The sequence below is a fragment of the Anastrepha ludens genome, chromosome 6 (assembly GCF_028408465.1).
Source record: "Anastrepha ludens isolate Willacy chromosome 6, idAnaLude1.1, whole genome shotgun sequence".
Classification (NCBI taxonomy): Eukaryota; Metazoa; Arthropoda; class Insecta; order Diptera; family Tephritidae; genus Anastrepha; species Anastrepha ludens.
The window spans coordinates 119,028,612-119,100,700 of record NC_071502.1 but is presented as its reverse complement, the minus strand read 5'-3'; positions in this window follow the sequence as shown (position 1 = coordinate 119,100,700).

Sequence of the window (72,089 nt, the reverse complement as noted above, 5' to 3'; positions counted from 1 at the left end):
GAATTGAAGCCAAGAGACGTTGAACGCCGTTTTATGGCATGCGAACAACTGCTTCAACGGCACAAAAGAAAGGGTTTTTTGCATCGAATTGTGACTGGCGATGAAAAGTGGGTCCATTACGACAATCCAAAACGTCGGGCAACGTATGGATACCCTGGCCATGCTTCAACATCGACGTCGGCGCAGAATATTCATGGCCTGAAGGTTATGCTGTGTATCTGGTGGGACCAGCTGGGTGTTGTGTATTATGAGCTACTGAAACCGAATGAAACGATTACGGGGGATGTCTACCGACGACAATTGATGCGTTTGAGCCGAGCACTGCGAGAAAAACGGCCGCAATACGCCGATAGACACGACAAAGTTATTTTGCAACATGACAATGCTCAGCCACATGTTGCACAAGTGGTCAAAACATACTTAGAAACGCTCAAATGGGATGTCCTACCCCACCCGCCGTATAGTCCAGACCTTGCGCCATCCGATTACTATCTCTTCCGATCGATGCAACATGGCCTGGCTGACCAGCACTTCCGTAATTACGATGAAGTCAAAAAATGGATCGATTCGTGGATTGCGGCAAAACCGACCGAATTTTTCACAAAGGGAATCCGTGAATTGCCAGAAAGATGGGAAAAAGTAGTAGTAAGCGATGGACAATATTTTGAATATTAAATTTGTAACCATTTTACGTCAATAAAGTTTCAAATTTCGAAAAAAAACCGCACGAACTTATTCATAGTCCTATTAATTGCGTTTTGAAAACAAAGCTTTAAAATACCCTTTCAAAAACAAACATTTTAATTTTTTTTATTTAATTTTTTTATTTGTTAACCGCACGATTAATCGCTTTTCCCAAACGTCTGAAATGACAGACGCGTGGTTCGAACCAGTGTAGCCATAAAGGCCGTTCGAGAAAGAATTCGCTAATATCCATTTAGAAAACAGAAAGTCATGTTCAGGGAAATTAATGTATCAACCAGATCCATGTCGAGACTAATTAGTGCTGATCTTCACATGAAAACCTTCCGTCGCTTACTGGTCTTCTTTTGAAGGAAAATTAGACTCGTCAGATGTAAGAAGCTTCTTTGGAGGTACGCGGCCAACTGCCATGAAAATATTCTTTTCACTGCTGAGAAAATTTTCACTGTCGTTTTTAATAAGCAAAACTACAAAATCTATGCTGAAACTTCCAAACACGCAAAAAAATATTGTTTCAAGGGCCACCATCCAGCCTCCGTAATGGTTTGGTGGGGAGTGTCTTATAAAGGCGTTACATCTCTTCATTTCTGCGAAAAAGAGGTTAAGACCGTGGCAAAAGTGTAGGAGGAGGATGATGTAGAAGGCGGGGTGAAGCAGTTGATGAGTACTCTTTTCAATGGAGAGCGTTGGATCGTCCAGCCAGATTCCGCTCCAGCCCATAAGGCAAAAACCACCCAGGAGTGGCAAAACAAATATTTCTGTATTCACAGTCGTAGAAGATTGACCTTCTGGGAGTCCAGATCTGAATCCATTGAAATACAGTTTGAGGTCAGAATTGGAAAATATGACCTGCGGAAAACCTTTAGAAATTTGGAGAGTTTCAAACACTCTTCGGTCCGAGCATCGACGTCAATATCCATGGAAAAGGTGCGTGCTGAATGGCTGCCAGCTTAATGACCGAATTGTGTGAAGACTTGTGTAAAAGCAAATGGTGACCACTTCGAATGAAGATTTAAAATGTATTCTCTTAATAGTTATATGATTAAGTAAAACAGACTTCATAAAAAAAACTACTAATCTTCGATAGCTTTGGCTATATTATAACATATGTATAGTAAATGTCAGAATACCCGTAAATAGCCACTGCTATAAATTATTTAAAGAGTTCATCAGCTAAAGAGCAGCTTTTTTGGAGTTGCAAGCTTTACTGAGATACTCAATCTGAGGGAAAGCTCTTGCTAATGAACCACGCCTATTTCCTTGAATTTTAATTTTGAGCAATCGATGAAGAGATCAAAATGGAACGGGTGCTGATAGGGGATGGCTTGGGTATTTACTAAAATTATATGCATTTTTTTACAAGTGTCTTAGTACTGAAATGCGCTGGGGTAGGCTGGTCTAACTCTAGTGTTAAGACACCTATATATAAATCCACGCAATACGTGGTAAACCCTATTTTTTAAAATGTAATAAGTCGCTTTAGTTGCTTCTTATACAGTACGTAATGTTTGGTTCATCTCATAGCGTCAGTCGCTTATCAAAAGTGGCCCACTGGCCACATCGTATCATAACTTCTACCTATCATTACAAAAAAGGTGAGGTTCTTATCCATTTAAAACTTGAGAATAGATTAGCATCATATAATTTCGAAGCTAAGGCCTCTAATTACTCGTTTTACTAGATAAGATTATTTTCGATAATTTTTTAAATGCGTCAGCTATCTTCAGGGACACTAAGGAGAGAACCAGCCACTCGAAGGTTCGATAGGACTTTCACCCCTTCAACCATTTCGCTTCATAATAACTGTAGCATATAAAGTTAAACATAGAAATTTTTTTATTCATTCACGCACTAACTTACCCAATTCTAGGCATGAGAGTGAAGCATTTAAAAAAAACATGACAATAATTTGCTTTTAATGCTCTCCGGAGTGATGCGCGCGTACACAGCAAAAACGTGAAATGTGTGCAAATCGCTGAATTCACTGAATAGCAAACAAAAAAAGTTAAGAAAAGAAGTATGAAATAACTTTAAAGAAATTGGAGAAAAAAATGTTGGTGCCTACAAACGTGTCGAGCATATTTTGCATGTAAATGAATGTAAATTTTTTAGGGAATCCGGTGGGAAGCATTAATACTGAGATTTTTGAAAAAATTGCAGTTAAAAAAAATATTTAAAAAGTAACATAATCTAGAATAATTTATTTCTTAAATTAAAAAAAAAACAACATACAAATCACATCTCTTCGAAGTTGTTAAAAAGCAATACTAAAGTCGCACGCGCGAGGATCCGCCATTGATTTGACTACCAAAGTAGCTCCTGAACGACTTCCGTTATATCAAATTTCGTTGTTAAAAAATTCATTTCCAGCCTGCCTTGTCTTTGATCTCCTTCTCAAAAAAAAAAAAAGGATTGTGCAACAACCTTTACAATCACACACGTAAATAATTAACTACCAACGATTAAAATGTGTTGCACGAATAGTGGCCAATATTTATTACTTTTTACAGTAGCTGCAACAGCAGTATCGGCAGACTGCCATAGACAGTGATACATAAAAATCAATCAACAGCAACTTTTTGGAAATTTGGCGTGCAGCAGCCAACCAACCTATCTACGAGTATAGGTAGTTGCAACATTATCTTAAGCAACAAGCAGAGCTGCTGCAACAGTTTATTGCTAAATTTTGCTGCTGTTGTAAATATTATTACCAACGGCACCGCCACCATAATATATTCGTGTGTGCATGTGTGTATGTGTGCACATTTTAAAAGCATGTTGCATGTGCAAGTGTTAAATATTAACACCACTTGAAAGCAGTGCGGCGAGGTGCGGCGAGTCAGAGTGTTTGTGTATGTGTGATGGGGAGGTGAAGGCGAGCAGCCGTGTCAAGTCGTGGTGTTGCTGCCATTTCGTACTACAATTTTATTATAGTTATTACCAATTCGCATGTCGGAGTTGCTCTTGTTGTTCTTGTTGGTGGGCTTGTTGCCATTTTGTTGCGCTTTGACTTTGCTACTTTGTATATACTTATGTTTTCACACCATACATTACATTGATGGTATAGGTACACCTATCTATTTACTTCCCTCGAGAGCGAAAGTGTAAAGGGCGGCTCCCTATGTTCGTGGATTTCTAGTGAGTTCATGTTCTAGCAGAATTTAGAGGTATAAAAAAAGTATTTATGGAAAATAACGAGTTCTTGCGAGAATCCAGCACTTACTACTACTGGTGTACTTGCTAAGCGCTCGCTGAGTTCTGGCGAATTTAATCTTTTCAGGAATTTACAACAAATTTTCAAGGAAACCCCTTTCTTTTCATTTCTCAATCACCTCACTTGTCATCTATCCAGAAACTTATCCGCTCGGCAGTTTTCCTCAATGTCTCCTTGACTACTTAGGTTTACGAGTCTAATCTCAAATTATTCGAATACGGGTGAAAGGGACATCAAAGATTCCCCGACTAATTTCAAGCGCACTATCAGCGAACTTTTTCATTCACAGAATGATCCAATTTGCATAGGGTTTTTTGTATTCTGAAGCTAATCTCCCATGGAAGGATTTGTTTGCCATACTTCTTATAAACTCACAAGAGAGATGCGTCTTTAAGCCAAAATTTGTTGAAAAATTGTTAAATTAATTTTCAAACTGTCACAAATAAAAAAATACTCAACCGATTTTTGTGCTCTCACTTTGCTTTACAACTTTGTAATATTCACTATTAATTCGAATTAATATCATTTATCAATAATTGCTTATTGGTATTGAAATTTTAAAAACAAAAGTAAGATATCACTGTGCGACAGTGAAATTATACTTTTATGGAGACCTAGCACAACTTGTGGCTATAGAAAAACTAAAAAAAAATGGTATAGGAGAAATTTCCAATACACCCCCAAAATCTCATTTTATGGCCATAAAACCGTTTTTCAGTAGGTTGATGTGAAGAATAACTCCTAACTTCGCCAATTTCCATCCGATTTCGAATTTGCTTTTCTAGTTCGAAAGAACAAAAACAAGCCTTTTTGACGGTGTGTTGACATTTTTTCTGAAATGACAACTGACGAGACTGTAGACGGAAGTATTTGGAATTTTTTCACTATTTTTTCAACTTTGACATAATTTTTACGATATTATCCGATATAGAGAATATTTTTTAGTACACTATTGTTATAGTAAATTTAATTTTGCGTCGAATGAGCTATATTTGACTGTAATTGATTTAAAATTAAAAGAGTTGTGTGAGTTTTAAGACTTTATTTTTTTTTTTTTACTAATTTGGTATGTGGGTATAACTTACGCTAAATGGGAATAAGGACGTGTTTTGATGCGTTATTATAGATACGTAATATTTATTGGAGTGTATATGTATACATAAGAGTACACTGTACTGCATATAACAGAACTGGTTAGAACTTACGAAAATATCTGACATATTATAGCACATTTTTTTTCAATAGAAATATGAAAAAGCTCCCAAGTGTACCAAAGTTCACACTGTACATTGATTAACAAAAGAAGTTTGTTATTATAATTTAACCTTATTAAAACGTCAAAGTTTTATTGTTCGTTTCATTGAAATTCAAGAGATATAAATCAAAACGTTGCCAGAAAAGTCGAATTTCTCAATATTCTCCGATGATGTGGCATCATCAGCCTTATCATAAACCAGATGATTGTTATTTTTGTAAAACGAACGTAAACGGTCATCATTATAAGGCTCGAAAGCACATAAATTATGCTGATGTTGCAACTGTTAAGAACCCCGTAGTCTTGGACGATATGATTGACTCAACTGCAGGAACTGAAGGAAGTTCAACTCATTGCTGATGATGATCAAACTGATAACAATAAACCTCATGATGAAGAGTACTTTCCGTCTGGTTCTACGTCTTCAGAACGACACATTGTATCAAATTCAGATTTTCAGGATCTTTCTCGTGATTTACTTCTATCGGGAAGACAATCTGAAACGCTCGGTTCTCGATTTAAACAATGGAATTTAGTTGATGACGACTTCAGATGAATGATGATGATCGAATTTCTTACAGAGAAGTATTCAAAACTGATGAAGAGAATGACAAATGTACCGTGCCATACTAAACTCCAAAGGGCTGTTTCCAATGCATTTTTAAGTTTGGAACCAGTTCCGTTGTGTACTGCACCGTACCGCACCGTACCATACCGTACAGTGCTGCACTGCACAATACTCCAATAAATATTACGTGTTTATAATGACGCTTGTTATCATTTTCATGCTTCGAAACGCATACCAAATCTCGTAGTAAAAAAAAAGAAAAAATCTTAAAACCCACACAACTCTATTAATTTTAATTCAATTACAGTCAAATATAGCTCATTTGATGCAAAATTAAATTTACTATAACAGTAGGGTACTAAAGAAAATCCTCAATATCGGATAATATCGTAAAAATTATGTCAAAGTTGAAAAAATAGTGAAAAAATTCCAAATACTTCCGTCTACAGTCTCGTCAGTTGTCATTTCAGAAAAAATGTCAACTCACCGTTAAAAAGGCTTGTTTTTGTTCTTTCGAACTAAAAAAGCAAATTCGAAATCGGATGGAAATTGGCGAAGTTAGGAGTTATTCTTCACATCAACCTACTGAAAAACGGTTTTATGGCCATAAAATGAGATTTTGGGGGTGTATTGGAAATTTCTCCTATACCATTTTTTTTAGTTTTTCTATAGCCACAAGTTGTGCTAGGTCTCCATAAAAGTATATTTAATTTTTTTTTTTTGTCATACAGTGTATCTTGAAAAAATGTAATATTTGTATGCTCTTAAAATGCCAAGCTCAGCTAAGTAGGAATTAGCAGACAACAGACAAGGCAAAGATGAAGAATAGTTTATCCTCTCTGATTTCTATATCTGCTGATTTGTTATTGAGTTTTTCGCTACTTTTTCATATACTTATGTGTTACGAGTATAACTTGTCCTAACGGTATTTGCTGTTCAGTGATTTTGTGGCAAAAATCTTGCATTCTTAGAACAAAAGAGCCGAAATTGTACCGATCACTCAGCTTAAACCTAATATTCTGGCACAAGGCAGGTGGCTCAAAAAATATTGACACAGTCGAGAACTAAAACAGCCTTACTTTCATTAAATTACTTACTTTTATTTTACCTTTTTTATAGTGTTTTTTACGTTTGCTTTTATTTTTGTTATTTTTAATCCTATCTCTGGTTGAACTTGCTATTGTCATTCTCACTTTTATGTTGTTGTTTTTGCTACGGTATTTACCATTTGCCTGACACATAACTCGTAGGTGGCAGCTTTGACGCTTGCAACAGCAGCCATGCAACATTAATACTCATATCAATGTGAGTGCAACAACAGCTATAAAAACAACAATTTGCGGTTGGAACATTTTACGAGGCTGCAGCAAATCGTCACTCACGGCCATAGCGAACTGAATGTTGCTTTTGGTGTTGCTTTTATTGATTTATCATATTTTGTGGTTGTGGCACATTGCATTGACAGTCAGTCTATCTACTGCTGCTGTTGCTGTTGCCTTGCTGCCTTGTTGCCTGACTGGGCTAAGTTGCACTCATATGCTTTGCATAAGTAACTGCATATACGAGCATACAAACATAAATACACACACACATGCATATGGTGATAAATGCAAGTACACTGTTGTTCGCAATAATAGCAGCGCAACTTATTGAAAAATATTTCACTATTTAAAATTTCTAATTTTTTTTTTTTTGTATAGTTCACACTACAATAAAACCCTTAAAACCCCTAGTTTCAAACTTTGCAAAACATAGAAAATATTTAAAACATTTTCATCAAAATTTCTAAATTTAAATCGGAGTTCTCAGAAAAATTTAGAGTATGCAGTTTTATAGCTCATTGAATTCTAGTGTAACAAAGTGCAAGTTTCAAGTAGCTCAAAAATCGCGTTGATTTTTGAGAACTTTTTTTTTGTAGCTCTGTGGCGCATTTTCTCCCTGTAACAAGAATTTTAAGCATTCGTTATGTGGAAGAAAATGCATAAGACAGTAAAAAAATAATTCTTAAAATCAATGCGAAACCAGCTAACATAAAATTATAAGCTTTTTACCCAAATTGAAAATACATAGCCAGGGTTTTTCTAAAAGTTCTGAGTTAGAAATGTTGGTGGACAATTTTTATTTGTTTAAAACTCTGTAGAAAGTTTACAAATTTGAGTTATATGATTTTTATTATAGTATGAAAAAATACAATAAAAACAAAAAAACAAAATTTTTAATTTTAAAAATACTCAAACTGCGCAATATGCGCAATATGCCGCACTGCTATTATTGTCAACACAGGTGTTTATATCTATGTAGTTGGATGTGTCCATGCATTCGCTCTCATATGTGCTTCGTATATATCTGCTTATGCGTTCTACCTGCCTTTTGTTGCTGATCGTATCATTTACCCTTTATTAAAGGTTGGTGCCAAAAAGTTGATTGTTGCATGTTCATAGTTGCTGCTGGCCTTTCTTGTCTACATTGTTGTTAGTCATGTGTATATTATAAGTTTTTTGTGCCTTCGATATTTACGATTCGAAAATGTGTTGCCCTGAAAATGGTTTATTATAGAAATTTGTCAAGTGCAAAATACGAGTTTGTGCATTTGCCTTGCCACACTCATTGAATTGCATTTGAAGTGTAACTGGATTGCATTTTGGGGAGTGGTAAGAGGAGGGAAAAACATTATGTGCATGTATGTGTTTGTACATATGTGACAATATATGGTGTTAAAGTGTTAAAAGATAGCCAAATTGTGCCGGCAATAAAGCTTTGCATTTGTGAAATATTTAATTACATTGAAGCATGCAACGTATTGAGTGACTAAAGAGTTTAATTGAGGATATTAATTTGCAATTGAGGCTGAATTGTAAATTTTTCAATGTTCTACGAATTTTCCCACCTGATATAAACATCTACACAGATGGCTCAAAACTAGACAACAAAGTAGGTGGAGGTGTTTTTTCCGATAAACTCGGAGTATGCCAACCATTTCGCCTACCTGATCATTACAGTGTATTTCAGGCGGAAGTCATTGCCATAAAAGAGGGACTTACGCTAATAAAAACGAGAGTATTATCCACAAATGGAGCCTTCATTTACTCGGACAGCCAAGTGGCTATAAAAGCGCTTGAATCTAAAACACACTCGTCAAAAACAGTCTTAGAATGTTTTAAACTTCTAAATGACGTAATATATCTAAGCGCTACAAAGATCACCTTATTTGGGTGGCAGGCCACAGGAATATAACAGGAAACTGCAAGTCGGATGAACTTGCTCGAACCGGTACAACGATCGATCTCAAACCGGATAAGGCGCTGATACCCATGCCTAGAGTTGGGTTTCGGGAATTTCCCGACGGGAATTCTCGAGAAATTCTCGATATTTTTCCATACCGAATCTCGAGAATTGAAATTTGTAGCATTTCGGGAAATCCCGAATCTCGAGAATGTTTCAAGATTTCTCGAGAAATCCATTTTTTTGAACAAATTGTTGCAAAATTGGCTGCAAAAGATGGAATTCCAATAAACGCGACAACAAAAAGTGAGTTCATTCGTAATAGTATCAGCCGCTTAGGATTTCATCTTCCAAAGTGTCACAAAGCTGTTCTGGGTTTGGTTATGAAGTACTGCACGAAAATAAGAAGCGATTTGAAGATCAAAATTGAAAATTTTAAATCTGCACAGCGTAAGTTCAGCTTGAGCATCGACGAGTGGACAAGCGTGCGAAACCGACGTTACATGAACATCCATATATATTATGACGATGGACAATCTGACAACCTTGGCCTGGTTCGCATTCAGGAATCATGTCCCGCTGAAAAAGTATATGAGCTCGTAAATGCAAAGCTTTCAGACTTCAATATAAAACTACAGTCCGACATCGTGGCTATTACAAGTGATGGTGCCAGTGTCATGATCAAATTTGGGAGACTAGCACCAGCGCATCAACAGATTTGCTACAATCACGGCATACATTTGGCGGTCATGGAGGTAATGTACCAGAAACGAAAAGTCGCAAACAGGATATACGATAGCGACGTAAGCGATGGAGACGATTCGGATGATAGAGGCTCCGATGAAAATGAAAACAATGCAGCCAATACTTCATTTTCCGACATTAATGCGGAAAACGCTTCCGATGACGAGGACGACAATATCGTATTTGTTGCTGACAAGACGGTCACTATAAAGTCTGCATTTGAAATCGTAAAAAAGGTTCGCAAGATAGTTTTGAAATTCAACAACTCGCCTGTACGGAATGCCATCTTGCAGAATTATGTTAAAGAGGTCGAGAAGAAAGAGCTTTTCTTGCTGTTGGATTGCAAAACACGTTGGAATAGCCTGGAAACTATGCTGGCCAGATACATTTGCATCAGCAAGCATGTTCGTAAGGCGCTCGACACTCTTAATTTAAATTTTATGGCCACTACTGACGCAGAAGAAAAGTATTGCGAGATATCATAAATGCTCTTAAACCTATACGTGTTGCTGTAGAAGCACTTAGTCGCCAAAATGTGAACTTACTTGCTGCGGATTCTATTCTCAAATTTTTGTTCACAAAATTGGAGAATCAGCACACTGAATTGGGCAATGAATTCTTATCCAGCCTAAAAAAAAACTTAACAGCTCGTAGATCTAGCTGTTTGTTATCGGCCTTTAAATATTTACACGATCCTGTTAACAGCTCTAGTGACAAATCTGCATTTTTCCACACCTGTTCTAAAACAGAATTGATAAAAGAAGCCGAAAACTATTTGGTTCGTCTATTTTCTACGAGCATTCAAGAAGACCAAGCAGTGTCTAGTTCTGACGATGATGACGTATTTGCAACCAACAACGTCGATGAAGAAGATATGGCGAAACAGCTTGAAAAATACGTTCAGCAATGCTCAAAACCGAAAGCAGACATTGCGCAACATGCGGCGAACCAGATGTTTTCGTCGCTTAGAAACGAGCTAAAACTATATGAAAAAACTGGAGAGAAAACACAAAATGTTGAAAGACTGATCAGGGCCTTTAACACTGTTAAGCCAACATCGACTCAAAATGAGAGGAATTTTTCTACAGCGGGTAATTTTGTGTCCAAAAAGCGTACGCGATTGTCAGACGAAGCCATTGACAGTCTGTGTTTTTTAAAACACCATTTTGGGAAATAATGTTTACAATCAGTTTTTTCCCCTATTTTAATAAGTATAATATTGAATTATTTTTGTTTTGAATTTTTTTGTAATTATTTTTGTTTCACTTTTTTGTTTGCAATAATTGAAATAGTAATATTTTCAAATATTTTTTTATGTAATTTATACTTTAATAAAAATAAATAAAAATAATATTTTATGAAATTAAGTGCTCTTACACTGGTTTTAGATTTTTTTTTTTTAATTTTTTGGAATTTTTCCCGAATTTTCGAGAATTCTCAAGAAATCTCAAAAATTATTTTCGGGAAATCCCGCATCTCGAGAATTGAAATTTTCGTTATTTCGGGAAATCCCGATTCTCGAGATTGGGATTTTCTCGGGAAATACCCAACTCTACCCATGCCTATAGCCACTTGTAAATTACTTATAGCCAGGAGAACCATCAAAAAGGTAAATACAAGCTGGCAAAACCTCACAACATGCGAACTAAGCAGACAGACATGGCCGAACTGGAACAGCGGTCGATCGAAGATCTTGTTAAGATTTAACAGAGAAGCTATAAGAAAACTGATAGAGGTATTAACTGATCATTGTTTAATAGGCAGCCACGCTAGAAGTTTAGGACTCCCGTACTTCGATTTCTGTAGAAGCTGTCTTAATACAGAAGAAGAGGAAACAGTCAGACACCTTTTATGTGAGTGTGAAAGCTTAGCTATGAGAAGGCTGCGCACTCTTGATACAGCATTTTTAAGCGATATAGCGGGCATAGCCCATCTAAAACTAACGAAGCTCTGCTCGTTTATTAAAGTTACCGGATGGTTTGAAAAGGAACACGTAGGGTAAGGATAAGCTCCAGTGGTATCACAATGGACCTGCGAAAGGTCTAAGTGTGTCTTTACGACAACCACCCAACCTACCTTCCTACTAATTTTCCCACCTCTTTTCGCTTTACAAAAAAAACAAACAGGGTGCAAAAAAAGTACAGAGTTTTAATTTGTTTTGTGAAATGAAAAGGAAGATTAAAAAATGTAAAAAATTAAAATTATTCCCACAACATTTGTTTACAAAAAAAATTTTTTGTTTGCAAAAAATTCAGTGAAAGAAAATCTTATATATAAAATAAAGTCAACTTTTTGTGTGTGTTCGCTAACCGGCCGTGTCTTTGCACCGAATTAAACCAAACTTACACACATTGTTAACACTTGATGATCATGAAAAAAGAAGATTTTTTTAAAATTTCAAATCAACGCAAATGAATAACTAAGAAACAATCGTCAAAAAGAAAAAAGAAATTTATTATTTTTTCAATTAACAATCGCTCACGTGTTTATATTTTTCTTATACATTTAGGAATTTTCACGTGGTAAATTGGAATTAATTAATGTAAGTTTTCATCAAATTTAGTGGATTTATTTTTTCGGTTCATATGCGATAAACTACGTTTCACCATGAGTGAATCAAATAAAAAAAAAAAAATGTAATCCACAAAATTTCAGAATACCATAATTACAATAATGTTTATTACAGTACAAATGCCAAGACAATCGCGTATTCATATTAGTCGCTCGACAAATAATAATAGGCGCATGAGAAATGCTCGGAATAACGCGACATCAGAAGAACGTCAAGAAGAAAATGAAGCAAATCGGCAACGAATGGCACGATCCAGATCAAATCGACCAAGAGACATCAATTTGAACAAAGCTGCTATGTAACGGAACTAGACTTGTAGTCAAACGATTGATGAATAATGTTATCGAAGCAACTATTTTAATTGGCAAATTCAAGAATGAAGACGTTCTAATACCGAGAATTCCAATGATTCCACCTGAATTGCCATTTGAATTCAAGCGTTTGCAACTGCCCATTCGTTTAGCATTTGCAATAACTATCAATAAATCACAAGGGCAAACTTTAGAAATATGCGGGATGAATTTAGAAGAACCAGTATTCACCCATGGTCAACTATACGTTGGCTTTTCACGTGTTGGGAAGCCAACAGCATTATATATTTACTCAAAAACAAATAGAAAAACAAAAAATATTGTTTATGCCAAAGCGCTTGAATAAAGAATAAAGAAATAAATAATATGAAAACCATATATTTTCTGTTCTAAACCATATCTATTCTATTTTAGTGTGCCCAGCGAAGCGGGCGGGGTTTGCTAGTAAGATATATAATTCTTTTGAAAGGGTATAAAACAAGAAATGGAGTCCGAAATCAAACGAAAATTTTTTCCGCAAAAATTGTTGACAAAAAAATTTAGTTTTTATATTAGAAGACTTAGTGGAAGAAAATTAGACACATTATCTTAGTGCATTCCAAAAGAGAAATATTATATTAAAAAAAAAAATAAAATTTTTATATAAAAATACATTTTTGTAAAGAGTTTTATTTTTTTTATTAAGTTCAGCTATTAGTGCAGAAAGTAAGAAATATAATTTTTTCCAGAAAAATTTTTAACAAAATAATACATTTTTTTCGAAAATTTGTGAAGGAAAATAAGGCATGAGCATATTTCAGAAATGAAAGATACAATTTTTTTTTCGAAAATTTTTTTTACATAAAATACCATTTTATTTTGATTTTTTTTTTTTAATTTAATGAAAAAATAAAAAATAGAGGCTGAGGAAGTGTATTTCAAAAACGAAAATTTTTTCTTCAAAAATAATTTTTTTCGAAAGTTTTGCTAAGAAAAGAAGAAATAGAATCTGAGGAAGTGTATGTCAAAAATGAAAGACCCAAGTTTTTTCCAAATTTTTCCAAAACCCGGTTTACAAAAAAACAATTTTTCGAATTTATATTTTAATCTATTTTTTTTTTTAATTTTATTTTTGTTTTTTGAGGAAAACAAATTTTATTTTAAGCTATAAGTTAAGTTAGTATATTTTTTGTAATTATATTTTTAAAATTTTATATTTGGTTTTTGAAAACAAAATGTCTAATTATTTCTTATACTGAGAGATATATAAAAATCTTTAAATGAACCGAAGATACTTGAGTTTAAAACCCTCACGAACAAAATTTGCAACTTTGAATATAATTTAAGATTAATAAACTATTTGCAAAATGTTTTCCGCTTACTTCCTATTATCCGTAAGCCTACAAACAAGCCCATTTTCAGAAAAAAGTAAGGGGATATATACCTGTAAAATTTCGAAAAAAAAGTTTTTTTAATGTAATACCAAAATACTTGGATCGCTTGACGTGGAAACGCTCAGAGGTATTATATAATTTGTAGAGTGCCCAGTGGAAGTTTTTCAATCTTTCCTACAATTTTAAATTAGAATCAAACTGCGTTCGGTCGACCAGGAAAAGTTTACTTCAATATTCAGATCCTTAATCGAGTACACTAGTGCGGATCTGATTAGTCAGTAATCCGGAGTTTGTTGAAAATCAAAACGCTGAAAGAGTTCGTACCCGAGCTGGCAATGAATAATCTCCAATTACATTTCTCTAATACAAAAACAAATTAGGAGAAAAAAACGAATTCAGAGTAAGTACTAGTCTGAATTTGTATAACTTCGTTCCTACTAAACTTTTAAGTCACAGAATATATCTCATCACATCATATAAGTACATACACACAGACCTTCTCGCTCGTCATCTGCCTTATGCCTTCACATAACTTTCAATTAATTTCAAAGCGAAGAGAAAAATTAATTATTTTCTTACCTAAGAGTCGTAAGCAACGTAATGTTGCACACTATTCAATAACTCAAAAGCTAGCGAACTTTTTCCCACAACACGCAGGCAGTTACGCGCTGAGCACAACCAGCTTCTTCAATCAGGTAACTGTGACCAACAGACGCATCATACAGTTGATCGAGTAAAAGTTAGTTAACTTCAAATTACTAGCTTGCCAAAGTAAAACATGAACTAATTTTGTGACGTGCAGCAGAAAAAAGTTGCGCTAAAAAAGTTGCAGGCAGCGAGCAGTTTGAGTGGTGGCTAAATTAAAAGTGGTCTACATTCAGACTCTAAGGAAGACAGAAGTGAGATGCACAGGGTACCAAGAAAAAAATAAACAAGAAATAACAGCAACCGGCAACCGGCAGCCAGCAACATCAGCAGCAGCAGCAGCAGCAACAAGTGTTGCATTGACTGTCTGTACTAGCGCTTACCTTCATTTGCAAATCTTAATGACCGGCGGCGGCGGTGGCGCACTCACACACTCACCGCCTGATGTGGATAGGCAGCGTGCTCAGCCGCAGTTGCATACGATTACTCACTCCCATGCAACGTGCAACATAAACTATTTTATAGAAATTATGTATGAACGCTTGATTGCGTTGATTGGACTTTAAAGGCTTTTAGACTCATGATTTTCCTCCTAATACATTTTGCCTCCTCAATGGCAGCCTTCACTGGCATACTGTCCATGTTATGTATCTCTACAGTTGGCAGGTTTTGCAAGCTATTTGACTATACGGCTACGTCTAGAGCTGGTTAGGGTTGGTTGGCTAGCCTGTGCGTCTGTTTGCATTCAACAAATGAGTGAGTAGTGAAAATTAAATCACGTACAAGATTAAAAAATTGCTCATGAAATTATTGCAAAAAGCGTGCAAGTTTTCACTATCATTCAGTCACAGTGACGTTTACTGCGTACTAGGTCTCTTATATAATACTTACATACCTGCATACCAGTGGATAGACAGGGCAAATGGTGCAGAGTGAGAGATTGATTAAAACTGCCTGGACTATATCTGAGCAAATTAATATTATTTTAAACAGTTTTTTTTGGTTTTTAAGTAAATTTTTAAAGAAAAATAAAACCGAAATGTTTAGATATTTTCAAATTTTCAAGAAAATGTGATAGTTTTTTTAATTAATTCATCTTTTTCAAGAAATTTTTTAAAGGAAGCATTAAAAAAAATATTGTATGAAGTTTTTCAAAGGAAAAATTATCGAAAATTTAAAGGAAATACTAAGCAAAAGTTTTAATATTTTTCACATTTTGACAGATTTAATTTTAATTGAGCTCTACTTAAAGCACGAATATTTTTCTTTAAAATAATATGTAAGTTATGAAGAAGTTTCTTACAAACATAGTTAAGAAAAAAATTAAAAGTTTAAAAAAATGTTATTTAAGGAAGAATTTCAAACTAAAAATTATCTGTTTAATGAAAAACTAAAAAAAATTTGAATATATTTCAAGTTTCAATATTTTTAATTTTTTTAAATTAAGTTTGGTAAAAAATGTTTTTAAGTAAATTGTTTTAGAAAAAAGTAAAACTTAAAGTATTTGAATGTTTTTAAATTTTCAACATTTTTGATTTTTTTGATAAATCAAAAAGTTTTTTAAGAATTTTTTTAAATAAAAGTTAAAAAACGAGTTTAAATGAAAAACTGAAAAAAAGTTCAATACATTTCAAATCTCGCCAGTTTCAATTTTTTTTTTTTAATTATGCTCGAATGAAAGTGTGGATCTTAAATGCTATTTAAATTATTAGGAAATTAAAGTAAAAAAAACATTTTACACAAAAATTTTAAAATTAAAAAACTTAAAAAAAATATTATATATATAAAATTATTTTATGAAAAATTTAAAAAAAAAAAATTAAGAAAAATTGACGAAAAGTTTTGAAGCAAAATTACAAAAAAAAAATTGACGAAAAATTTTAAAATTTACAAAATTAACAAGTTTTTCAAGAAAAAATTTTTTAATTAAAAAATAAAAATAAACTTTTTTTAAGAAAAAATTTTAAAATATAAAAAATTTAAAGAAAAATAATTTTCATGAGCATTTGTAACAAAAAATTAAAAAGCATTTCTTTAGGAAAATTTTTTTAAGAGTAGGTTCGCAGTTTTACAACACATTAAATTGTGATGTAACACAGTATAAGAAAGTGTAAAAATCTTATCTCTACGTCACAACATGCCTCGACGAAAGGGAAATCGGTAGAGACAGCACTACATAACCTTATTTACACGGCAGAGAGTTCACTGCACAAACAGGAATTTACTTTAGCCGCTTTCCTTGATATTGAAGGGGCCTTTAACGATGTCGAACGGGGGCGGACAATTACTGCAGCACTCACTGCTCTTGAGGTAGAACCGGGTTCGGTAGGCTTCATTGGCAAAATGCTAAAAGGCAGAATCATTGAAGTGAAACTAGGAGAATCGATGCTCAGGAGATTGGTAAGTAGAGGTACACCGCAAGGCGGAGTCCTCTCACCACCGTTTTTATGGAACGCAGCGGGAAATGAACTTCTGTTAATACTGGAATCGATGGGCTGTAAGGTGAAAGCTTACGCCGATGATGTAGTTATTGCTGTCCCTGGTAAATTTGGATCTACATTAAGAGACCTAAAACAAAATGCTCTGGATATACCTTCTGGTGGGCAGAAAAGTGTGGTCTAGGAGTCAACCCAGACAAAGCAAAACTCATATTGTTCACGAGGAAACACAGAATCCTTTAACCAAGTCCAATTATGCCTAACAAAGTGTAAGTTTCAAGTAGATCGCGTTGTTTTTGAAAATTTTTTGTGGTGCCGCTGTTGGGTATTTACTTCCATATAAAGAAAATGTTACGCATTCGTTATGTGGAGAAAATGCAGAAAACCGACAGCAAAAATAGATTCACTGGGTTATAAAACTGCATACTCGAAACTGTTTCCAAAATTCTAATTAAAAAGTATAAAATTGTTATGCATTTTTTAAGTTTTATTTTTTAATTTTCCCAAATTTTGAAATTTGGAGTCTTCTAGTTTTTTTTTTTTTGTAGTAATAGGTATGCTGGGAGAGAGTCAGAATTCGTGCGTAAGGTCTTAGAAAACCCTATTGAAGTTCCATCAAAAATTATTTTTTTTTTCTAATAGACCCATAATAAGTCAAATCAATGGAGCTTTTTTCACTTCTATTTAGTTTTTATTAATGAAGCAGAAATTATTAACAATTGTTAACGTAAATACTGGGCTTCTGTTTGGCTCAATCTACAGAATTATAAAACTACCGTTCAGTTTCTGTTTTACTGACCTTGAGCATATCCACCGCGTACAGCCACCTGCTACCCAGGTTTGGCGCTGAAGGTGTGCTATTCAATTAAAATAAAACTCACGTGCGCCAAAATCATAAAATTACGTATCGAATGCAGATAATGGACCAAATTAAATTTATTAACAATAACCTTTTAGTAGCAAAACACACAAAAATACAATCGAATTTTTATTTCCAAAACTTACAATCTGAATTATTGTGATTATTGTGCATAAAATAAATCGCTGAAGCAAAACGGGCAATCATTAATTTGCCAATCAATCAGCCAACCACGCGTACATATGGATACTATACCGCTATTCGATCAAGCAACAGCCAATGCACCAAACAATTAAAGTGCTTTGCTTTGGTTCAATCACTCGGTTAGTCGGTCAACAGTCAACAGTCAGCAGTCACCGGTCACAAGTCAGTCACACAGTCAACATCCGTGGCATACGAACGTTTGAATGGCAAGCAGCGGCTTGTTGGCAATTAGCCGCAATCAAAATGTCATTAAAAATTGGCAAAAATGTTGAAAGTTTTGGGAAAAAAAACCAAAAACTAAGTCATTGACAGTAAAGTAAGGCAACTTACATATTTACCATATAAAGTAAGTATTCGTATGCATGTTTATGAGCATAACAGCTTGCAGGTAACCGCCAACAAATATTCACATAATTGAAAATTCGAGTGATTCGTAATGAAAATGCCAAAATAATTTGTGGTTATGAGTTGTGGAAGTTGCTGAATGACTGGCGAGTGCGACCAATATTTACCGAGATGGCAATGAGTTGGCCAGATTGTTAGCTAAGCGACTACCTGCCGTTTAACGAGCTCTATAAAGATATGGGTATCGGTTATGTTTTTAATATCTTTCAAATTACAAGCGAAACGAGTTTATGAGCTGATCAAACGCAGGAAGTTGAAAAACGAGTTTTCAAAAAAATTAAAGATGAATTTTTTAATTTCCTTAAATATCTTTTTTGCACTATTTTCAATTTCGGCTCAGATTTTTTTTTTCAATTTAGCACATCGAAAAATCTTAAATAACTTATACTTTTATCGATTCGTTAAAGGATTAAGTTGATATCAGTGTGGAGTTTTTTTATTAAGTTTTTCTTTATTTGCTTTTTTTTCGGTACACCTTTTCGCTCAGGTCTTTAAATCACTTCATAAAACGTTTTGAAAGCTGAATACGAAACCGCACATATTTGCTTACCGGTAATTCAAATAGTTCTCTGTTACTTGGCTATTCTCTATCAACTTAGAAACACTTATTAATTGCAATTTTAAGCATGAAGCGCTACACAACTACAGATCGCATAGAAATCGTAAAGTTCTATGTAGAAAAAAATTCCGATATCGGTTCATGTTTACTGAATTTTCTCAGCCACTTTTCGAGGAAAATTAGTTAGAAGAATATTGGTTCCAGCAAGATTTTTGGCTATTAAAGACAATATTTCCTCGGCAGCTCAGCACTAAAAGTCGTTTTTTCTAGTGACTTCCTTCCTCGCTCGTTCGATGTAAAGTTGCTTAAAGAAAAAAGCTGAGGGGAGAAAATTGGCGCCCGAATCTGAAAAGCACTACAAAAGTTTACAACAAATTTAGAATACATTTAAAATAAAAAGTTTCATATGGTTTGAGAATAACTATAAATTATCGGAAATCGAAATTGATTAATTTTTCAGTAACTAATTAATAGTTTTCTGTTTTTGCCGGTCATTGGATGATCGGCACACACGCGGAAAAGCCAGCTTTACCATTTCATCCCCATTGCAGAAGTTGTGGGGACTTTTCACAGAGGGAGACTGTTAACACTTTCTGGGCTTGACAGCCAGACGATTAAGGTCAGTGGGAGCTCCTTTCTTTGACAGCTTGGGACAGTGCGCCAACCTAAATCCCATCAATCTTCTCCATTACATCAACAGCTCTGGCTGGCTGTAAATATCTGCCTGTTGGAGGTCTCAAAATGGTATCAAAACGCTGCTTTATTGCTACTTGGGAAGTGCCGGAGCGGTGTTTCAACCGTTTAACCTACCTTCCTCATAGTTCTCCTGTGTGAAGTATAGACAAAAAATACTAATTAGGTGAATTAGAAGGCAAAATAACAAACTAGCTGCAAAAATCGCCGAGAAGGCATGCACATGCAAACATACCTATGCGCAGACTCAGCAACATATGCGTGAGCGCAGCCGCAAATATTGGAATTTTTATGTGTTACGCCATGCACTTCTGCGCACCACTACATTGTGGCATATTAAACGGAATTACAATTTTCATTATTACCTGATTTTTATAAAAGCGTGCGATTATTTCTTTATGAATTGACTACTAAATATTTGTTTGCGGTTGTGTGGTTAGGGAAAAGCGGAAAAATCGAAGGAAAAAAATATTGTGATCGAAAACCACGCAGCAAAAATTAAACAGAAAACTAAAAGTTGTAAATCAGAAAAAAAAATGTCAGAAGTATTGCAAATGTTACATTTCCATGCAACTTGCAGCTTTTTGTAATTTATTATGAGTTTAAGTTTTTTGTTTACTGATTGCCAACCAAAACTGACCTAAATTCTGCATTGAATTGCATATCGATCTTGGCGGAAAACAATTCTTATCTACTCGATCACTCGCAGTCATTATTGTATATTGATATTGTTTGTATGACTTAAATGTTAACTTGTTGTTGTTGTTGTCGTATACACTCATGCACTGGCCAACTACATTTAATTTATTAATGCATTGCGCATACAAAGCACCTCTTAGAGAAGCAGCAAAAAATTGTATAGAAAAAAATTATGTTGAAGTAAAGCAAAATTTAATAAAAATATTTTTTCAGTTTGAAAAACAAATCAGAATTGATAGGGTTACCAGGCTACTTAATGGTATTATTATTAAGGTAATTTTTGATTAATTTGGTTACTTGACATGATGTTAAAAACTTAATCGTTTTCGAGATATGCGATTTTACAAATTACAAAAAAACGAGCATTTAATTCTCAACCAACTTATGAAATGTATTATCTTCTTCTTTGGGTCTAGAACTCTTTGCCAAAACAAACTCTTCACAGAGTTGTACCGACGAAACCTTCAATACCTTTCTTCTTACGAATAGTAAGTATACGTAAGTACTATTTGTGTGTTGCCAAAATGTCTATTATTTTCTCTTTTCCAAGCTGGATAAAATCGCTGCTTCGGCCCTGCTGGCCAAACCAATGGTATAATTGTGGTCTGCATATACCGGCAATATCTTGGCTTTGTTAATATATATAATATTTGTGTCACTTTCTAATAATAAATAGTCCTCGAAGTGTTTGAGAGAAAGATTCTGCGGAAGATTTTTGGACCATTGCATATTGGCGACGACGAGTAAAGCAGGCGAAGGTACACCTCATACAACTCAGCTTTACGATGCCATAGGCATTGCGCAGCGAATAAACATCCAGCGGTTTCGTTGGCTGATTCATGTAGTCCGAATGGATACAAACGCTCCGACTCTGAAAGTATTAGATGTGGTACCAGCAGATGGTAAAGAAAGAAGAAGAATATCAAATTGGGGAAGTCGCATCAATTTGTGTTGTTCTTTCTGAAACCTAGTTTGTTTTCGAACGGAGAAGACTCGTTTGTCCGAATTTCGGTAAGTGTTGAACGGGCACATTCTTTATTACTCTGCGCAGTCTTATGAGTTTCGCAGAGATTCCAACATTAGGATGAGAACCCCTGGAGACAGTTTCTGATTGTGGTCTTAAAGTTGAGATTTGCCAACTGTGAAGATATATTGATAATATCTAATTACGGACTTGCGCCGCCTACTCAGTACTATTGAAAATACCTTGAGAATTACATTGAGAACTTAAACTGCGGTACTTAGCATACTCTTCATAAAATCACACCCAAAAAGGGTGTACGCGCATATATATAAACGTAGATTTCCCTCAGGGTTCTTCTATTTATCCAACCAAATCGCGTTGGTATGTTTATCTACCTACAACGCACTGGCTTTTAACAACCATCGTTCCCCATTGATGAAGTAAGTTGCTTCTTGAAATCTCAAGTGTACATTGGTGGTCTGCTGACAGATTTCATTCTGTAGCGCTAGGTTCAGGGCCTTATTTTTCGATGAGAATATTAAACTCTATTAGTAGAACCCAGCATTTCAAGATCTTCGAAATCATTTATGACAACACGCAATAGAAATTATGCTAGCGTAATATGGCTTCTTCAACAACCACGAAACTGATTTTTACTGCTTTTAGAGCACATCCATCTCGTCTAATAGAATCTGTGGTTATTAGCTTTAGAAGTCTTTTGAACAACTCGCATAAGCTCAAATATCAAAAGAAAGTGAAATGGCTGAGGTTCCTAGTGAATACTTCTATTTCAAGGGCAAAACTGTGGGGTACAATGAAGTTCCTGGTACCTTTGTCTATCCATGTATCCTCGGCATTAAAGCCTGCTCTAACATCTTATAACTATTGTATTTATACAGGGCGTCCAGATAAGGCTGACAGAAAAATGAATTTAAGTAAAACACCAACGGAGTGAGGTGCAAAATTTATGTTGCCTTTATTTGGATATAAAGGATGAGATAATTCGGCTCTTTAACGGCATAGAACCTCAATTATGCCTCAGCTTCATCGCAAATTTGAACCATCGGATGGAGGTGTGCCGCCGAGGCCGCGGCAGCCATTTGGCCAATATTTTTGTTCCGTACGTAATTGAACCATGCCAGTATTTTCATAATAAAGAGAAACGACAATAATTTTCTAAAAAAATGGTATTTTATTCAAAATCAACACCGGCCCTTAAAACTTAATGACCGTCTCGGCTTCGCAGGCAGTGCTTCAAGCGATGGGATCAATATTTGTGACTCGATCCGATATGTGCGGTGTTATTCCGGTAATTGCATTTCGAATGTTGTCCTCGAGCTCCCCTAAAGATGTTGATTTGTTAGCGTAGACTAAATGCTTGACGTTGGCCCAGTAAAAATAATCGCATTATTGTATCATCGCACCGGCCAATTGATTAACACTCGCTGTGAGATTATCGAGCAGTCAAATTTCTTTTTCAACACTTCGAGCGCTGTGTCGCTCGATTGACTTGTAGCGCCATCTTGTTGGAAAGACAGCTCAAATATGTCTCTCTATGTATGCCTGAAGACTAATTTCGAAAGAAAATAGGTCCAACGATGCTGCCATCCAGTAAACCACACTGAATAGTCAAGCATTGTGCATACATTGAAGCTCGTCGTACACTTATGGATTTTCTTTGCTCCCATAACAAAAATGTCGCTTGTTGACACGGCCACTAGGACCACCAGCTGTTTGCTATGGCGTTTGGCCAGAAAATGCGAAGCATTGTCCGCATGTCTATAACTGCAAAGATCCAAGTTTTGCAGCCGTACAGTAGAACTGACTTGATGACTGAATTGAATATTTTATCTTGGAGTTTCGTGTGTATATAGACGAGCACAAGATGTTTTTAAAGAAGTCAAAAGCCTGCTTGGCCTTTTTTATGCGATTCGTACTATCTTCTTTTGAGCTACCAAGATAACAAGAGGTACCAGGATAACAAAAGAAGTTAGCATCTTCAAGTTCATCGCCGTCAATCTCGAATATTTGTGTGCAGGTGGAATTTAGGCGCATTACTTTGATTTTCCGTTGTTTATCTCCAGGCCTATTTTCACCGTTTGTCTCTTGCACGAACACTGATTTTTTGACATGGAAACTAACTTTTTGGAAAAACTATTGTATTATTGTTATCTAGCCACCCTTTATTCAATTCCTTCTGCTGCACTAAACCGCCGCCCATGTTTCCTGTTTTGTCATAAACACATCCCACTTACAAAATTTGGCCATTCCCACTCCCAGCGAAAGGCAGCTTAGCGCGCTAAGACCTACGACCCTTAAGTACTTTAGCAAGTTAATTTACCTGTAAATGACCTGCGATAAACTCAAACTTCAATCATCATCAGCAAAGCTTACAGAGCCGCACAAGCAACATGCATGAAGCAACAAATACTGCACTAAGTGGCTTGTGTGTGCGCTCAAGTAATGGACAGACGGCGGCTTCGCATTTGCGCTAATCGCATCACATATTAGCCCATTTAGCAGCTTTTGTTTTGCAGTTACAAACCAAACTACAAACAACACACATACGTACATAAGACGGCAGTAAGATCCGTACGAGCAAACATACACATTATGTACGCGTACATGCAAGGCTGAGATGTGCGGGTATCTGCGGCCCGGTATCAGAGTGGTCAGCACCTTCGTTTGGCCTGAGTGGGTTCTGCACCACTTTTAAATATTCCATTTCACGCTAATCAACGCGCGATTTAAGCGATTTAGCGCTTTGCCACTCCAGCCTCTAATGCCATTTGCTGGTGATGCTGTTGGTGGGGCTTTGCCGAGGTTGGCTTTCTGCTGGCGGCTTTCCACTCAATGGGTTAGTCAGCGCCAAATGTTAAATGCCAAACGCCTTGAACTTGCCAACTGTGGCAACTAAAGATGTGTGCGTGCACATACATATATACGTACCTATTATTTATATATAACTTACTGTCTGACATTTCGCAGTGATTTTTCAACATCTTAGCTTCTCAACTTTTTTGGCATTTTTTATGGATATTTTGTTTTTCTTTTTTTTTGCCTTTGTTTTGCCATTTGTTGCATTACCTTTAGCAACCATGCGAATCGCATAATGCATCGCGCTGTTTATGCTGCTGTTGTTGTTGTTGCCACGCAGCGGGAGGAAGCCATTCGGGCAGCTAGTCAGCCGATGGATTGGCGAAACAGGCCGGCGGTGAAGAAAGAAAAGTTGGCGGCATGCGTTGATGTTACAGTTTATTATTTTGTTGTTGATGATGATTATGGTGATGTTGTTGCTGTAGTTGCTGCTAGCGTTGTAGGCTTTGTTGGCTGTTGTGCCGGTGTTTGCAGTATCGGAATGATGTAAAAGCGATCTTTGGAAGGTTATAATTTTTTGCTTTTTTTCGTGTGGCGTCTCTCAGTGACGACGGGCGGGTGCGGTGGCGAAAAATTTGGTTGCACTGAAAAAAATTTTATGAAAAGCTTAGAAAAATCACTTTAACTGCATTCAAGTCAAATACTGTCGTTTATTGTTTGGCTGCTGGAATATCAGAACCATCGGCAAGAAGATCAAAGATCTAAAGCAACTTTGAAGTGAAAATACAATAGGCAGAAGCAATACAACAGAAGAAGTGGGGAAATCAATATTTCGATCGAAAGTAGAGCACATCCAACTTTACGGACAAACCATATTTCGTGGCTTTCAATCCCAATAAAGAGCGCATGGATGAAATCTGCTGAAAAGTTAATTCAGGGAACTCTTAAATAAATGCAGCGGGCGCGGCTATTTCTGCTTTTTCGAGAATCTAAGGGCCGAGGATATCTATGGACTAAAGTTTACACCAAATAGAGACTCCTTCGGAGTGAATAGATTTACCAAGATGATTGCTATAGACGGAGAGAGATTCGCTCTGCTTTACCCATTTCTTTACCCGTTTCTTTACCCATTGCTTTACCCGTTTCTCCATTTCGCGAGATATTCAAATCTTTTTTTCAGTGCAGGGCATTTGGGATGCTGTGGGGATTGTAAATCAAACACGAAATGGAGTTTTCCTAATGAAAGTTTCTTGGATGTCAAACCCTTCGCCCAATCCACTACATTTCTCACACTCTATGCACATTGCCTTCAACTTTTTCTCACTGTACTTGCACGCGAATGATTATGATGCATGGCAGTGTTGAATGCTACAAAACGAACACATGTGGTGCAACTGAAATGCATTACAGGGCAACAGACTAGAGCAGCTACCACTTGGCACACACACATGCATTCATACGAAACAGAGTTAGTAAAGTACTTGCCACAGCAACAAGCCAAGCGATGCAACAGCGCGCAGACTTATTTCAACACCAACGACAACAAATGGCAAAAACAGTAAAAGAAAAATCAAGAAAAAATTGCAGCGATGCCGCCACCACGATGAACTCTGCCACGCAATGATGGAGCATAACCAAAACATAAAACAAAAACAAAGTGGAAAAACAAAAAAAAATAAAAAAAGAGCAGAAATATTTTTATTTAATTTGAAAAAAGTCAAGTGCTGACACAAGAACATTTGGTTGGCTGGCGCGCAAAATGCAGAAGCTGTTGTTAAGTATCCTGCGCATGTAGCTCTTGCAAGTGCCACAGCCGTACAATAATAACCCAGTAAGGGCATGTCGAAAGTCACTATGTATGCGTATGTGTGTGTGTATGTGAGTGTATGGCGGCGAGTAGACTGCTTTCCCACCCGCTGTGTTGAGCTTTCAACACACTCACGCACGCTGGCTGCAGAAGCGTAAGCAAGCGTACAGCGTAGAGTGGCGCGTTGCATGCAACAAATGCTTGCCACAATTGCCATGGACATAATAAACGCTATTAATCGCATAGACAACGTCACCTGCGGCATAAAAAAATAAAATGAGTAAAATAAAAATAAAATAAGGAAAAGGCAACTAAGAACCAGCAGAAATAAAGCGAAGGCATGCAAATATGCGAAGCGAGCGTTGGCAGGATTCTCACTAAACAGGCGACCCATAGCTGCACGCAGTCAAATGCGCACACACATACAAAGTTATATATTAAAAACACAGCATATGGCAACACCAACTCAATTTGAGCGCCATTGCTTGGCGTACAATTTTCTTTAAATATAAAATAATATGCTTTGCATATTTTTTCTCATATTTTTCATCTTTTTTTTGTTTTTACCTACACTTTATTCCATAAAAATATTATTAAACGATGCTGAGGAATATGATGCCGACCTGCTATATAGCGCAGCAAACTGTGAATCAGCACACAGCCAAGGTCAGCTCAGATTGCCCCGCGTGCGCTTTTTCATCAGTTCTCCCTGTTTCCCCGCATCATTTCAACCGGCCTCGGTAATAAAATCCTCAGTTGCCAGTGCCAAGGCCCTGCGGATATTTCAACGCGATTGGAACTGAAACACATATCGCCTTCGCAGCTTCCTTTGTTTTCATCGCCTTTTGCCAACTTTCGTGCTGGTGAAGTAAAGTTTTAATATTCGTTGCTGCAGTTTTTCTCATTTGCTCTTGTCATCCATCCACTGCTCCTGCCGAAGTAGAGGCTTTCCTGCTCTTTGGCCTTTTAATAGTTGGTAAGTTTTTTCCGGCACTTTCAAGACTTTCAATCATTTGCCTTTAAAAACATCTACAGGCGGATGGAAAGTGCAAATTTATTTCCTCAGCAGCAAAATGTTTGTCGCCTCTGGTATTGCATGACTTTTGCCGATAAATTCTTTTTTATATTAAAAAAATACTTAAGTTGGCGCATGAATTTCGATAAATTGAAATATTCACTTCACTTACACATTTTGACGAATATTTGTATGTATAGGGTGTTTTTTTTAGTTGCTTATGGACTATCGATAGCTATGGTATGACAGCTGAGAATGGCAAACTGTGTTGACATATCTGTTCAGTAGGGTTTAGCAAGTCTTCATGAACGGTGTAACGTCAGAACCACGCTTCCTAAGTGTAAAAATTTACTATGAAAAAATGAATCTGTTCGCAAATTTCATAGAGTGAATGTTGAAGAAAGCGCCGAAATGACGATTCGTCGATGTAACTCATATTGAAAAAATAAATGCCATTAAATTATCTACCAGATTACAATAAAAAAAATCATTCTAACAATTTTTCCATTTTAAGTTCTGAAGCTCTTAAAAAATACTCGATATTGTACATTGAAATCTTGAAATGAGGCAGATAGTTCCCGACATTTATGAGATGGAATATCAATTCTTATATTTGAGAGCTTCAAAACTACTTGACGTATTTACACCAATTATGAAGTGTCCCGCACATATGAAGCCAATTTATTTAAAGATTTAGAATTTTTTCAAAGTTAAATTAGTTCAATGGCATTTGCAGGACAATTTATGCGGTGCGCCATATTTCCGTATTTAATGATAACCTGTAGTAGCAGTAAATTACTAAAAATTATTTACTTTTGAGTTGATTCTTCAAAAAAAAAATTTTTTTTTGGGCAGTTGTTGTCGGAGTAATATTTCTTGTGCCAAGATATCCGAGATTTAAGAATTATTTATTATTTATTGAAAACAAAGCATATTTTCCTTTTACACAAAATAAAGACCGTTCGCGTCCGCTGTCCGATTCAAATCAAATTTCACAAACTACTCTGTCGCTCTATCTTGTCCGTTTCTATTGTCAGTGTTGTCATTGTTTGTCAGGGTCGCATTATATAGTATTCATAAAATATATCACTTGACAGCTCGGCCCATCCTACTTTGACTTCGCCTCGATGTCATCTAAGTTATCGTCGATTTCTCCGTTGTCATCTGCTGTATCATCATCTATGGTAGGTGGTAACACACACCACGGTTTCATTCGATCAGATGAATAAATGGAACTGAATCGTTTCTGCATACCGTCGATATCTTCAATCAAATATCTATCTTTACCGATTACTTTCTTTACGACATATGGACCGCGATATCGTGCATCTAACTTGCGCGATTCACCAGTAGACTGTAGATCATTCAAAATTACGACCAAATCATCCATCTTATACTCAGTGGGAGATTTGTGCTTATCGTCGAATCTTTTCTTCCATTTCTCTCGTTGTTGCTGTAATTTACTAAGAGCCTCTGCCCTTCTCTCTGCCATAGGAATTTCAGCAGAGTCTTCAATGACTGCAGCTAAAAGTCGATTTCGAATTACGTCTCGAATTTTAAAATCAAATATTAAGTCGTTTGGACTAAACCCAGTGCTAGAGTTTATTTGTGCATTGACACTGCACTGTAGCGTTTGTAAATATTCGTCCCACTCTTTAGCATGGGTACCTGAAGTTCGCAGATAATTCAAAATAGTTTGATTGGCCCTCTCCACCTGGCCATTGGAACGAGGTGTTCTGACAGCAGCTTTTATATGCTGAATGTCATGGTCTTCACAAAATTTCTCGAACTGCTTAGATGTATACGCTGTACCACGATCGCTTACAATTCTTGTTGGTAATCCGAAGTATGAGCTAAGCTCCCTCAAAACCTGGATTACTGGTTGCGTTTTCGTATTTCTTACTGGCTTCACTATTAAGTACTTGGTAAAAGCGTCGCTGATTGCAATAACATATGTATAGCCTTTCTTGCTCTTAACAAAGGGACCCAGGTGGTCAACATGTATCGTATGAAAAGGTATAGATGTAACAGCGTCAACGTATAACGAACCTTCACGCTTGCCTCCAACCACTTTGCTGTAGCAACACTCTACGCAAGCAGTTATGTACTCCTTTACATACTTTCGAATACGGGGAAACCAGAAATGTTGTTTCACTCTTTGAATCGTTTTCTCGAGTCCAAAATGACCCATGTCGTCGTGGCAATACATAACAATACGCCAACGAACGGCTTTCGGTATAACGAAGAGTAGCTTACCACCATCACGTCAATAAAGTCTATTGTTATCTATTTGGTATTCGTTTTTCAATTGTTTTACTTGATCAGATTTACGATTTCCACGTAACACGTCGATGATTTCTCGTATGTTAGCATCTTGAAGCTGCATGGTTAACAACCAGTCTTCTGTTTGCAACGATACCTGCATAACGTTTGCATTTTCAACCCCTACTTCGCCAGCTATAGGCGCACGGCTTAATGCATCTACATGACTCATACGAATGCCAGGTCTGTGGACACATTCAAAGTCAAATTCGCATAAGCGCATCCACCAACGAGCAATGCGCGGAATGAGTTCATTTTTCGTTCTCACGTTACTTATGGCTGCGCAATCGGTTACGACCCTAAACGATTTTCCTAACAGGTATACTCTGAAACGCTGTAAGGCTTCAACTACTGCCATAACCTCTAGCTCGTAGCTGTGGTAACGAGATTCTGCTTCAGTACATTTTCTGCTAAAATACATCATGGCATTCCATGTTTTACCATAGTCACTAGATTGTAGCAACACCGCTGCTATACCAACTGAGCTAGCATCTGTATGAACTTCATGTTTTGCTTTGAAGTCATACAGCACCAAAACTGGATCACTCGTCAAAGCTTCTACCAAAGATTTAAAAGCATTAGTCTCTATATCACGCCATACAAAATTATTTGCAGCCTCTTTTGTAGTTAGTTTATTCAACGGTCTGGCAATGATTGCATAATTCTTTACGAATTTTCTGAAGAAACCTGTGAGACCCAGGAATCGACGTACTTCTGTAGCATTAGTCGGTATCGGAAAATCACGAATCGCTTTAACTTTACATTCGCCCGGCGTAATACCATTCGCGTTTACTTTATGCCCGAGAAAGTCTATTTCAGTAGCCAAAAATTTACATTTATCACGCCGCAACGTCAAATCTGATTCTTCAAGCAATGCTAAAAATTCGTTAAGCGTCTCTAGACCATCACTCACGGTTACGCTTGGTATGATTACATCATCCAGATACGCGATTACTTTTCGAGGTTTCATTTTCTCGCACAGTTTATTCATCATGGTCTGGAATACCGCCGGCGCGTTGACCAGACCAAACGGCATACGATTATATTCGTAATGTCCATCATTAGTTACGAACGCGGTAAATTGTTTACTATCTTCATCAATCTCGATTTGATGATATCCCATATTAAAGTCCAACACCGTAAAATACCGATTACCCGCGAGTATAGCAAAAAGTTCGTCCATAATTGGCATAGGGAATGGCTGTTTGACCGTAACCCTATTCAACTGTCGATAATCAACACACATTCTATGTTCATTGTTCTTCTTCGCAACTATCACTATCGGCGACGCATATGCAGAATTGGAAATTCGAATAATGTCTTTTCCCAATAAGTCACGAATTATTTCATTCACTATAGGGCGCTTTGCAAAAGGCAACCTGTATGGTTAGAAAGTTTAATGCACATTTTACCTATGTTAGCTTTCCCCAGCGTAGAAAAGCGTTTTTCATATATACCCAAGATCTTACTTAAATCACCAAATTCGCCCATATTAGATTGATTTTCAATCGCGCTTACCGTTTTCGTTGCACTATTTTGAACATACAAATTGTCACCATCAATTACGTATCTATTTTTACCCGAACATAGTACATCACGTCCAAGCAAAATATCGTTTTCAATCAAGTTATCATCAACAACTAATAAATGTACACAAACATTCACGTTATCAATTTCCATTTCGACTTTTATCTTGTCAAAACACTCAAACACTCCGCCTCCAAAACCTTTGAGACGTACATAGCATTTTTCTTTCAAACATTTGTTTATATTTTCCGCAACTGAGTTTCGTACTAATGAACGTGAGCTACCTGTATCAATAAATGCTTCAATTTCTTTGTCATTTATCCAAACTCTTTTCACTGTAAACTTTATTGGCTCATCTTCAATTGCATTGCACTTTTCGGCCTTTAGCTTTTGCCCTGTGCAATCTGCTGCACGGTGACCAATTTCACCACACTTTCCGCATTTTAGTTTTTGTTTCTTTTCACCACATTCGCGCGATATATGTCCTGTTTTGCGACAATTATAACAAATAATTTCACTCTTCGACTTCTTTTCGCTTGTCGTACGTTTTGTTTCTTTTTCTTGTATTATTTGTTTACCCGGCGCGCTGCTCTTTGCTACATTGTACGTACAATAGCTTATTATTGTATGTAGTAAATCAATACACGTTACATACCTTGCTACCGATAAACACTTTTTCATATCTGTGTCATTTAACCCGTTTATAATATATTTAATTATCGCTTGATCATCCACTTTACCTTGATGACCTTTAGCCAATACCCGATAATAGAACATTTCCGCAGTTTCATTTACGCCCCGACGCATATTCATTAATTCGATATGAACATCTGCTGAATTAATAATTGACGGAAACTGATTTATAAAGTCTTTTACAAAACACGACCAATTCACATACACAATTGGCGCAGAGTCTATCCACATTTTTGCAGCACCCTTTAATTTCGCTTGCACTGCAAAAAGAAGTAATTTCTCATTCCATCCATACACATGTAGAAGTTGCTCAACTCTACCAACAAATTGCATGGACGACAACGATTTGTCACTAGGATCGAACGTCGGAAGAATTTGTATAATATCATTCACGTTACCGAAACCATTTGAAATTAAACGATTGTCCCAAATACCATTTTGTGGCACATACCGCGACGGCGCGAACATATTATTATATACGTATGTCGGCATTGTATTCGTATCGCCACGTACACTATATGTTGTTGTATATTCAGCGTTTTGATTTTCGTTTCGTTCTACATGCCCCATATGAGCAAACGAATATGTATTTGTATTTACTCTCGCCGCTGCTGAAATCGGCGCACTCCAAATATAATTATTCTCGCAATTTGATGACGTTGCCACTGATGGTTCGGCAAATTGAACATGACGCGGAATCGACGTCGCTGCTTCCGCAAAATTTGAACCAAACGTGCCTCTGTCGTCGATAAACGGCATAGCTGACTGCGCAACATGTACAGGCATGCTTACAGGTTCATACATTGCCCTGCTTATCATGTCCTCCTGTACGTTACCCTGATGCACTGAGCTCCTAACAGGTGAGGATGTACTTAATGGCATAGCAACACCCCCACTTGCCTCAACACGCACTGACTGGACAGCACTTTCCAATTCGTTCAACCGCCTTTCGAAACTTCCATTTAGCGCACTTGTAAATCGTTCATTTTGTTGGTGCTCATACCATCGCTCGATCAATTTTGCTTTGTTACCTGACGTAGGTAATCCAGCATCGCGCAACTTTTCCCGAAGTTGTACCACATTATAACCAGCGATTTTGTCCATCTTTTTATTAAGGTCACTCACACGCTTTTTAGCAAAATTTTATTTTTATGTACATATATACTCGTTCTTTTACTTATGATTTTATCACACACACAATTCGATTTTTGTTTTACTCAAAGGATTGGATTTTTAATCCTACTTCTGAAAATTGCCAAGATATCCGAGATTTAAGAATTATTTATTATTTATTGAAAACAAAGCATATTTTCCTTTTACACAAAATAAAGACCGTTCGCGTCCGCTGTCCGATTCAAATCAAATTTCACAAACTACTCTGTCGCTCTATCTTGTCCGTTTCTATTGTCAGTGTTGTCATTGTTTGTCAGGGTCGCATTATATAGTATTCATAAAATATATCACTTGACACTTGGCAGTGTCAAAATTGCTGCAAAGCTTTTCGGACTGCTAAATATTACGCTGAAGATACTAGCATTAGCGATTCCAACAACATTTCCAATCCTTAAAAGAAGCAAAAAGATGTAGAAAGCGTTGAAACCCCTACCAAAAGCCATAAAAGTAGCTCATACCAGTTTTCAGTTGCTGTTAAGAATGAATACTTCATTGGAATCATTTTTGTTGTTGTTGCTTGAGTAGCTGTGTTTACCAAACCGGGAGACACCACAATCCTTTCCTGTTTTGGTGATGAAGTTTTCATTTGAAAGAAAAAAATTTTTTTTTTTATTATTTCCCTTTTTAAATTACAATCTGTTAAATTTTAACAATAAGTCATTATTTTTAAAGTAGTATTGGAATTCTTTGTTCTCTAACCAATGCTAGATAAACATTCAATTTTGCTTCAGATTATGCTACATTATATTATTTTCTGTGTTATAATTATTATTATTATTAATTATTATTATTATTTTTGTTTTTCTTTATTGTTTTGTTAAATTGTGAGTTCTGTTGGAGTTAATCGTTTTAATCTTCGTTTTCCCGCTTTCTCCGATTGTGGTAGTTTGCGCATTTGTTCATTTTGATGATTTGTTAGTCGTTTTATATGCTTGATGCTGTATTTTCTAATTGTGTCATCTATTGTGTCGATATTGAGGTCGCTGTGGATCACGTCGTTTGGTATATACCAGCCTGCTTTTGTTATTGTTCGAAGTATTTTAGATTGCGTCCTTTGAATTATTTTGATATTGGTTTTTTTTTGCTGTGATACCTCAATTCCAATCCTGAAATTTCTTCAATGTTGTTGAGCAATGGTTTGAGGAGAGTTCGTAATCTTGCTATTGACAAAGCAATTACAAAGAAAGTGAGAAGGAATTTCCTCCTTCCTCACTTATCCACAAGACTGCTCTCCTACCTTTCAGTGTCCTGTGAGAACCGTGTTTAGTCTTGAAGTGTCGAATCAACCATGCCCAAGTAGTTGGGCCGCCTTTATTCGGCTGAAGAGAACTTCTGTTGGCTTCGTTTCGTTTGAGCTCAAGGAGGATGGTGGCCTAGCAAGCTTATTCGTCTTCTCATTAGCCTCGAAGTTCCTATGACTAGGAACCGACGTTAGAGTATTGAAATTGACTTCGACATAGTATTGTGAGATGAGTTATGAAAGGAAAGTTCTTCAAAAGATTTATGGATACCACATTTCTGAATGGTCGATGGTAAATTGTGCAAATTGAATTGAATATCGAATAAACTTTGAAGGTAGGCTTATGAGTAGCCATATTCTATATGACGAAACGAACACTAGTTTCGTCTGCGATTCTCGATCAGGTATTGGTGTGAAAATCTTGACAAATAAAAAAAGCTGATCGTGAACATCAATGAGATTTTTAACTGGAGGGTCCCAAACCCAGCGCACAACCAGCTATCCTGGAATGCTTCGCCTTCTCAAGTTAGCTCACTCCCGAACAGGTGTTCGGAAGCTACCCAGAGGATACTTGGGCTAATCCCGGGAGTTGTGAGCTGCTTGAATCATATGCAGAAGAATCGCCCTGGGCAATCCCAAGTGGATGGCGATCAGTAACTTTCCCAACTTGCATGGACTTCTACACATGGAACCATCCTCCACCAGCATTAATACCGATAACAATGTCAGCCTCGAAATCCAACTTAGAATCTCTCTTGCCAACAAGTGCTACTTTGGACTAAGTAGACAACTGAGCAGTAAAGTTCTCTCTCGACGAACAAAACTAACACTCTACAAGACTCTCATCATGCCCGTCCTAACGTATGGCGCAGAAGCGTGGACGATGACAACATCCGATGAAGCGACGCTTGGAGTGTGTGAGAGAAAGATTCTGTGTAAGATTTTTGGGCCTTTGCACGTTGGCAACGGCGAATATCGCAGGCGATGGAACGATGAGCTGTATGAGCTTTACGACGACATAGACATAGCGCAGCGAATAAAGATCCCGCGGCTTCGTTGGCTGGGTCATGTTGTCCGAATGGATACAAACGCTCCGGCTCTGAAAGTATTTGATGCGGTACCAGCTGGTGGTAGCGGTGGTGAAGGTGGAGGAAGGCCTCCTTTGCGTTGGAAAGATCAGATGGAGAAGAGCTTGGCTTCACTTGGTGTTCCCTACTGGGGCCGGTTAGCACGAGAAAGAAACGACTGGCGCGCTTTGTTAAAGTCGCCCAAAATCGTGTAAGCGGTTATCGGCCAATTAAGAAGAAGAAGTCGTGAACAGGTAAAGGAAGGCCAAGACTACTTTAGTATGGTGCAATTGATAAAGCAATGATATGCATATTTTAATTGGCCGTCTCTCCCCCGATAGAGTATAATTGTGTAGCAACTATTGGAACCGAAATGCCCCAAATTTAAATGATATATAAACAATCAGTTGCACACATCGATATTTAAAAGGGCGACATAATTTTGTTAGAATATTTAGCTGGTTTTCGCTTTATCCTCATAGAGTTCTGCTCATTGCTAACCTATGCGTGTACGACCTGCTCTCTCGCATTTGTAGCGCCTTCGCTTTTCATAAATTTTGCTTACATTAGAGCGTCCAGCTCAAAATACGGCCGCAACATCAATAAATTCGATTTAAATTTGAATGCCGTTTAAACTGGCTTTTAGGCGCAGTACAAGCTTTTAATCTCCCGTTGCGTTTGTATGCAAACATATTAGCGCTGGCATTGCATGTATGTATGTGTCTACATACGCATGTAAGTATATTTGTGTCTGGGAAATGTACTTACACATAAGCAGCTTTGGTGCTCGACGATAATTACTGCAGCCGAATTACAAACGCAATCAGTAAATTTGGCCAACTCAGGTGTGAGTAAGTACTCGCGTTTTTGTTGTTATCGGACATGTATTGAACTGTTTATGTGTGTGTTTATCCATTTGCAGTGAAAAGCCAGACAATTCAGCAAGCATTTTATGGCACGAACTCGTATTCGTTAGAAGAAGTCATACTAGGTACAGAGTGGTTTGAAATATACTAGTTGGAAAATTACCAATTTGAGGTGTATTCGAAAGAAATATTTTTCTTTCACTATAAATAGAATTACATCAAAATTATAGACAAATGGGATATCAGACGAATATGGATACAGAAAGTCTCTGCTACCTCGGCTGCACTATCACGGCGGACGGCAGAGCAGATGAAGATGTCCACTGCAGGCTAAACAAAGCAAGAGTGGTGTTCGAGCAAATGCTTACAATATCTTCAGGCGCTCAAAACTGCTCTCTTTAGCTCATGTGCGAAGTCAGTATTGGTGTACGGAAGTGAAACATGATTGGTCTACAACACCTTCCACCATCCCATCGTCTACAGATGCATACGCATCATCTGTAGAATATCCATCAGCAACGACACGCTGCGGAAATCAACTAATGAGGAGCCCATTATATAGCAAACCAAACGTGGAAAGCGGCCACCAGATAGCGTCATGAGATTGACATTGGACTCGAACCCGCAAGGGAGCAGAGGTCGGCCAAAGAAGGTCGACCGATGTTGCACTAGCTAGCAGATGCTGCCATCACATAAGATGGCGCAAAAACAAGGGCCGGGTACGATGGAAGAGTCTTGTCGAGACCCTATGCTCCCGAGCGGAGAGAACAAGGACAAAAAAAGATGTAATGACGCACTTCTTAGTACGCTAAGATTCCGCAAAACGTAAATTTCCTTCGACTCAGCTGAGACTTTTCCTCAAAATGAATTTCAGTTATTTATAGCGTACTGTGTTCGGGGCATATCATATAAGTGCACAAATAAAAGTATAAATGCAAAGATTTTATGATGTTCATTATTTGTTGCTGACTGGCAGTCACTGGCACTTCCATTTGTATGAAAAATTAGATGGCTTGCTTTGTTTGTGCTCACTTCTTAGTCTTTCTGATTGTCAAACGATATGTTTTCCTACTCATTTTTCTGTCTATTTATCAATCAGTTTGTCTGCCGCTCAGCAGTGTGTAACAGTGTGTGCATAAAGTCTATTTCCATTCCTATTGCTTGTTCTACAGCGCACACTCAATCAGTCACTCATTTTGTTGGCCGGTTTCTTTGTCAGTTTGCCTGTCTGTCACTTTTTCATTGTCGCCGCATAAATTTGCCACCGCAAATGTATTGCGCAATCGACATTTACGTGGCCTGGCATTGCACAGAGTCGCACAAATGGTCAAATAATTTATTGTTAGATATAATTTTGCATAGTTTTTTTTTTTTGATTTTTCTATTTTGCTCAGTTTATTAAGGTATACATTTTTTATTGGCATTTTCTCGTTCGTTATTTCGTGCGCATTCAATGCAATTATTTACTTATTCAGCGCATGATTTGCGCATGTGCAGCTTGTTGCGTAGTCAATCGCTTCAACGCGCTTGGTATTTTCCGCAAACATTTGCTTTGACATTTATGCTGCAAATGCTATACAATTAAAATTGACCGATTTTGCTAACGGTTGGTCGAATATTTAAATTCTTAGCAGCACACGCAATTATCTACTTCGACAATTCATTCTTTGAAAGGCGAATATGTAAGTTGGGAGACTTTGGAGGTTTATTTAATTTTTAAAGTAAATTCTAGAGTTCACAAAAGTGATTTAGTTGAAATAGGTATTCAACGTTTTGTTAGAAAAATTTTTGTTGCTATTTTGAGGCATATCCATTGCTCTGAGGCTAATTCCATAACTCCATTTAATTTCCATTATTGGAATAATGGATAAACAAATGCGCCAGTCGATTTTCAGAAGCTTATCTTGAGACGAATTTCACACCAGCAAAATCATTCGCCATTGACAGGAAAATATAGTCTTAATTTGGTGCAGACCCGGACTATAAGGCGCATGCACAAAAACCTCCAATCGAGCTACCAGAGCTTCTGCCGAGCCATTACGGCGATTCAATTAGAAGTAATTGAAGACAAGGTCTTCATTTTTTTGGAAATTTGTTTGTTTGTAAGCTTGAAGAACATAAAAAGTAAAGTGAAAAATTTTTCCAATTTCCAATTTAGATTTGTTCAATGTATAAAATTTTAGAATGAAGTTTTTAATGTTAAATATCTTCATTTTTATATATTTTTTATTGTATAGTACAAAAGATGCTTTAAAAAAATTTGGAAAAGTTTTTAATTTCTTTGTTAAATTTTTTTGGGCAAATACGTTTTTTTTGTGATTTGTAAACTCTCTTCCGTCATGTTCAATTAAGAACATAGAATTGTTCTGTATTTCAAATTGTGTTCTGCATTTTTAGCTGTATTTCATATATTTCCGATAAAGGAGAAAACGTGCCACATCGTCGAAGAAAAAAATTACAAAAAATCAAGGACAATTTTGAGCTACTTAAAACTTGCACTTTATGTACTTAAATTTATATATAAAAAAAAATATATATTTTAAATAAAATACCGATGGCGCCGCCAATGTTCTATGAACTTTAGGTACAAATTAAATTTTTTCAAAGTCACAATTTGGAAACGTTGTTCTGTCGTTAAACGATTCATGATGGCTTCTTCTTCTTCTTAATTGGCCTTCCTCTTCCTCTGCTACCACCAGCTGGTACTGCATCTAATACTTTCAGAGCCGGAGCGTTTCATCCATGACCCAGCCAAAGTAGCGGCGGGATCTTTATTCGCTGCGCTTTGTCTATAGCGTCGTAAAGCTCATACAGCTCATCGTTCCATCGTCTGCGATATTCGCCGTTGCCAACGTCCAAAGGTCCAAAAATCTTACGCAGAATCTTTCTCTCAAACACTCCAAGCGTCGTTTCATCGGATGTTTTCATCGTCCACGCTTCTGCGCCATACGTTAGGACGGGCATGATGAGAGCCTTGTAGAGTGTTAGTTTTGTTCGTCGAGAGAGGACTTTACTGCTCAGTTGCCTACTTAGTCTAAAGAAGCACTTGTTGGCAAGAGCGATTCTACGTTGGATTTTAAAGCTGACATTGTTATCGGTGTTAATGCTGGTTCCTAAATAAACGAAGTCTTTTGCAACCTCGAAATTATAACTGTCAACAATGACTAGGGTACCGATACGCGAGTGCGCCGACTATTTATTTGAAGACAGGAGGTACTTCGTTTTGCCCTCGTTCACCACCAGACCCATTCGCTTTTCCTCTTTATCCAGTTTGGAGAAGGCAGAACTAACAGCGCGGTTGTTAAGACCGATGCTGTCAATATCATCGGCATACGCCAACAATTGTACGCTCTTATAAAATATTGTGCCTGAGCGATTAAGTTCTGCGGCTCGTACGATCCTCTCCAACATCAGGTTAAAGAAGTCACACGACAGCGAGTCATCCTGTCTGAAACCTCGTTTGGTATCAAACGGCTCGGACAGCTCCATCCCAATTCTGACGGCGCTGCTGGTGTTGAGCAATGTCATCCTGCATAGCCGTATTAGTTTTGCGTGGATACCAAATTCAGACATCGCGGCATACAGGAAACTCATTTTCGTACTGTCGAGCGCCCCGGTCTTGAAACCTTCTTAAAGCTGCCGAGCTTTCAGGTAGAATTTTCGGGCAATGTTCCTATTTTCCTATATTTTCATTCGGAGGATGTTCATGATGGCTTACTGAACGGAAATGTGAACAAAGTTTGCCATTCTCACGCAGATAAAAAACATCCGATATATTATATTTTCCACAGTTACCTATGTATACCTTACAAATTATATACTGATGAAAAAAGGGAATAAATAACTAAACAATTTGCATTGACTTTCGACACATCTTATTTCTATCCGATGCGTGCCATACCGAAAAATTTAAACGATTTTTCTCGAAACCCCAAATCTGAACAAACCTTGAACGATTAGTTGGAGTTTTCGTTATTGTTATTACTATTATTAAATTTGTTATTGTAGTTTTTCTAATTGTCACAGAAAGCTCATTTCTTCCGAAATGGGATTTATTTTTTTTTTTTTTTTATTTATAAGATATGTATGTGGATGTGTATATAAATATGTCTTTTATAATACATCTACGGAAACCTAAGTGACTCAAATGAATCGGTGGAAGGAGAGAAATTATTGAAGTTCTGCTAACGATCGATCTACTGGTCCCCTTGCCACACATGGAAAAGAACCGAAGTGTGGTAGAAAGAGCTTAACAGCTCAAGTTGCAGATGTACGCTTTACTTTGTACGACCATTTACCTGTCTGGCTTTCAAAAGTACCGGCTACGCCTAACTTCCGAGATGCAGTACTTTTGCCACAAATGCAAGCCACATTTGCACGGTGCTACAAAGAACTATTTTTTTTTATTATCACTAAAAGAAAAAAAACATTTATGTATTTGAAATCACTATAAATTTGTTTTCAATTTTAAAGGTTTTGACATAAACCGGCAAGGCTGCCCTGAAGCGCACTTAAAATTTTTTTCACTTGTAGGCATACACAAAGCATAAAGCCTAAGGTAATGACTTTTTCGACCTCTTTCGGTCCCTCTTACACTAAAAAAAAATTACCGGTCTTTTTCTTCGGGATCTCAACTTTTTGGACTGGAGGATTAGTTAATCCACTAACAACCGCAAACCTTTAGTTATTCCTCTTTCAACTATTTTTTATTTTGGTTCTTTTTTTTTGGTTTTTCAACTTACTGAACATGAAGTGAGAACCGTGCCATTTTGAGGCTGATTTTATGATTTTTTATTTTTTATTTAATTTTTGAACATTTATTTTTTATATATGTTTTATATCGTCAAGTTAGTATATGCAACAATAGCCTATGTGCTCATAGGCTATTATTTTTTTATAGAATTTTTGGATTCTCCATCGTCGATTTTATATGTGGTCAAAATTTTGTCAAATTCTAGTTCCACAAAGTGGGTCAAAACGTCAGTCAAAAAATAATAAATATTTACAGACATAACGAGATTGGAGTGAGAATTACTTTCGACAAAAAGTTTGAAATTCTTTTTCTCAAAACATCAAAAAATGTATAGGCTATTTTAATACTAAGGGGCCGATATAGTCTGAAGAGTTGCACCCTGTTTGAGGCGCGGTCCGTAGTTGTTTGGCTGAATTATGGCCCTGGCAGAGGCGTTGCGATGACTCGATGAACGGCTGCTGAATTTGCCACTGAATTTTTTTAGCTCTTCCCGTGTTGAAGGGAGCATCGTTTTGTTGCATTTCAACTCGTTGCTACAGTAAATCGAATCTCCGCTGATTACTCGCAGTCCCTTTGCCTGGAACCTCTCTATGATGCCAATGCTTGTTTCAACAGAGAACCTTTACTCTCCAGCCTTTTCACTACCGCGCGCTGCTATGAAACCATTAACCACCAAATTGGTCACTCAAAGTTAATCGGAATATTAAATTCATTCAAATAAAATATTTTTATTGCTTTCATTACTTATTAAAATATGCCATTAATTTGTGTAATGCATAACATTAAAATGCTTTATCACTTCATCATAAGTTCCGATAATTGTATTTAGTTAACACCAAAAGCGCTGCCCGCTTCCTCTGGCCCTTCGTCAGGCATCACTCACTTATTGCCGCAGCAGCATGTCATTGCAAGCGAAAAATTTGTGGCACAGCATTGACTTGGCAAGTGCTTTTACTATTTTTATATTTTGCTTCTGGCTTTGTTGTTGCTGCTGCTGTTGTTCTTATTGTTTTTTATTGTTGTTGCTGCAGTTAACTACCACATTTGTGACAGCGACAATAAAACACTTGAAAGCCATTGCAGCCGCAACACAAATGAAATTCCCCAAAGTCATTAAAAGCGTGAAATGCGGCAGCAGCAGCAGCCGCAGCTGAGGCACAAAATGAGCTGAGTTCGTTAGTTAAGCAAAGCTGTACGGTTGCAAAGGGGAGTGCGGTGTGGCATATCAGTTCGCATTTGATTTACACATTTACAAGCGGTCAAACGAATGCCGGCCGCCTGTAATAACAGCTCCACCACCAACAACAACAACAAAATCGACTAAAACAACAGCCAGCGCGCCGATAAACAAAGTTATCGTCTGTATTGGCTTGTTTGTGGCCACCGCTGCCGCTGATATTGCCACTGCCTGCTGCCGGTATTTGCCGCCTAATATCATTTATTGCTATGTACCATTGTTGTTGTTATGGTGTTTTTTTGCTGTTGTTGCCATGGCCGCATTGCTACTTACTATTATTGCTGCTGCAACTTTTAAGTGTAAATTTGGCGCATACATTGCTTGTGGCAGCTAACCGCACTACTACAAAATGGCAACACTAGCTGCTGTATGTGTGTGTGTGTTGTACTACAACAAGTGCAATGCGCATGCGCAACCGTTTTCGTGACCGCTAGGCAAGTTTGTCTTGCGTCCGCAACTGTTGCCACCAGCAGCAACATTTAATGGGCCGCTGCTACAACGACAATTCCTGTCATTACTGTTTAAAATAAGCATTATTGTTATTGCTGCAACTGTTGGTTTGTTGTTGTTGTTCTGCTTCTTCTTCTTCTTCGTCTGCTTCTTATTAACGCTGCCGCTGGTGGTGCCGCTGATGCTGCTGTTATTTCGTCGTTAAGTGTTGTAATGCGCGTTGTAATTGTTTGTTGTTGTTGCATGCCGAAATTGTTGTTGCTGTTGCTGATTGCCGACAATGATTCGAATGATTCTTTGGTCGCATCTTCTTGCGACCTGCGCCTAACATTTCGAACAGCTGTTGCCTTTGCTCCTGCGCTCTTCGTTCGCTGCTCCGCTAAACGCCGGGTGCCGCTGCTGCTACTGCTGCTATAAATGTTGCCGCCGCTATTATTGCAATTGCTTTCATGTTGTTGCTTAATTTATTACGATGCTTTTTGTTGTTGCTGCTGCTGCCGTTTGCCATCATTACGGCTCGATTTTCGCTCATTTAATTTAATTGAAAGACGCTATTGATTGTCCGCAGTTACAGATTTGATGTTGCCTCATAATAAAGACATTAAAAGTCTACCACTCGCCGTGACCAACAGCACTGAGCGTATCGTTGTTGCTACTGCTGTTGTTATTGCCTCTTGCTGCCCGCCAGCGCTGCCATTGCCGCCGCTATTAGTGCTGTTGGTGTTTTAACTCTTTACTGCCGTTGAGTTGTCTTTGCCTCATCACTGCATTTTCATTCCACTTTTTGCACTCTTTACCCTCTTTTCCCTTTTTATCAACATTTTTCATCCTTTTCTCTTAATTTGATGCCGCTTGGCCCTTCTGTTGTAGTTTTTTATCATATCCCCAGCTGTCTGCGGCAATAATGTTTATGTTTTACATTTTTTATGTTTCACCATTCAACGCCTTTTTATGTCGCTATTTCACGGACAGCCATCAGCAGTTTGTTACGGCATCGGCAGGAATGCTGCTGCAGATATTCTATGCCTATGGACAGTTAAAATATTGTTGCACATAAATATTTCCTTATCATAATATTCGCTGCATACCTTTTGCTCATTAATGTTGTTTCCATATTAAAATATTCCATCCAGCCCGTTTGCTGTTTAATACGAAAAGTTGGTTGCTTACAGCCAGTCAGAGCTTGATTGATTAAATTTCACATATTTCGATCCCAACGTGCAGCCTGATGAATTTTTTAATGCCAGAACATCGCCATGCATATTAAAGCATGGCTCAGCTAAAATCTGTACGCCTCATAGCAAGTCCTGTACTGTATTGACATTTTAAGCGTACAATTTAACTGGTCACTGGTTTGTCATATTTATTTTGTGCTCCTATGCAGCTAATTATATTTCGACTTGAATTTTCTGTTCACTGAATTATAGACCACTTCCTTGACTAAACTGTAACAAGGCCCGTTTATTAACATTTATATTGAGGGAGTTGGGTCGAGAGAAATACTCTGAATTCATAGATTTCTCAGGTCGCAGAGCTAAAGCTCCTCATAATAATAATAAGAAGCCCGATTTTGGTATCTTGCTGAAGTCAATGACCGTTTGGATGATTCAGGCCAGAGGTTCGGGAATTTCCTCTAAGCCGACAAGTGACTAGATAAAAATGATAACAAATAATGAAATAATCAAAAGTAAAAAAAAATAATCAGAAATAAACAAAAAAAAAAGAAGTTAAAAAGTAAAATGAAAAATAACAAATACAAAAACAAAAATGTAAAACAGAAATAAATAAAATAATCGAAAGTAAAAAAAATAATCAGGAATAAGTAAAAATATCAAAATAATATAAAAAACAGGGAAAAATTTGAAAAAAATATAAAAAAAATTACATAAAAACATAAAAAATAAATAAAATTATCAAAAATAAAAATAATAATCCCAAATATATAAAAAATAAACAATGCGGAATGCAAAAAACAAATAAAGAAATTGTAAAATACAAAATAATAAAATTTATATAAATAAAAGAATACAAGAAATTAAAAAATAATGTACAAAAAAGCAACAAAATAAAAATGTACTTATACAAAAAAATAAAAAAGAATGGCTCGCAAGCCTTGTCATTCTCCAATGCGCGACTAATTTTTTGGGTGCGCACGCCGATTCCCGAAAAGCTGGCCAAAACTCAAAAAATTAAGTAATTGATTCAAAATTCTTACTCGGGGGTTGTCGGGGTCGCTGATTACGAATTTGATCTTAAAATTTTGAAAATACACCCCCTTCCACCCCTATTGGCCACCCCCTCACGTGAAATAGCGTATATTCTAGAACATAATAAAGATGCATGTAAATTTATATGTTTTCGGGGTCGCTGATTAGCAAGTGGTAGCAGCTGAATCTTGTTTTATTCAGTAACCATTACTTTTTTGAGTAACCTTTAATAGGTTTCAAAGCAGCATATGACGGCGTTGTATTACTATACAGTTTGAAAACTCAAATTTTATAAAAAAAATTGCAAAAAATGTATCTACGTATTGCTGCAGCTAAAAATTTTGTGTCGAGGTATTGATATGTACTAAAGATTTCTCGTATTTTACTAACCTTCCGAAGATGATTCCATTTGGTTTTGTTCAATTTACTCCATTACAAAATCTTTCAAATGTGTACAACTTTCACTATTCATCGACAGTAATACGATGCTCAAACGAAGGCCACGTTGCGACTGAAAATACAGAGGATACTTAGGGTACAGGACGTTGCTATGAACGGTTTTCACTACTCAAGGCATTACTGTAACCAACCCAAAGACAAAAAAACTCTATTTAGAAACTTTTTTTTCGACTTTTGGCCAGCTTTTTGGGAATCGGCCGCACTGTGGTGCGCCCTGAATCAACTGTGGCTGTAATTTTTACTAACCGGTGATTTTTTAGCTATTATTTTTTTAAGCAATTGGTTTAAACAGCTGACGCACGTTTCGGGTTTTGTTTCACTATCAAACATCTTCAGTTTGGCCTATAATTTAACCATGAATCGTCTTACAAACGAACAACGCTTGCAAATCATTGAATTTTATTATAAAAATGCGAGTTCTGTTAAGAAAGTTTATCGGCGCTTTTTTCATTTTATGGTCAGTTTAATCGACCCATTGAAACGGCTATTCGAGCTATTGTGACTAAATTTAGAGCCAAATTTTCATTATTGGATATCAAACCACCAACACGCTTCCGTAGAGTGCGAACTGAAGAAAATATCGCAGCTGTATCGGCCAGTGTTAGTGATGACCATCAACTATCGATTCTTCGCCGTTCGCAGCAATTGGGCTCTGTTACTCAACAACGTGGAACATTTTGCGAAAGGATTTAGGTGTGAAGCCATTCAAAATACAGCTGGTGCAAGAATTGAAGCCGAACGACCTACCGCAACGAAAAATTTTTGGTGAATGGGCTCTTGGAAAGTTGACCAAAGATCCACTTTTTGACGTGATAACGTCTTATAATTCGATTTAGCCGGCTGCACGCACGAAAAAATGTGTCGTTACCTTGCTCAATCGTCGTTACCTTGCTCATGGACGTTACCTCGCATGAACTGCAAGCGAAAGCGCGAAACGAACGACAAAGCAAACAAAGCAAACGAACGTCAACGTTCGACATCTTGCTCTCTCCTACTTAAGTGAGCGTATATATGTATGTATATGCGCATATGTACATATATAAATTCACGTATTTGTATTTGCAAATGCCTTCTTATTGATTATTATTAATTTGATTCACTTGAAGAATTTAAAATAAAACCAAGTTTGTTAATAATACCTGTTGTTTTAATGTTATTATTATTAATTTTTTTATTATATACTAGCAACCCGCCCAGCTTCGCACGGGTATAAAATATATACCCTATGTCACTCACTGAAAAAATGATTAAAATCGATCCAGTAGTTTTGGCTTATTCATTACTGCCCGTGGCCCGCACGCGTTAAATTTGGAGTAAAACAATTCCCCTTTCTTTATAGCATGAAGATTTCCTGTTGTCTTTGGGATATCTAAATTCATACCCTACATTTTTGCATATTAACTTTTTGCATTTTTACATATCTATTTATTTTATTTTTACAACAATTACTATATTACAGAATGTCTTTATATACAACGTTCATAGCCTTCTTGTCATTAGACAATACAAACATGTTTTCTCTAGAGGTTACTCTTGAAAGAGCGACATACAGTTGGCCATGTGAAAAACAGTCAACACTCAAATCTAAGCCTGCAACGTTGAAGGTTTGACCCTGAGATTTATTAATGGTCATTGCAAAAGATGTCTTTACCGGAAATTGTAAGCGTTTAAATTGGAATGGTAGATCCGATGGTATCAGAGGGATTCGGGGAATCAATACATCTTCTCCGGTATTAAATTTTGTTTTTATGAAAGTTTTCAGTGATTTTACCAGCAAACGCGTGCCATTGCAAAGTTTAGGTGGACTTAGGTTTCTTAATAAAATAACAGGACAACCTATTTTCAGCTCCATTTTGTGAGGAGGGAGTCCAGACGGTTTCAAAGAATTTAGAAATTCTGTAGGAAATTGAACAGCTTCTTCCAAATCGAGAACAGTATCGACCGAGTAGTATATTTTCGTCGGCGCATCAATCTTTGAAATAATCAAGTTATTTACTTTATCTACTTGTTCGTTAGTTGGTGACAGAATAGCTCTTTCTTTAAACCAATATATTGTCTTATAACTTATGTTATCAATGCCTGGATAGACATTGTTGACTAACTCTTGGATGTTGTCTATCAAAACACAAAGGTTTTCTAGGTTAATCCTTCCCTCACTTTGTGTTAATTCTCCATTGCCAACTTTTAGCAGCATCTCTGGAAATATCCTGTTCTCACGTGAAGATGAGGAAATCCTCATATTAATTTTAAGCTCTAATTTATTGACATACGACTAAAGGTGGGATCTTTTCAGCGAAGCATTTATTTCGTCAGCACGTGTTCCTCGAGTCACAACTAGTAGGATTTGACGGAAATCTCCTGAGAACAGAATTGTACATCAACCCATAGGTGCATTTTTGTTGCGCAAATCGCGCATTGTCCTATCCAGTGCTTCCACAGACGTCTTGTTTGACATGGTAGCTTCGTCCCAGACTATTAATGAGCAGTCACGCATCAATTTTCCTGTATTGCTCTGTCTAGAAACACTACAGACGCTGTTATCATCATCGGTGGCGATTTTCAGCGGGTGCTTGATTGTAGAGTGTGTGGTTCGGCCTCTCTTTTTAATTATATGCTGTAAAGAGCCATATACATAGATCTATATGAAAACAACAATGTATTTAAGGTATTTAATCGGATAAGGATTAATGTTGTACCTATTTGTTGAAATCGCTTCGAAAATAAGCTATTAGTTGTCGTAAAAAGTAAATGACAAAAAATGTTATTGTATGGAATCGATAGCAAACTAAACGCGCTCCGAATCAATAAAAACTATTCAAAAACTGTATTTTACAAAAATTATGTGCGATTTACTAATATAGAACCTGAAAATAGCGTTTTATTTCGCTGTAATGTATATAAATAGATGCATACAAATTATATGGACATATCAAATATACGAATCTATTCTGTACGCAAGCAAATGTAAGCTAATGTGCTTGAACTGCAAGCGAGAGCGCGGAACGAACGACAAAGAGCACAATCGGCCCCCGCGTTCGGTAACGTTCGACATCTGGCTCTCTCCTACTTGAGTGAGCATATATATGTACGTATATGTATGTATATGCGCATTTGTATATAAATTCACATACTTGTATTTGCATATGCCTTCTTCCCAAGAATGATAGAAAGAGCGTCGTGACGTTACGTTTGCTGAGTTGTGCAGTATTGCCAACCATTTGCTCTTCGCAATTAATTTAGTGCTTTTTTATACCGAAAATGCGAAAATTTTGAAGTTTCGTGTTTGTTTCTGTTTTTTTTAATTTAAAGCTACCGAAACTTTAGGTTAAAAAAAAACTGTATTATTATATAAAAGAAGGTTAAAAAAGGCCACTCTGAGAAGATTTTAGTGCTAATGGAAATTAGTTGGTTTTTATAAAATTTGATATTTTGAAAGTGTGAATTTAATTTTTAGCTCCTTTTAAGGTTATGGAAGAATATTAAATGTCCCTCTCTCAACTCTTCTTAAGATTGAAAGCTTTTTACACATTTTAAAAATCGTTTGAATTTACTGAATGCGGATTAAAACCATAGAGGTGTAATCGTTTCTACCGGCTATCAATCCTTAGTGGGACATAGGGCATCAAGAGGTGTATTCATTATAAAAATAAGCAACAAAATACCAGAAAATACTAAAGAAACCATACTGACATTTTTACAAAAAGAGTAGCTTATCTAGTTACATAACCTAAAATATAGTAAATAAGTCGTTCCCTTAACAAAAGAGTCTCGCTTGACAGAAATAACTTATAAATTAAATTGTACTTTGTACATAACCACCACACATTTATTAAAAACAAAACGCACACTCTAAAGGCAATTTGTCACGCATACAAAGTTCTTTAATTGATTCAATAAAAATTTGTTGTGTTATTTTCTTTGAATGGGAATTTTAGTGCGTTTTTATATCCAAAGGTAGGCAATACTGCAATAGCGAGAGAGAGATTTGACTGCCGAAAGCAGAAGAACACCAACAACACCTGCAATCGCGGGCAATGCCACCAGATGTTAAAAAAAGTAAAGCTAAATAAACCTAAGTGAATTATTAAAGTATGTAATTTAAAAAAAAAGTATATTTTACAGAATTATAAACACTACTTTTAATTTGAACAGGTTAGAAAAATGTCATGAAGAAAGAACTAAAACCCTCAGACTAAATAACAAAAAAAAAAAGCTAAATCAAGTTACGAAAATGGTAATCTGGCTATACTGGAGCTAAAATCACGTAACTGTTTGTCAAATTCGCTGAGAGCAAAGTAACGGGACCACGATAGGCGCCATCTCATTATTCTTTCCATCATGCCTTCTTCCTGTGTGCATGGTAATGAACCATTTCTCTGTTGAGAATAGGACGATGATAGGAAAAGTAGGAAATGAAAGCGAGTGTTTCGAGTGTAAAGTGTCTTGGAAAAGGCAAATCGATGATGGTGCCTCTTAGTGATGTTGACTTATTAACGTCTGATGCACAATCGAAATTGAACATATCTTTCATGAATTTGATAAATGTTTCGTCGTTTTTCACGTTTGTATAAATGTAACTTGACCTATTCCATTGCAATTCCATTTACCTCCTCCTCTGTATCCATACAAAATATCTATCAAACAAATAAAATTAAAATTTTGTTTTGAATATTGCAACCATTCCATCAATATTTTCTTATGACGTTGTCACGTTAAACTATCGTCAGTAAACCGACTTTACAGACAACCTCTTTTTTTATCGAAAAATTGTGTTCAGCGACGAAGCTCATTTTTGGATCAATGGGTACGTAAATAAGCAGAATTATATGATGAACAAAAAATTCATAAATTAAAAAAATTTATAGAGAAGATTTCGATTCAACGGTTAAGCAAACAAATTTAAAAATGTTCAAAAAATAGACCAAAAATTGTTTATGAAAAAAAAAACTATGGAAAATATCAAAATCAGATTCTCAATATCGATTCAGAATTCGGCTAAGATACCTATATTTCAATTATAGTCTGGCTGGCTTGAAAATAGTAGTTGAAACAAAAAAAAGCATAAAAAACTTTCGGTATGATACGTATCACACTAGGAGGACCTGCGCGAAATTCCAAGCATTAAAAAAATCGACGAATAGAAATATTTGGACATGTTTAACACATTCACAATGTTTGTGTGTCATTTCTAAGTCAATGGGGCATTTTTTAAGCAAAACAAACAGGCATAAATTTTTTGAAATTTCTGCGATGACCGAAAGTTTTAAACGCTTAACGTCTCTAAAATCAATTTAGCTAAGTTTTGGTATAGCTCCACCAACTCGTTAGGAGATATGCTGCATTCCACAGCTACCTCGGAGGTTGTTGACTGCTTTATGGGGACTTCATCACCGCCTGGCTATCAATGAAAATGTAGATATACTTCTACGGTACCAGTGTCACTTAGTTCTGCATTCCCTTCTCAGGTTTGCTATATCAGTCGCCCACCATGGCGGTTTCGGTTTCCCTCTTCTTGTCCTCGGAGGACATGCAGCTCGTTGAAATTCTGAAGTTCGTATATCACTTTGTTGAAATCACTTTGCTTATAACAAAATCTATGTTAATAATAACAACAAAAACTGATTATAGTAGTCGATACCACAAAAGGAATCCATATTTCGGTGCGCACCAATTTAATGCCTCCGAAATACATCTAACTGATTCTTCGCGAAAAAACGCATATAAAAATATATTTGTACAATTCACATTTGCTCATTCAAAGTGTCTTTAGTTTCTACAGAGGACTCTAATTTTATCTTTTCTCCATCTTTGCATACACAAAAATTGCAATCACTGTCCACCGAAATTTGCCATAATTTGTTGTACACTTTTCACTAACTGTCAGATGGTATCGCAATCGCATTTTATTGCACTTATGGACAATAAAGTAAAAATCATCGCTGATTGACGCCTGATTGAGCAAAAGCGACAGGAAAAAATTATCAAAAATTTATATAAGAAATAAGAAAAAATTAAAGCACAAATCGAGTTAGCCAAAAAAGGCGATCGTAGTTAAGTTTCAGACTTTTTCATACATTTTTTTTTACCCAGTTTTAAGTCTGCTCAGCTAATCGCCGATTAGGATCGACGTCGGCAGCCAGTATACGAGTATGCAGCTGAAATTCACTTTCAATAGCGGCACAGTTGCACCAACGCCGTGGACCATAAATAGCGACAATAACTGTACCAAACTCAACAACAACAACAGCAACAAAGAGCACAGCAGCTGAGCTGCCTTAGCGTCAGTCAGTGACTGAAGTAATCACCAGCAAGCGATCAGCGGCGCAGTCACTCTGTCAGCGAACAGCGCTTGTCAGCTTGTGCTACATTTTGTAGCAAGCGGCATTTGCAGCAACCGCGGGCGACGATTTCGTACGTGGAGCAGCGTTGCAGCTTACAGATAATTTCCTTTTCTTGCAAGACCAAGCAAATATATTTTTGGCTTTGTGTGTGTGTGTTTGCAATATAGATATGTATTACGTCTGGTGGCTGCATTATTGCCGCGCAACATGCGAGTTGAAACTTTTACTTTTTTTCGACTGCACGTCGTAGAGCAACTTTTTGAGGCGAAATGAAAAGTGAAAGGACTTGCGGTGACTTTTCGTGGCTATTTCAGATATTTCTGCCAGAGATTTTTCACTACCTCACATTTTTTCAGTTTCATGCCACAAAACAGCAGACTGTCTGCCAGTCTGGGGCTGGCGGTAATTTCCCTTTTTCGGACAAACTGGCGGCGCCACCGTCACTGTCGCGCACAGTCCGCTTAACTGTCTGCCGCATGGCACTGTGAACTGCTGGCTTATCAGCCACCTACTCTGCACTTCTCGCGCCCTCCCGCCCTTTTTCCACCACATATTTTATCGCCGCTTGACTGCCACAGCGTGTTGCATGTCAAATTAATTGAGCCTGTGTGCTCTGCGCTGCAGCGCCGCTTTTGTAGTTGATGGTTTGTGCAGCATTACTTGGCAGGTGTCTGTCTGTCCCGTTCATGCAACAATGATTTTTGTGCTTTACATTAATTTTCGTTTGGGCACTTACTTATTTCATTATTCACTTTGTTCGTTTTCGTTTCTTTGTATCTCATTTTCACCATATTTATCCGATTGCAGGCGCGGCGGTGTGATTGAAGCTGAGTGACGTTGACAGTAAACGCCGACTTTTCTTTCCATTCGCCATTTTTGGCCTGATCAACACATTTGATGGATGGCGTGGGATAACTGTAACAATGTCTCAAGCTATTGCATGAGGAAATGTGTGTATGTACAAGTATGTGGGAAACTCATTACTTTCGTGGGTTAAGAAAAGGTTTGCATTAATATAATTTTTGGGAAGAAAAATTGAATGAAAATTATTTCGAAAGTCTTAGGGATGTATGTGGGCTAAGTGGGTGGGATGGCTGTCTTTTCACTCAATAGTAGTACATGTTGGTAGTTATTGGCAAATAAAGGAGTGCAAATAAATAAATTACACCCCAAGTGCCAAAGTAATAACTGAGTAACAAAAACAAACAAAAAATGGTCTAAATTTTCACTATTTGACAATTTCGATTCAATTTCATAAAAAAAACACACTCGCCTGTGCTTCCATTCGATTAGAAATTGTGAAAAAAGCTTGTAGGTCGAATAATCTAATAAAAAAAATTTTAGCAAAGAAGAGTGGAAGTTTAAGGCATAATATTATGCACATTAAAATATTTCGTTAACTGGCAAAATCATGGTCCGAGTCTTCATGCACAACGGCACCTCCGCGATGAAGAGCGTTATCTGTGTGTTTGGCAGTAGCATTACGACCACTGTAGCCTGCTCCCGCTACAATGGAAGTTTTGTCGCTTAAGTTGTTATTTGTATTCATCTTTTTCGTACGACCACCTGCTCGACGAGGCGAGCGCAGTGGTCTATTTAAATAACGAGGAATTCAAACGGTCCACCACGCCAGCGCCCCATGCCGTGGCAAGGCCACAGTTACTTCCTAAGGCGGTCCGGTGTTAGGAAGGCGCCGTTGAAATGAACCCCCTGGCTGCAAACCATCCAATGGGCACGGTGTCGCATAACACTCTAGATTTGGGGGTGGGAAAGGAGAGGAAATAACGGGATGAAAGGGGTTTGGGGATGACAAAGGGATCTTCGTCGGTACGGTGATCTTCGCATGGTGATTGGATGGCCGCCAAGTACGCCGTAAAGCAGATGGATGACTAGCCAATCCCCATATGGAGCTTCCCTCTTAGTTCGTGTTGGGTTAGCTACATTGACTGTAATTTGTTTGAAACTGTTTCAAAAACTGGCTTATTGGCTATACTAAAAGAAATTACAAAAAATAAGTTTGATGTTTTTTAGAGAAAATTTAAATTTTTTTTTGTATATTATTATTTTTGTTATTAAAGTTAACTGCCAAAATCGACTAAATTTTATTTATAAGAAAATAATTGTATGTACGAGGTGTGTTCAAAAAGTATCGCGCATTTTGTGTTTCTTCAAAAATTATTTATTTATTCATTAATACCTATTTTATCCCCTTCAATGTAATACCCATGGAATATTGTGCACTTGCCAACTTTTTTTCCAATCTTCGAAGCACTTCAAAAAAACATTTTTTTTTTATCTTGTTCAGCTCCTCCTTCGATGCCGTCTTTATCTCGTCAATCGCAGCGTAGCGTCGTCCTTTCATGGGCCTCTTCAGTTTCGGGAACAAGAAAAAGTCACAGAGGGCCAGATCTGAAGATTACGGTGACTGTGGCATCATTAGTGTGTTGTTTTTGGCCAAAAAGTCGTGCACAAACAACATTTGTGTGAGCAGGGGCGTTATTGTGATGCAAGAGCCAATTTTTGTTCTCCCAAAAATCCGGACCGTTTTACCCTGTGGCAAGAACTCATGATGCACAACTCCCTTGCAATCGAAGAAAACGGTAAGCAAAACTTTTACATTCGACCGAACTTGGCGCGCTTTTTTCGGTCTTGGTTCGTGCGGCAGCTTACATTGAGCTGGTTGATTGAGTTTTGGTTTCCACGTCATAACTATAAACCCACGATTCGTCACCAGTTATGACCCTCTGGAGCAAATTGTGGTCGTCGCGGACAGAGTCCAACATCTCATTAGCAATGTTCATGCGATGCTGCTTTTGATTGAAGTTGAGCAGTTTTGGTACGAATTTTGCGGCGACCCGTCTCATGCCCAAATCATTGAAAAAAATCGAATGACACGAGCCAATCGATATGTCTAGGTCCTCAGCAACTTCTCTAACGGTGATTCGACGGTTGGCCAATATCATTTTCTTCACTTCATCAATTTTTTCGTCTGTTGTTGAAGTGCTCGGGCGTCCGGCACGCTTCTCGTCATTCACATCTTCTCGACCTTCTGAGAACATTTTCTACCACCGATAAACGTTGCTTTGGTCCAAAGTAGCTTCTCTGTTTGACACAGCCAACATTCGGAATGCATGCGTGCACTTAATCTCGGTTTTCACACAGGTCCTTTGATCCATCTTTTTGAATAGGTAAAAATCGAAGACGAGCCGAAACACATGCAAGCAAAGCAGCTGAACATTCAAAATGGCCGAACTCGACGACATGAGTGAAAGACATGAGTACCAACATATCGCCACAAAAAAATTGAAATTCGAATATACGTAACCTGCGAAAAATCTAAATGCGCGATACTTTTTGAACACACCTCGTATTTTCACAAACATTTTTTTTGGTTTTCCTAGTTATGTTGCATTGCGCCGTTTCTCAGTTACTAAATTAAGAAAAAATAAATTAATTAAATAAAACACTGCCCATATTTAATGCATGGCGCATCTATCCCAATTTTGAAAATTTTACAAAATCCTTTTGGACTTCGAACCATTATTTTCTTATAATTTCTAAAAACCGAAACACAACCTGCACTTTGTGCCTAGAAACCTCATTACAACACACTGAGCAATACTCATTCGATAAGGCCTGCTTTTACTCTTTCAAAAAATATTAAAGGAATTGTAAATCCCAAATGAATTAGCGAAATTATAAGTTACTATTCATACCAACCTTCCAGTAACAGGGCTCCGGTCTTAAAGCGAGATTTTGGGGATGCATGGGAAATATCTCCCATATCTCTTTTCTTAGTGTTACCAGACCTACAACTGTACTAAATCGCCATAAAAGTGCCGAATCGCTGTTAAACAAAGCAATTCAACCCGAAGTTCCCAATATCAGCTATACTTAGATCATTAAAAATCGAACCGTTAAGAAATCTTACGGAACTGCTCCTCTATTATCAAACCCATTATCAGCTACACCGAGTAGTCTTCCTTACCTAGCTGCAACTTCTTACCTAGACATTCCATATAACGAATGCTCGAAATATTTTTGAAATGGAGGAAATGCAAAAAACCGCCAGTATAAAAAAATTGCTCAACAATTAATTGGATTGGGCCACTTGAAACTTGCACTTTGTTATACCAAAATTCCATGAACTATAAAACTACATCCTAGAATTCTTTTTTAGAAATCCTGACTAAAAAGTTTGAAGCATTGATAAAAATTTGTAGAAATTTTTTAAATTTTGTAGGTAGGGGGTGATGTGTATTTGTTGATGACTGTGTTACGGTGGTGTTAACCGGCTTGTGCTGCTAATGAAATTCTGCAGGTTTTCAATATTAAGGCCTGCCACATCAACAGGCGCAGTAAAGAAATGAGAGCAAAGACACTTAAATCGTAACAACACAAAAGCAAAGCAGCTAAGGAGAAGATGCTGAGATGATTCCACCTCACTCTTCATACAGCTGACAAAAAAAGGACTCGAAGTAATGCCGAGTTTCCCAGTATGGAGGTCAGTAGTCATGGAATTATTACCATTACTGAGGAAAATTACTTTCTTATTCTCAAGTTAGTTGGATTGAAGCTTACGAATCTAAAATTCTGAATTCTATAGTTCTGATGCAATCGAACTTATCTCACTCTTCGTCTTATATGGAACTAAGGACATGGATGTGGAGAGAACTTAATTTTTTTTTCTTGGTTTTTTCTGTATATTTCTGTTTATGTGAGGAGACAAAATGCCATGACATCTGAAAATATTAATTTAATAATGTAATTTATTCCCATTCTTTCTGCTCTGAATATCAGCCTGCAATAAAAAAAGCCATTTAAATCTACCTTGCAACCCTTTCACTGATTGCTGGTAATTGGTAACTGCCTACCTGCTCATGATTTCGATCGGAAGCAGTAAAGGAGCCCATTCAATATGTCACATACGAATTCATAGGCGTCGAGGCTTTACTAATCTGTTCATAACGCTTATCAAACGCTTCATCTGTACTGAGGTAATTCATTTTATTTCCCTTCCTCTAACACTTCCTCAAACTTTTCACATCGCATGCTCTGCACAACCTTTTTTCAAGGCTACATCTTCCATCATTTCACTGGCATGTGGCAAGAAACTTTTTTATTTGCATGCAAAAATACTCCACGTAATTATTCATGTATTTGGGCGTTTGATTTGCTTATGCCACAGAGCACACAACAGATCTGTAACTGCAATAGCTTGTCGCGCCCAGCACTGCATACTTGCAACATGATGTGCTCAAGCAGCGGTAAAGCGACACCAATGATAAATGATTGTCGACCGGCATAGTTGGCTTTTTGGCGTCACCTCGCCGCGGCGTCTTGTGTGATCCGTGTCGCTGTTGTAATTGTTTGACACCCTGCAGCGCTGATCATTAATAATCCTTCGCAAAAAGAGGGGAAGCGTCTACGGAATATATGTAGAATAGAAGGTTTCAAATAAAATTAAAAATTGTGCAAAATAATAAAAAAAAAATTGGCAATTTATTCCATTTTTTCTCTTTCATGTTTTTTTCCATGCAGACTACTTACTTTCGTGCTTGTCCTTCCCTGTTGGCCCATTGCTACTGTGACTACAGGTTGCACTTGCTTGTTTGTAGCAAGCTTCGAAGCGACTATAATTATGATGTTGCTGCTACAAAGTGCTTGGCTTATTTTGCCACATTCTTGCGCTCACTTGACTCGGTCAACCTCCAATATGTCTCTATTAAGTTTAAGCAAGGGGATATATCGCCCATAAAAAATCTCCTCTCATTTATTATATTATGCTTTGAAAACTAAGTGGTGAAGAAATCTCCATATAAGGGTACAGAAGCTTAGCGTTTAAATATTAGAGAGCTTTTGTGGAAAAAGAGCCTTCGATTTCCCGATTTAACCATTCTCTACTAGCGCCACGGAATTACCAGCGTTTCATAGGAGAATCGCCTTGGTTACACCCCTTCTGTAAAGGAGAAAAGTGACGAAGAGAGGTACGAGAGCCAGCTCAAGTGGCATCGAATTCGACGCAGTTTTGCACCGCGTGGAGAGCCGCAGTCACCGAAACCTTAACCTCTACTAGCACCGATTTTTAGAATACCCATGCATGTCGGCGTTCAATGCAACAATGTCTGGCCACAAGCTTCTTCCGGCTTACATCGAGCAAGCGAGGAAAGGGATCAGCTACAATAAATTCCGACTCTACCTCCGCGGCTTCCACGTCACGAGATGTGCCAAAGGCGCTCGGTCGAGTTAAGGTTGGCCATAGTATGCACATATCTTTCCTTTTTTTCCGTCGAAACGTTTTTACTTTTGGCCCAACGAACTTGTCATCGAATTCAGTCATATATTGACTGACTTTGTATTTTCTAATGAAAAACAGTTCTTTACAAACAGAAATCTTAATTCTTGATCGAAAAATTCTTATAGTTCATTTCGCCAACTTATTTGGTAATTAGATGTGAATAAGCCTTTTAGCCTTGAGTTTTTGGCTAAAAAGGGTAGTTTATTATTACGAGACAGAACCACCACATTCAGTTACTCGTTGCTCTTTTCTTTCCGCAATCCCTTCTCGAAGAAAACCGCATCGATACCAGTCAATTTATGTATGGGAATTAAGTTTCGGGAATCCATTTCCATACGGCAGAACTGAAGTAGTGCGTAAACATGTATTTGTCTAGGAAGATGAACCCTTCTTTAGTGCCAGTCGAAATATAAAATACGAGGGTCGTTTGAAAAGTACGTGCAAAAATAAGAAATACTTAATTGTTTGGGGTGACACAGTTTTATTTTTCAACATAGCCTTCTTTTAGGCTTCGTCCGACGTTCTTCTAGTTTGTTGATCCCTACCTATAACACGATTTGTTCAAGTCTAAAAAATAGACATTCTGCAATCACCTACTCGTTTGAATAAAATCTTTTTTCCCGCCAGCCATTTATTCAAATTGGGTCACAAATAATAGCCCGCTCGATTCGAGGGAGCCAAGTATGAAGAATAGGGAGGATGTGAAATTAATTGAAACCCTATTTCAATTAATTTTGTGACCACAACTGCTGAGTCGTGTGCTGCTGCGTTGTCGGAAAAGGAAAATCACTCGCCTTCCGCGATTGAAATGAATATAGCACAAAGAAATATACCGATCTAGCTGAAACTTGATGTGTGTTCTTCCAAGATATGCTACTACCTAAACCTAATCTCGATACGCACCGGTAAAGCCATCTGTCTGACTTTGCACGGACCTACCCTCGTAGGTAATAACACTTTTGGTTTATGTTTTATACGTATTTTTTGGAAATAATTTTCTAGTGGGTTCGTGAAAAGTAGTGACTCACATTTCTAGTAACGTGTTAAGGATTTGTTTTCGCTCATTTAGAGCGAAGACGGATTGGATAGGATGGGATGAGTCGGATAGTCGCTAAAGATGAGAGCAGGATATTTAAGTGCGACCCCAAAACCCTTAAGTAAAGTCAATGGTGGGTGTCTAAGTCTTGACTAATATGCATCTTCAGTGGCCAGGAGTTTCCGCAAAAGACTGAACATTGAACCAAGGCAAGGCGTTTACTCATCCCGCGTTCATTGGCCAAAGAGACTTTCCAGCCTTAATATGGCAACTTCTGAGCCAATATTGAGGTGAATTCTAACTTCAAGGAAACTCCTTTCAGCGGGATACAAGCGGCCAAGGAAGCTTCAGAGAGAGGGTGTTTCCTAACGCGGGGGCAACTTTATACACAATCTGTGGAGTTGCTGTTAGGAAGGTGGATAGAAAAAGCTAATGCTCGTAAGCTAATTTGCATGTTTTTATTAACAAATTCTAGGAACATTATTGAGCGAAAAATTTTCAACATTAAATAAATCTGAATAAAATCAGTAAACTAAAATTAAAGTTTTTTTGGTATTTTTTCAGATAATTCTTACCATACTCCGGCCTACGAGTAAACTAATTTTCCGAAATATTTACTTGGATCACTTGTCACGGAATCCACTCTATGAAAATCCTTGTCTGCATAACTTCACTCTCTGGGCGCACATGGGAGCCATAGCCCATATTTTTGTGCCACTTTCTATTGCTTACACTTCAAACTACGAGTCCCTTCGCTTTAAACAGCCATTCAAAAAGAAAATTGTGTCATTTCCTCCATTGCGCGCATTTAATTATTTACCGTAGCGTAAAAAATGCTACATCCGTTGATGAAGCGCGTAAATCCTAAAAAGTAGTCTCCTAGAGCTGAGTTTAAGAATTTATACTTGAAAGTAGAGGCAACTATTTTGGCGCCATCTATTATTGTTGGCTGCTGCTGCCAAAGCCACTTTTACCCGCAAAGAAAGGCAAGTGGAGGAGTGCAAGTGCATGTAATACATTTGCCTGTGTGTTTGGCTGTTTGCTTCGGTGTTAGCAATAAAAAGTGCAACCAATTTTTCATATTTTTATTGTCTTCATGAGTGGGTGACTCGCTACATATGTACGAGTATGTATGCGTAGTTGTATGCGTAGCAGTAGAAGCACGCGGATGAGCGGCTGAATTTGGGGCTGCGTGCATGCAGCTATAAACAATGACGGAAAAGTTTAAGCACACAACAACAATAAACATCATAACAACAATGAACAATGAGCTCATAAAGCAGCAGCTGCCTTAGTCGCATGCAACCTGAGCTTCATTGAGTTGTGCTGAGCTAAGCTGAGCTGAACTGAGCTGAGTTGAGTTGAGTTGAGTTGAAGTAGAATGTTGTCATAACTTTTTTTAATGGCCGCTCAGTTGACAGTACATAAATTTAAGTTGGGAGACGACGGTTATATGGGGCGTATATTCCTAAGTGGGTGGGTGGGTGGTTGTGCATTTATTTGCTTCGTGTGCAGCTACCTGTGCAGAAATTGCTGCATTGCAGTTGATGGCTGTCGTTGCAACAACACCATGGCATTGGCGACATGCGACAAATTTTTGAGACATTTTAGTTGGCAAGCAGTTGCGCATGAAAACACTGTCTAGGGCATACATACGTACATATGCACGAACTTTACGCTTATGCCACAACGCGGAGCTCATTTTATTACCACAACAACTCCAGCGGAATATGCGCTTGCAGCATTTCAAGTGGCGCAAAGCCAAGTGCCCGTAGACAAACGTAAAGTTCCTGTACAAATTAATTTCCTAAATTCCCATATATCATATTTCAAGTTTTTTTTACTATTTAACCTCAGCTTAGCAAGTACGCGTAGGCTCGCTAAACGGCTCTTCATTATTGGACATTGCGCCTTAAATCGCTTATTATTGCCTTGTAAGCGCACACATTTTATTGACTATGAATTAGTTTTATCATTGATTAAAATTGATTGCAATGCTCTCTGGAACACTGGGTAATTTTCTAACCATAAACTTAGGCGAATTACCGCACAAATCCATTTTAAATGATGATACCCCATGAAATGTCAATAACTTTCCAGCAGCCAATAGCAGTCGATGGCAAACGTACACCTGCGTCGCGGAAATGGCTAACTAACTAACCAACTAACTGACTGTCTAACTAACTGGTCAATGCCAAAGTCAATGCCAGGGGTGTGCGTGTGAGTGCAAAAGGAATGCTTTTGCAGGCTGATGAGGTGGTGCACTGGAAGAAATTGGGGTTTTTTTTTTTCACATTACACCCAAAGCTTTATTTTCACGGTAGTTAAAACAAAGTCGCGAGTTTTTTATTTAAGGTGGCGCAAAATTAGTCACCCTATCGGAAAACTTATAATTTGGCATATGACGTCGTACGCCAGACATATTTTACACTTAAGAAGCAGCAGCTGCAGTATACAAACAGACCAGCAATGACGCGCGAAAGGTGAAAAGATTTCTATCTCTCAAAACTATTTTTAGTATTCAGTAAAAAATTATTAAAAACAAAATTGGATGATTAATTTTGAGCCACCCTTTACTAAAGATTTAAATTTCAAATTTTAGTCAACAGCGGGACTTGCTCTCTTACTCGATTTTTTTTACTTCATTCGCCATTCTTTTAAGAATTATGTTTTGTTTAGAAAAATATTTTTTGTTTTGAAATTCATGCACGAACGAAAATTTGATGTAAAAAAGAGGTTGTCTGTAAAGTCGGTTTACTGACGATAGTTTAACGTGACAACGTCATAAGAAAATATTGATGGAATGGTTGCAATTTTCAAAACAAAATTTTAATTTTATTTGTTTGATAGATATTTTGTATGGATATAGAGGAGGAGGTAAATGTAATTGCAATGGAATAGGTCAAGTTACATTTACACAAACGTGAAAAATGACGAAACATTTATCAAATTCATGAAAGATATCTTCAATTTCGATTGTGCTTCCAACGTTAATAAGTCAACAACACTAAGAGGCACCATCATCGATTTGCCTTTTTCAAGACACATTACACTCGAAACACTCCCTTTCATTTCCTACTTTTTCTATCATCGTCCTATTCTCAACAGAGAAATGGTTCATTACCATGCACACAGGAAGAAGGCATATGCAAATACAAGTATGTGAATTTATATACAAATGCGCATATACATACATATATACGCTCACTTAAGTAGGAGAGAGCAAGATGTCGAACGTTGCCGTTCGTTTGCTTTGTCGTTCGTTCCGCGCTTTCGCTTGCAGTTCATTCAAGGTAACGACAATGAGCAAGGTAACGACAAATGAGCAAGGTAACGACACATTTTTTCGTTCGTGCAGCCGGCTAAATCGAATTATAAGACGTTATCACGTCAAAATTGATTAGTGAACCATGTTATTTCAAAACCGTATAAAACACCCCGTGCAAGAAGAGAGCAGAGTGTATACCAGCAAATACCCGACATGTCCCCTGCTCTCCCAATAAGGCAAAATGTATACAAAAGAGCAGTGAGCAAAACTGCCTAGAGGAGCTTCTATCTTTTGTTGTCAAAATTTTGGCAGTAACGGTAAATATTAAATAAATTTTATTAGCGCTGAGTGTTAGTAAACATTCAAACTTTTATAACAAAAAACAGCACCCCAATCGGTTGAGTAGTTTTTCGTGTAGTGCAGTTTGAAAATTAATTTTTTGATTTTTTAGCACATTTTGCCTTATTGACACGCCTGTTTTGTAAGTTTATGCAACTTATGTTGAAAAGAACCTTCCAGCCGGGATTAGCTTCAAGCTACAAGAAACCCTGCGCAAATCGGAACATGCCGTGCCTAGTTATTAGGTTACATCCATATTCTAGGTCTTTATTTTATAAAATGTGGAGAATTACTTTGCTTCAGAGATCAAAGAACTAACAATTCAAGGAAGAATTTAAACCTTTTAGACTCTTAATCCTCAATTTTGCTGATTAAATTTGTTATGGATTGCTCTTCTCTTTCCCTTCACTTGGAATATTGAGAGACTTGTTACTTTTGAAACCTATAAAATAATGCTATTTACCATAAATTTTTCACAAGTACTTAAGCCATGCATTTGAAAGAGTAGAGGCGTTTAAAATAACATAAATGGCAGTGCATCTTCTATAAAAAACAGGCTGGGAAGTTTCTCGATTAATGTTTCTAGGGTTAGAACTTTAATGCCTTCCACATTATGAGCGAGTGAAATTTAGGGCATGAAGAGTTTCCACTACTAGAAGGGACAAGGGAAGAGAGTATGCTAATGTCTACTTAGCTCCTTCATTTCGATCTGGGAGTGTGACTTTTATTTAGAAATGCATAGTTTTTGGTAAGCATTCTTACAAGCGAGTTCTAGATGTGGTGCAGCTTAACTTCCAAGTGCGTTTCAAGAAAGTCACAAATTTTGTCAGATGATTATTCGAATCAAAGATGATAGATTTCCCAGATATGTTCTTTAACTATGGTGAGAAAGAATTGGTCAAAAAAAATTGCAAGGGGAACTTCGGCTGCCACGCCACTTGGAAGATTCAGGTCAATTTTGCACGATCATTTCACATATATTCACACTCTCGACCAATCAGTCGTTATTCTGACGGTAACGAAGTGTCATTGGTTGATTTTTGTATTGATATCACCAACATAATCTCAGTTTTTTTGTAAACAAATCCCAAGTGACGTCGGCCCATCAGTTGATTTTGTCGAATTCGCTCAGAGCCGAATAACGGTTTGCTAAGAAGCATACCTCTAAAAATCTTTTCATCATGAGTTTTGACCATTAACTATGTGGAAAACAAAAGCATTTCTGCGCGCTCGTTCCACACGTATTCCGAACCTCTCCTAATCGGGTTTTGCTCAAACGGGAACATAAGCGAAGACTGTATTGATTTTATTTCGTATTTCACCAACACAATCTCAGTTGTGTAAACACGTCCCCTGTTACGTCAGTCTATCAGTTTTTTTCTGTCTATTTCACTGCTCTCTCATTGGTCAGACCTCTAAAATCTTTTCACCATGCGAGAATTTGATGTGGTCAAATTGTATCACGAATTTTAACAGATGATTTTGCGAATAGAGTTCTTTACTCTCCTTTATTCTTTACTCCTTTTCTAAAATAGTACTCTTTTCTCTCCTTCTTTCCCCCTCCCTTTCTCCCTCTCTCTCTATCTCCCTCTCCTCTTTTTACAAGCGAATTCCTCGCAGTGTACCGAAATGATCTTTTTATGAGCCACTAGAATCATCGGAACCAGCATAATCAAATCCACTTATGGTCGTGAAATGATGTGACATGATTGCAGACAGATTGCAATATAACACAAATGCAAGACCAACAAAAAGAAGCCAGCAGTAGTAGCGAAACACACACGCACAAGCACACACTCGCATATGTGGCTGCAAAAGCAGTTACTTTGGCAAGCGCAGCACCTTCACCTTTACCTTCGTAGCCAACAGCCTGCTATTGCATGTACATAGCATAAGCAACAACAACAACACAAACTATAGTGTCACTCCAAGTTTCGAGCGGCGGACAGCCAGCCAGCTAGCCATCGAACCAGCCAAGCCACCACAGTCATTGACCATATATTTTCTTCATTATTTTTCTAAGACATCAACTGGTCATGGTGTGGCACACGCACACATATACGCAACACAAACACACCCTCTCCATGCTTTTATAAAATAACAACCAGCATCATGGGACTGCAGTCAGCTGGAAGATTGGGACTTTGGGTAGACAAGACATGCTGGTTCAGTTGCCGCTGCTGCTGCTGTTGCTGCTACAGCGGTGGTATTATACCGCATAAGGTGCCTCATAACTTTTGCTGCTGCCACACTAAAGCGCATCATTTGCCACACATTGTAAGCGCATCTGTGGTTGCAAGCGCTGTGACACATTTATTGTTTTTCGCGCTATAATGTGTTGACCCTGTGTGGTGGATGTTGCAGGTTGCAGGTTGGAACTTGTCGGTTGGTTAGTTGGCTGGCTGTTTGCAGCGATGGAAAATATGGTCAATGGTATGCATTTTCATTTGATATGTGGTCGTGTCAACGGCAATGGCTGTAGCAGCAACAAGTTACTGGAAAATGTATAAGCCAACAACAACAGCAAGAATGCACTGTGTTCACTAACGATTGCATAGGGTCCTATTGGCAAGTTTTGACAATTTCCCTGTTTCTTATATAATTTTAATAATTTTTTTAAGAAATTAATGTTCATTCTACTACTTGCAGAACAAGTACATGTTTCAATCTTTACGCAAAATAATGAAGAAATTAAAAAAGGTTTGGTGCAACATCACACTTTTTAGTAACAATTTTCAGAAAAATTTCAGGTTCGCAGTTTTATAGCTCATTAATTTTTGAAATAATAAAGTGCAAGTTTTAAATCGCTCAAAAATTGCGTTGATTTTTGACAATTTTTTTACTGGCGGGCCTACACATTTTCGCCATATTTTTTCACTTTTGTATAGGGAAAAAATGCGCAATACGGTTCGGAAAAAAAATTGTCAAAAACTAATGCCATTTGAAACTCACATTTTTCCGATCAAATTTCATGGGCTATAAAACTGTACTTAAATTTTTTCAACAAATTTTTAATAAAAATGTAGAAATTTTATTGGAATTAAAAATAAAAAAAATTATTAATTTACACAAAGTTTCAAACTTAAATTTATATGTTTTTTATAAGCCAATGAACTATGGTTTCATAAAAAAATATGAAAATTAAATAATAAATAAATAAATAGTCAAAACTTGTCAAAACATTCTAGTGCTGTATTTATTTAACGCACTGTACATGTAATGTGCGCTGCCAGTGCCCGACTGAGTCATTTCACTGACTGACTGAGGGAGTTGATTTGGTTGCTTTTTCTCTTTTTTGACATTTTTCCTATGTCCTGCTTCGCGTTTTTATTTTTCAAACCACTGCATTTACGTAGTAATAGAATTATTTTATTGCTATTTTGGTGGCAAGCATTGGCAGTATTTCTAAATCTCAATATTGCACATATTTTCTCTGCCTCACTATCACCATCACAGCACAAATAATTAACATTAACGTCAAGCATAAAATTCATTTTATTTTGCTTTTAATAACCTTTCCATTCCAGATCTTTGCCTTCGCATTTCGCCCCTCTTTTTTGCCACGCGCGCCAAGTGCCTCGTAAATTTTGTGGCCATATTTGGATTAAATCATTAATGTTTGTTGCAATTTCTTTGTTTTCATTTGGTCATTTGCTCCCTACGAGTTTGCGCTGAACTTCATCAATATGGCTGGTTGCTGGCATTGGTTTCCAGAACTTTGCTGCTGCAGTGTAGTTTGCTGCTTGTTGCAAAATTTGCTGGTTGTGTGTCATTGCTTGGAAGCGCCTTTGCTTCTATTTAATACTTTACAGACTTTCTCTATATTTATCTATTTATTTATTTTTTTGCTTCTTTGCCGCTTCACTTCCACTTATATAATTCTTGCTGCGCCTAGTCCTCACAAGTAGTTTTTGCTGCCAATCTTTTGCTGCCTGGCGGTTGTTTGACAATGTGACCTTGTCAGCGCTTGTTGGCATTATTTACAAGAGTTATGATAGTTTATTATGTCGAGGCTGTCGGTTATGTCACTAACCACCATTTCGTACTTCATTTGCTGTAGCTGCTTGAAAGCTCGATTTCATTTGATTTGTAGTCATTCTTTGAGTGGTGGTGAGCTAAATTCATTGCGAATCGCTGTGACTTGCATGCGAAATATCTCGGAAATGTTTTGTGCGTCTATTGATTTAATAACTTTTAGATATTCAACTAAGCTGAGTGTGTGAAAATTTTAAGAATTTATTGCGTTTGCAGTTGCTTGCAACTGGATGGTCTAATAGGCTCGATGGTATGTGTGAAATAAGGAAAATTTATTGAAAGTATGAGGAAAATTGAAAGAAAAGATCGGCTTCTGCATTGAAAGGAAAGTAGTCATGATATTTTTTAATTAAATATACGAGACGTGGCAATTCGAATGTAAAAAAAATGGGCTTGTGGGTGGCTGGACTTTTTTCAAGCACTCAGGCAATATTTACCACTGCGCTTAGGAGTAATTGGTGGATTCAAAGGATAGGGATTCATAACATCTCAGCAAAGTTCCCAGATTTTTTATGACTTGTAGCAGTTTAGCGCGGGAAGTGGATGCAGCTCTCTATTCTCAAAACATCGGACATAAAAATATATCATTTAAGAGAAAATTCTCTGTAATATCCTCATCCTCCAAATAAGAGGTACACAGTGAATCGGCGATGATGCCTTTGGTAAACATATATCGTCCCCATGGAATGTGCTCTGTAATTAGTGATACTTGAAAAGGTCAAGTGGTAGCAAAATTGTTTCTCAGGCAGAGCTGGCAGCTCACTCCTTCTCTGTCATTCATTTATTTTATATTTTTGAATAGTCTCGTAGCTTACTTCTCCTCGGCCTGAGAAGGAATTTTGCTACCACCCTGATGGGCCCTTTCAGGCAACATTTGGCTGTTTTGCTGGTATCCGTACTGCTGGTTCTCATGCAATTAGTAATGAGTAAAATTTTACTGTCAGACTTCAATGGAGACTTCCTCTAATCTTATACAATGACCTTTAGCTTAGGTTAAATGGTGGCTCGAAGAGACAACCCTCTTAATTGTTCTCCAAAATTAACTCATTTAAGACAATGATTGCAACTTCCTCAATCTCCTGAAAGTCGAAGCAATGAGCTTCCGCGAAGTGCGAATTTAACTTTAACTAAGACATATTTGCAGGACCCAATATCTGTGATATAGGATATAACATTGAAATGTCTTTTTTCCCGAAAAACTTCTAGACAATGAAAAAAAGTGGATCGGCCTTTTCGGTGAGTTCGGAATGCACACTGAAAATGTTTGTTCAGAATTTAAGCCAGAAAACCAACATAAAAAATTTGCCGTTCGAAGCCGACTTAAAACTGTAAGTCTCTCCATTTCTGAAACAAATAGGAACGGAAGCTCGGCCAAACTCCCAATAAATGGGGCTCGTGGCATTTTTAAATATATATAAATAAGCCCATTTTGATTACAGTTTTATCACCTAAAGGAGCTCTCTGATATCACTGATAACTGTTTTAACCAAAATATTGTTGGCAATTTTTTTGGTGCTGGTTGGACAATTGCTTGGCTGAATACAGTTTTTGAGGTTAAGTAGTTAGGATCTTCGAATACTCTCTAAGAAGAGCTCTCTTTAATATCTAATCAAATACCCAAGTCAACACTTCAAGCAGCTTTCAGGAAACTTAACGCTCTGCTCCCGTCGCACTCTAACGTAACCTTATCACACAATTTCACTTTGCAATACAATCACGCTGTGAGATTCGCTGATATGTAACTCCAAATAATTTATGTTGCAATGACAAACTTTCCATACCATAAAATCGCTTTCCGCATGGCCCACTTAGAGGTAACAAACAATGCAACAGTGCAACAATGTAAAAAAAAAATCAGTTAAGAACGAGACAATCAGACACGCAGGCAAAGCGCGTCAAGCTGAGGTCTATAAATAAAGAGTACCAATACATACTCACACATACAGCAGGAGCAGCAACAGCAACAGGAAAAAGGCTATGCAGGAATAAAAAGTGGCAACATTCTTGGTGCGTTTATCACTCAGATGATAATCTCGAGACATTATGTCAAACAAGGACAAGGTAGCGTGTGTAAAAATTTTCTCCATCAACGGTTACAGACAACTACTGTTGTTTGCACAGAATAACGAATAAAATAACAGCAAGAAAAATAACGAAATGAGAAGCAGCAATCAGGTGAAAGCAGCTAGAGGCGGAGGGAGCTTGAGCAATCAAGCGAATGAAGTGGCAACACGATTGAAGGCAGCACTGTCGTTGATAATGACGACGATTGCGAGATGTTGTGTTGACGACTCTACGACTTCAGTACAACGCAATGGAAATGACAACGATTGACTTGGCTGGCTGTTGATTTTGCTGCTGACAACAACGACAACTGACGCCGCGCGCATGCGTAGCTTTGACAAATGAAACCAAATGAAATGAAATAGAAGGAAAAAAATTAAGAAATAAATAAGCAAGCAGACGACAACTGTGGACAAAGCGAAGATAGATCGCAGCAAAGTGTTGGCCAAGTTTGTCGGAAGTTTTTATGTAGGTAGGTAGGTAAGCTAGGAAGCAAGCAGTAGCTGTGGTGCATGCAGACACGGGCTGCTGTGCGATGCAATGCGATTGCGGTGATGTGTTGTGGCATGTGGAAGTCATGCGAACGCGATTGGATTGCAACGATCGATGATCGATTGCGCGAAAATGCGTTGACATGTTGTTGAAGACATGAATCATGTATGTATTTCAAGTGCAGCAAGACAATATACGAAGAAAAAGAGCAGTCTAACATTATCGCAAATGAGAAGTGGACTATGAATTGGAGAGCGCTACTAAAGGTCTACTAAGAATATATAGATTTTATAGGCTATAAGTATAAGTATAAGTATAAGTATAAGTATAAGTATAAGTATAAGTATAAGTATAAGTATAAGTATAAGTATAAGTATAAGTATAAGTATAAGTATAAGTATAAGTATAAGTATAAGTATAAGTATAAGTATAAGTATAAGTATAAGTATAAGTATAAGTATAAGTATAAGTATAAGTATAAGTATAAGTATAAGTATAAGTATAAGTATAAGTATAAGTATAAGTATAAGTATAAGTATAAGTATAAGTATAAGTATAAGTATAAGTATAAGTATAAGTATAAGTATAAGTATAAGTATAAGTATAAGTATAAGTATAAGTATAAGTATAAGTATAAGTATAAGTATAAGTATAAGTATAAGTATAAGTATAAGTATAAGTATAAGTATAAGTATAAGTATAAGTATGAGAACAAAAGTGATTTATATTATTTCAACTGTATTTTTTGTTAATAGCCTTTAGTATAACTATATGAAGGAGAACCGCAAAACTATCGAACGCATTATCGAGGTATCGAATGTTTTCCTTTTTGCGATTTTAACGATGGTTTTTATCCACTATCAATACTAGAGAGGTTTGTTTTATTGACTACACATCAGTTGTATTGGCACAAAATATTTGACTAGGCACTCAAAATTTAGGTAAGAAAAATGTATAAAATGTAAGGCAATAAAATTTCAAAGAATACTTTTTTTAATTCAACTTTCATTGGTGTTGGCGTCTCTGTGTATAGAGAAGTTCTTGATTGATGCTGACAAGTGGCAGAAAAAATCCTTTATATTTCGGTAACGGCTATGGAATCTGACTAAATGCTTAGCAAAGCTCATCTAATCATCGAATTGTATCTCAAAACAGAGTAAGTTGTTATAGTTTGCCTTTAAATGAATATATTTCTTTTGGAATTAATCTGAAAAGAAACGTTAAGTAAAAGGCTGCGTTTGCAATATCTCTCAATTGCAATCTATTTTCGTCACCGTATTTCGAGAAACCTGCTTTTTCATACTTCAGAGATCAGGGTTCGATAACGCACACAACCCTGCGGAGTCTGCGATTGATAAATACTTACAGAGTTTGTATATCGCACCGTATTGTGTTCCATGTCTCGCACCTATACAGAACAACAGACTTCGCGTTTCACTCAAGAACCCTTAGTTTTGAACGCCTGGATATAAATATATGTTTAAGAAGATCTTCAAACTTTGTCTAGCATACCAAAGAAGGCACGACCTTTCGTTATTCGATTTGACATACGCAATGACTGGTCAGTTCTGTTGATGATGTTTCAGAGACAGCGGCTACACAGATTCCTTCCACGAAGAGTGCGCGAGTCATCGAGTCCGCCCGATTCGAAGAATAAAGTTGAGAAAAAGGCTTTTTCAAAGATTTCGCTACCTTAGCCATCGAATTGAGAGGGTATGCGCTAAAATTCCCTTGAAGTGTGTAATTTTCAAGTCATCAGAGTATCTTTTGGGCTGAAAATAAAACAATTTGGATTTTGTGAAATTTCTACCTAATTTCAGGACCAACCTTTTGAAAAGCAGGTCCATTTGCCTGTTTTGGCAGCAACAAATTGTCATATCCGTTTCTTCGTTATATGTCTTAACCTCAACTTGTGTATTTGAGATTTCCTATAAGCTGAGGACGCCTTAACCACGTTGATGGATGAGGGCGCTCTGAGAAAAATAATTCATCGTTTTGAGCGAACGCAGGTATCCGCTTCTACCAGTGTCCAATTTCATGAATACAGATGTTTCTTCATCTCGCTTAGTAATCTTGAGTTTTCTTGCCATCCCAGTAACTTAATTGCCCTTCGATCTCACTGCAGCACTTTGCGAAAATGCGTAGGAAATTTTGTTGCAACATTCATTCTGTGATCGTTATCACGTCGCGCTCATCACCGATGCATGCATCTCTGCGACTGTTGTGAAATTTTTTTTAACAGAAAATTTTTCCCTTCCTTGTCGCTTTTTTATTTCGTGTAATTCTCTTTTGCTGCCTCTCAGTCCTGCCTCGGTTTCTTCTTTTTCTTGCTGTTTATTGTCATACCTTTTTGTGCCCATTTTTGCAACATTTTGGTAGCTGTTAAGGCAATCAACAAATAAGTAATAATAAATTTATTTGATGTCAATAATTGATGAGCATCTTTGGAATTGCTTGAATATTCTGCGCAATGAAAGGTACTGACGCTATGCACTTGGAAACATGCATGCATTCATACTATACATACCCTCATTTATACACATTCATAAGTATGATCCGTTCGCCCATCAGCGCATGTCTGTTGGAGTGGCAATTCGATTTTTTTTTTGTTTTGTCTTCCACTGTCATGTGTTAAACACAATATTTATTTGTGAAAAATGTTAATGTGCTAAAATTAATTACCATTAACAGCAGGCGAGTTATTGAAAACTGTGAAGAGTATACGTTCTGAACTAACCCTTCTATATATATTTTTGTGTTTTAAGAAAAGGTAGCTTATCATATTTCAATATTAAGCATCTCATGCTGTTGCCACTGAGTTAGTGTAAATGCGTTATTATTTTGATTTATGATTTTTTTCGACTCCCATACAAGCAATTAAAGTCATAACAATAAACAAATAAAAAGTAATTATGATTTATTCCTATTGTAAGAAATCATTTAATTGCAGAGAAATGTTCTCATTGATTTATAACATTACGCTTTTTTGAGAGAAGTACTGATGAGCGTAAAATAATTACGCATGGGGATGCGATTAGGACACTTCGAAGTAGGAATGTTTAAAATAAGACTAAACTTTTTTTCAAATCGCAACTCTGTGCTGCGACCATCGTCAGTATTAGATTAGATTAGAGGGTGAGGGTAGCCATTATTTCT